Below are 57074 nucleotides of genomic sequence, written 5' to 3' on the forward strand. Positions count from 1 at the left end.
CCTAAGGTGGTGTCAGCGTTTCGCCTGAAACAACATATTGTGGTGCCTGCGGCTACTAGGGACTTGGAGGACTCCAAGTTGCTAGACGTTGTCGGGGCCCTAAAAATATATATATATATATATATATATATATATATATTTCCAGGACGGCTGGAGTCAGAAAGTCTGACTTGCTGTTTATATTGTATGCACCCCAAAAGATGGGTGCTCCTGCTTCTAAGCAGACTATTGCTCGTTGGATTTGTAGTACAATTCAGCTTGCACAGTCTGTGGCAGGCCTGCCACAGCCAAAATCTGTCAATGCCCATTCCACAAGGAAGGTGGGCTCATCTTGGGCGGATGCCCGAGGGGGTCTCGGCTTTAAAATTTTGCCGAGCAGCTATGTGGTCAGGGGGGAACACGTTTGTAAAATTCTACAAATTTGATACCCTGGCTGAGGAGGACCTGGAGTTCTCTCATTCGGTGCTGCAGAGTCACCCGCACTCTCCCGCCCGTTTGGGAGCTTTGGTATAATCCCCATGGTCCTGACGGAGTCCCCAGCATCCACTAGGACGTTAGAGAAAATAAGATTTTACTTACCGATAAATCTATTTCTCGTAGTCCGTAGTGGATGCTGTGCGCCCATCCCAAGTGCGGATTGTCTGCATTACTTGTACATAGTTATTGTTACAAAAATCGGGTTATTATTGTTGTGAGCCATCTTTTTTAGAGGCTACTTCATTGTTATCATACTGTTAACTGGGTTCAGATCACAAGTTGTACGGTGTGATTGGTGTGGCTGGTTTGGGTCTTACCCGGGATTCAAGATCCTTCCTTATTGTGTACGCTCGTCCGGGCACAGTACCTAACTGAGGCTTGGAGGAGGGTCATAGGGGGAGGAGCCAGTACACACCATGTGATCCTAAAAGCTTGCTTTTGTGCCCTGTCTCCTGCGGAGCCGCTATTCCCCATGGTCCTGACGGAGTCCCCAGCATCCACTACGGACTACGAGAAATAGATTTATCGGTAAGTAAAATCTTATTTTTGCATCTACGATTGATGCAATAACCATACAAGGTGGCTCCATCCTTATGCTAAAAAGCTTGCAGTCTTCACTCTGATATGGTCCAGGGCCAATGAGACGGTCACCAGGAGGGAACACCGCCGCCGGCAAGATTCGGAAAACGTTGTTTTGCCTGTATACTGGAGCAGTCTGAGCTGTAATTCATTCATTTGTTGCATGTAAGGTTGATTAGCCTATACGTTGGATGGCATGCCACCAGCATGGCATTGAGCAGAGTTCTATGCGGTTTACCTGAAGATGTGGAGGTTATTTTACATTTCTGCAGATAAAAGTCTAAATGGACTATGCCTTGGGAAGAAACAGACCGAGACTTAACCTTGTTGAGTAATATTGTCTAAATGATAAGAGCAATGGAAATCAATAAGTGCCACGCACACCACCTATGAAGCCACAGAACACACCAGATGCCACAACGCTTTGGCGTACAAGGAAAGCGTTAGTGAAAGGGTAAGTGGATGGATATGAAAATGGTAATAAAGTAGGCTCCAAGATGCAGTTCAAACAAAACTCAGATGGACCAAGAAGTCTCAAAAACGTTCCTTTTTATGACTCCAGAAGGTCACTCCGAGGGGCAGATTCAATCCCATGCGAGCTGCTGCCAGTAGCTCACGTTGTGCGCATATTATGATATTTCGGAAGGTTGGTTCTGCTCGCACCTCGGCTTTTGGACGCAATGGGGGTCATTCCAAGATGTTCGCTATGTTCTACGTACGCAAGCGCCGTACGCAAAAGAACGAACACATTGCACAATTGCAAACAAACGCCCACCTCGCACTATTGCGATCGTCCATGCACTAGTGCACAAAGTAGGCGTGCATATATGCAGCATCGCATGGTAGCGATCCGTCCGCATGACTACCATACACATCGCTAGCAACACAGAACACGTCGCAGATATGCAATGCCTTCGCAGGAGTACACAGGCTTATGTAAATCTGCAAATATTCGCACAACATTGGGGTTTTTTTTTTTTATTTCTTTGGTTTTTTTCCCCAAACACTGCTCACTGCCATACTTTTTCGTATCCTTCCTCAATTAAGAGGCCAATTAGGCTAAGGGGTGTAAATGTGATTATCCAATTAAGTGTTCCTTGACTTCAAAAGGGAGGCTTTGTCAGCCTAATAGCATAATATTACAAATGTGGTGCTTATTATTGTTAATTTTCCAATTTTGGTTTTACAAATATTTGCAAGACCACAACATTTAAATGTGTATAATCTTTCAGTGTACATGTCCTTTTTAAAGTGTTTTTTTTTTTTTTTTTTTGGGGGGGGGGGGGGGGTGCATTTCTGAAACAATCACCTCCTAACTGTCATGTGTCTGCCTTTTTTTTTTTTTTGTTTTACTAAAACTCCATTAAGTAGGCCTTTGACACTCTTTAATGTTCCCATGATCCAATTTCAACACATTGGTACATATGTTTACATTTTAAAGCACAACAGCAAACTCCTTTGTAGTGTAAACAAAGTTTTGTTTGTTTTTTTGGGTAAACAGTATTTTTTTTTCAACAAAAGCAAACATAACTGTAAAACAAAATGTAACTAAAACTTTTTGAAAAAAATTCCGTAGAAACTTGATTTCCTCCAGGAGGCCCCTGCAATGTCCCTCCATTCTGTGCAGGCTTTGGCCTATTAAAGCATGGGGACCTCCAACAGCATCATCTGTTAGGAAGGTAAATAATACTAAAATTATTAACGGACATAACACATTATATAAGCAAGCCACAAAACACACTTTAACCGGTCACTAGCTAGGTCAGGGATGTCGAGCCCCTACATATTACACCCTAACCACTCTGGTCCCCAGTGTGTCCTGCAAGCCCTAATCACACACAGTCTCTAAACCAGCGGTGGCCAACCTGTGGCTCTTGAGCCTCATGTGGCTCTTTCCTTATTCAAATGTGGCTCCCGACACTCGAAGTCACTTGACCACAACAGATCCAGCAGCACTACGGAGACTGAGAACTGAGAGAGCCAGATACTAGAGGTGAGACACCCACTGGCAAACAGAGGACACATAAGGGGGGCTGTAGTGACACATGAGGGTCACGGCAGGAGTGACTCAGGAAAGTGCTGCCGGAGTCACTCATGGGGGAGCTGGCTGTAGTGACATACTGTAAGAGTGTGCTAGCAGGAGTGACACATGAGGTAGCTGGCTGAAGTGACACAGTAGGGTATGTGGAAGTAGCTTTTTAAATGTATTTTATGTTGGATCTGGCTTTAAAAATTAATTTTATGTGGATCTGGCATTTTAAATGTATTTTATACCAGAAGTGTGGCCTAGCAGGCACAAGGCCACACCCCATTTTTGCATGTGCGCCTGTGGCTTGATGTCGGCTCTTTGACGTGCCTAACCAGATTTTTTGGCTCTTTATTTCTGACTGGTTGGCCACCCCTGCTCTAAACATACAGTGCAAGTCTAATGTGTAATGTTTGTCAATTTATTGTAACTTGTAATGGTAAAAATCTCACTTATGCAAGCACACCTTTAATTGCATTTTACTTACGTTGGCGAATTTGCTGGTGCAGCTGCGCCAGCAGTTCAGGCTGATGGCGGCGGAGGTCGGACCACCGCCGCTCCAACTGTACTATGGCCCGCCTCGTGCGGACCCCCACCCGCAGTATTCTGCGGACCTCCGCGTAGGCCGCACGCTTCCGCGAGTTTGGGACGTGGGGACCCGCGTGGCCGACGCGGTGGTCCATCACAGCTGTGAGCACCCGCAGCTCCCTTCTGGAAAAAGTGGCTGCTCGCATGGTGCCAATGGCGTTTTCCTTACATTGGCATATATTTATAGTGTGTGGTGAGAGTTGATTGGTCCAAATGTGATGGTGTCATCTTTATTGGTCAACTTTATTAATCTGTGTACAGTGTCATGTTTTTGACATTCTTTCATTTGCTCCCTTACGATCGCATAAGCAACAATTCACAGATCTGTAGAGACACATTAAAGCCTTGTTTGAAATATTTAAAATAGTTTTAAATTTTTATATATATATATATATATATATACACATACACACACACACACACACACACACACACACACGCATAGAGAAAGCGCTAAAGAGAGAGTCAGAGAGAGTGAGACTGTTAACTTCCCACATTTGGAGTGACGAATCAGCTACACAAAGGCAGATTGAAGAGTTTTTGACGTCAGATGGGTGTTTGTTTGTAATCATAGCAGATAAAATGGCGTTGAAAAAAACACAAGTAGAAAAGTGATATTCAAAGAAATGTAGATTACAAACACTCACAAAGCAATCCAAATATAGTGAAGTTATCAGAAATCAGATAAGCAAGCCTAATGAAACACTAATTACAAGAAAATTTAATAAAAAATAAACAGATGTTCAAGCAACAATTACAGACGACTCCTCTTCACAGTCACTTATGAAACTACTCAACTCAACTACTTCGTAACCACATTTTACACAATATTAGCAGAATGTAATCTATACTGTTAGCATAGCATAAGCATACCTGAAATACTCCTGCACGATTCCTGCCCTTTCAGCATGGCCACGCTGGGCCTCCATTGTCAAAGTTGAAAAATATTGTAATGCATACACCATGTACTAACCCCATACATATGCTGCGCGTGCACTTATTCCGCCGTGCGTGCACATATCCGCAATTTGCGTAGGATCACTCCTGCGATCATGCGCGTGGTATGGATATTTACGGCGGAGTTTGTGAGCGCATAGAGGGTTATCAGAACATTACATATTTAACCCAAATAGTGCATTTTGTACACATAGTTCCCCTACACCACATCAGCAAGTATCAACAGTTTAAATGATTCCAGGACTAAGGGATTCGCCTTTGCATGATAGGAAGGGACAGACAAAGGTTATAAGGTGATGTCTAGTATCCAGCTGTAGGGTATTTTAAGGGTAACATTCCGGTGTTGGTTAGGGAAAGATTGCATGTTCCTGCGTATAGTTATGTGCAAAAGTAGAATATAGATATTAACTGTATTTACTGTATATTATGTATGCGGCGGGAATCCAGAGGATACCACCCCAAAGAGCAGTTGAGAAAGACATCGCCCACCTTTTCAAATCAACCTATGACCTCTCCTGTAATGTAAAGATGCACCTCTGTGTCCAATGGACAATGAGATTACAGTGACCATTGTATTGTGTATGTAAGCTGTGTATAAAAAGCCCGTTGTTGCCTGGCCTGTCAGAAGACTCTGAACGCTTTCTACCTGACAAGCGGAGGACCGGCCGGGTTGCGCAAGCGAACATTCTCACCTATGTACATTGACTGTAGCCATTATTCTGTTTAGATTTATCTTGTTAGCCTGTAGTGTATGATTTGTACTGTTAACCCTTTTTGAAATAATCCACTGTAGCCTTAGAACCATGTGGTTCAACTACATATCGGTGTTGTGTCCTCATTTCCCTGCTAGGGTTTAAAGCGTATTTAACTGTATAAGGTTTATAAGTATTGATAAGGTGTACGTACTGCGGGTACTTTATACCGTCAGCGCTACTTAAGGTTTAAGGTATAACATCATTGCAGTGCTTTGCTGCGTAAAGGTTTAAAGTGTAACCATATTATTACATTGTATTACTAATAAGGTTTAAAGGTTATCAATTGTGTGTGCGCGTGCTGTGCGTACTCTGTACACTCAGCGCGGCGTGTATACGCCAAGTACGTACCACGTACGGGACTCTGTATGCAAATAGTGTACAAAGTGCGTAGCGCGTGTATTCAGTCTAGCGGCCATAGCGGCTCCATGGTAAAAGTGTATCTAGAGGTATAGCTTTATGGTTTACGATAATATCGACATTATCAATTGGGGGCATCGTCCTGTTTTTCCTCATACCCACAGCCTTGCAGGGTACACCAGACTTTATCTATCAGCAAAGGGCGGACAGGTATCCACGTAAGCCTTCTCCTGGATGGTGGATACTCTGGTAAACTCTTTCTCAAGTGCTGATAAGATAAGCGTCTGCTCTGCATGGTTTGTAGGGATGCTGGTGGGATCCGTAAGGTAAGAACGCAAAGCTATTTTTAAAGTCTGTGAATTTCTGTTTGGCGCCAAATGCGCACACAACACACGCATACACCTGTACTTTGTACTTTGCATATCTGCTCGCATTATTGCCATAAGTATTGATTATTAGATTCATTTTGACCTGTACTGAAAAATTTGTTGCTATTTAGTTAAAATATAGAGTAAATATTTAAGAAATAAGTGTAAGACGCACACGCAGCCTGGCCTAGTTGTAAAGGTTTATACAGAAGAAACTGTGTGCCGTGTTAAGTGTGCGATTATAGTTAATATCGCTTACATTTATAGAAGTGTTGGATTTGTACTATTGCGGACGTACGGTCTTTGTATACGTGTCTCGGACAAAGTACGGGACTGCGTACGCATCGTAAAGACGTACGCACGATCGCGTGCTTACGCAACGTGCGTAAAGATACGGCCGCTAAGTACAAAATTACACAATAGCATTGTTTAGTTTAGGCGCGAAACGGTAGCCACACGGTAATAGCACAAATTGTTCAGTGTCCAAGATTTAGTTTAAATAAAACCTTTTTTACTGCATTACCTCTGGTACTAAGGCTGTTCACCTGAATGAAAGTTAATTTTCTGTACAGAGAAACCAAAAAGTGTATTTGAGTGAACGAACGTGAGTGTGCAAACAATAAAGGTTTTGTGGACCCAGGGAATTCGGGATCCCGTAGGAGACCACACCAGGTGAGTGGACACTTGGTGGCGTGAGACTGGCTTGCTCACGTTAACATTGATTAAGGTACAAAGGAGCAAGGTAGCAGATATCAAAGACCAGAAGGTCAGCGAGGTTTTGTTTAGGTGCCGCAACCACAAGGGGTTAGCGAAGAAACCCATATAGGCCATTTGATTGATACGCTCCGGCTGAGGTTTCGCTGCCTGAAAAACTATTCCATTGGTCGTACGGCGGATGAGTAATAGTTACTTATACGCTGTGCGATTGTACCGTACGTTCGTGAGTGCAATACTTAGCGCAACGTGATCCCCTTTTTACGAGCTTTGCGTAAAATCGCGGGATCATTAAGTCTGGGTGTAGCATACGAAGCGTGATTTGTGCAAAAATTTGTTTTAAGGGAGTTTCGCTGGTCACTCAGGAAATCTCCAACAACCAATATTTACTGGGAAGGGTAAGTCACTCCCATAAACTTCCAGTAAATAGAGGTTACACAGGGGCCCTAGGTTGGGTACGTACCGGCGCTGATGACAGTGTTTGGGTGTATTGGCCAACGTGGGCATGAGTGGGTGAGAGCACTCGTTGAACTTTCACCGTTGCCTTACCACTGAGTAATTTGGTTTTTTGTAGGAATTAGCTGAGAAGGCAATACCTACAAAATATGGGGGCCAGTTGCTCAAGTAAGGGACGTTCAACCAGGGTTCAGGCTGATGTTCCACGGCCCAAAGGGTCAGCGAGGTACATAATGTGTGAGAAGTACGGATCACACACAGAGGTTTTATGCAATGAATGGGAACGTATGACTGTGGAAGATAGGGAACCATTCCCTAGGGTAGGCAGTTTTGAACCAGAGGTGTTGCAGAATTTAAGGTTTAGGATATGTCTGATAAAGTCCCGAAAACAAAGGGTCAGACACACAAACTGTTTACATTTATGGCAGCTAGAGGGTGATATGCAGAGGGAACTAGCTCACGCTGCCGGTTCTAAACCTAACAGGAAACTGATGGCAACCGCACCACCACCACCACCGTATATAACAGGGGAGAAAATGGCTACAGACAATGGCATACTGATATATGATAAGAGTAAAGTTGATAAATGTATTAATGCTAACCCGTGCAAGTTGTATCCCATCTTAAACTTCCCTCAGGACTGCGAGCAAGAAGATGAGCCCAGCACGATATCGGCACTCTCTCTTGCAGCCACCATACAAGACACCCAGGTAGGCACGGACCAATCAATAAGAGTAGTAAAGGCCCCTAGCGGAGGGACAGGTGAGGTCGTGTCCACAGGTAAGTACGGTACAGTACATTATGCAGAGACAATTGCACCTCACATTGTAGAAGCAACTCAGAATGATGTAATTGAACTAAATCCTGTCAGGGTGATCGCAGTCCCCAATGGGAGGACTGACGCTCAGGGAGTCACTCCCGTCAGGAACATTGCTATGCATTGTCCTTGGTCCCGGACAGAATTAAGGACAATTATGTCTGAATTTCCCGATCCCAGAAAGGATCTAGCCGCATGTCAGAGGTTTGTTAGAGAATTAGGTAACGCTACCGAACTCACAAAGATTGGCGAACAGTGCTAGGGGCATGTTTACCCTCCAATATTAACCCCGTGAAGTTCATTACTGATTATAAACTAGACGTAGAAGTACCTCTCACTGATGAATACACTCAGGAGAATGTACGACAGATCAATCTACAATTAGGAGTATATTTCCCTACTGTTGTCGAATGGAACAAAATCTTTTCCATAAGACAAAAAGAAGGTGAAACGGCGTCTGAATATTTCTATTGAGCACTGCAGGAAATGGCTAGATACACTGAGGTCGAGGACATTAAGGAAAATGTACACCACAGGGAGGTGGCTGTCTCAGTATTAATGGACGGCTTAAAGGAAACATTGAGAACAAGGGTACAAACCACTCAACCTAACTGGAGAGGTATCTCGGTGGCTGCATTAAGAGAGTCCGCTATCGAGCACGATCGGAACATCATTAAGCACAGGGAGTCACAGGGGGATAAGCTGATGACAGTAAGTATAAAAGCCCTGACAACGAAGCCACATCAGCCGAAACCCCAGACCCCTGATGGTAAGTCGTATGTAGTAAAATGTTATACCTGCCAGAAGGAAGGACACTATGCACGGAATTGTAGGTATAAGGACACACATAAGGTATATCGACCCCCTAGACCAGAACATGAACCACATTATGATACACGTAATAGGGATCGCATAGGAGGAGTTATGAGCCACATGCAGGGGAAACAAGGAGGTACTCACCTAGGAGGGACTGGCAGACCTCTGAAAATTCTCAGCTACCCCCCTCACATATTGTAGCTGCCAGCGCACTGCGGGAGGGTCACAACATACAATAGGGGTTAGGCCACACCTGTAGTCTGCATCCAGTGAAGTTGATTGCTAGCCTAGGTAGTGAACCTGAGGTCACAGTTGATATAGCTGGTAGATCACTACCTTTTCTTGTAGATACAGGGGCGGCCAGGTCAGTGTTAAATTCAACGGTAGGTATGAAAACCACAGGTAAAACAATTTCAGCAATGGGAGTAACAGGAATAGTGCAACACTACCCTTTAAGTAGACCAGCGGAGATTATGATAGGGCCTTTGCAGACCAAGCATTCCTTTTTGCTAGCTGCATCGGCTCCGACTAATCTACTTGGGAGAGATTTATTGTGCAAAATGAGGTGTGTCATATATTGTACTCCTGAGGGTGTCTTCTTAGATATACCCGAGAATCACGTTCAGGAAGTGCAGGATATGTTAGACACCCCACAAAGGTTAATGTCACACTCTGCTGTTATAGACAAGTGTCCATCCAAGGTAGAGGAAATGATCTCCCAGATACCGGAATCCCTCTGGACCAAAGATGGACAAGACACTGGATTAATGGCAAATGTAGCTCCTGTAGTAGTGCAAGTAAAAGATGGTAGGATAGCTCCAAAAATCCCACAGTATCCTCTGAAGCCAGAGGTGGAATTAGGAGTGTACCCAGTCATAGAGCGCTTGCTACAACAGGGCATCCTAGTTAGGACGTCCAGCACTGCCAATAGTCCCATCTTCCCTGTGAAAAAGAGTGGGGGGAGGGGTTACAGGCTAGTGCAGGATCTAAGGGGGATAAACAAGATAGTTGAGAGCCAATTCCCCGTAGTGCCAAATCCAGCTGTCATTCTCATGCAAATCCCCCCTACTGCAAAATTTTTCACTGTCATTGACCTCTGTTCTGCTTTCTTTTCGGTCCCTCTGCACCCTGACAGCCAATATTTGTTTGCATTCACATACAGGGGAGTACAGTACACCTGGACTCGCCTACCCCAAGGTTTCATTGACAGCCCAAGTATTTTGTCCCAGGCTTTGCATGACTGTTTACAGTCCTTTCAACCTGAGAACGGGTCAGTATTAATACAGTATGTAGATGACTTACTGCTGTGTTCTGATTCAATCGAAGCATCCTTGAAAGACACGAAACAGCTTCTGTTTCACCTTTCTAATACGGGACACAAGGTTTCAAAGGACAAGTTGCAGTTGTGCCAGACCAAGGTAAAATATTTGGGACATTGCTTGACACAAGGACTTAGACATCTCACCGCTGATAGAATACAGGCGATTCGCGACATGACTCTGCCACAAACCCAGCAACAGATCCGCACTTTCCTTGGAATGTGTGGGTACTGCCGAAACTGGATCCCAGGGTTCTCCATATTGGCTTTACCTTTGCAGGAAATGGTCTCCTCGAACAAACCAGATCGGATCTCTCACACAGATGAGTCCGAACTGGCATTTGAGAGACTTAAACAGTGCCTATCACAGGCACCTGCATTAGGCATGCCAGATTATGGGAAACCTTTTGAATTGTACGGTACGGAAAGCGCTGGGTGCGCGGCAGGTGTCCTAACCCAGAGACATGGTGATGCCAGCAGGCCGGTAGCTTACTACAGTGCACAGTTGGACACCGTAGCGCGGTCTCTCCCCACATGCTTGCGAAGTGTTGCAGCGATAGCTTTGCTAGTGAGTAAAAGCGAAGGCGTAGTGTTAGGACACAACCTGACCATCCATACACCTCATGCAGTGTCAGCCTTACTGAACTCTACCCAAACCAGACATGTCTCATCTGCACGGTTTACAAGGTGGGAATTAGCACTAATGGCCCCTGTAAACATCACCATAAAGAGATGCAGCGCACTAAATCCTGCAACTTATTTACCAGGTGTGCCTGGACAGGCACAAAGGGTGGAGAATGAGAATGATGGTGAAGGAGGATTTAGTACAGACACTGACACACACGATTGTATGGAATATCTGAACCAAACTTTCACTGCAAGACCCGACATTAGTGACAACCCACTGGAAGGTGTAGATTTTACTTTTTACACTGACGGCAGTTGCCACAGACAGACGGACTCGGGAGACCTGTGTACTGGATACGCAGTCGTAGATGACAGAGGTATCATAGAAGCTGAACCCCTGGGCCCACCGCACTCAGCACAAGTTGCTGAGCTGGTCGCCCTAACCAGAGCGTGTGAACTGGCCAAGGGTAAGTCAGCCAATATATACACAGATTCTAGGTATGCCTTTGGAGTAGTGCATGATTTCGGGGCCCTATGGCGCCTCAGAAATTTCATGACGGCAGCTGGCACACCTGTAGCGCATGCATCCCATATAAAAAGGCTTCTAACAGCGATACAAGAACCAGACAGAGTGGCTTTTATCAAGTGCAAAGCCCACACTTACAGTCAAGTATCACTTGGTAACAGCCGGGCAGACGAAGCTGCTAAATCAGCAGCCAGCACCCCCATACAAACAGATATCACACCACTGATGGTATTTAACACCGTCAACACACAAAAATTAAGTGAAATGCAAAATTTGTGTTCTCCACAGGAAAAGGCACTCTGGAGGTCAAAAGGATATGGTCAGGAGTCCTCTGGACAGATGGACAGGGTAAGCCAGTAGCCCCCAGAGCATATCTTCCTAGCTTAGCTGAGGCGGCACACGGTCTGACTCATCTGGGCAAATAGGGTATGTGTAAGCTGGTGAGAGCCTACTGGTGTGCGCCAGGATTCTCTTCTCATGCGGGTAAGAGAGCAATGACATGTCTTATCTGCTTGAGGAAGAATATTGGAAAGTCAATACCAACAGAACCATCCCATATCCCGCCAACAGATGGCCCTTTTCAGGTAATACAAATTGATTTCATATAGTTACCACCCTGCAGAAATTTAAAATATGTGTTAGTCTGTATTGATGTGTTTTCTAATTGGGTAGAAGCGTTCCCTGCTGCCACAAATACTGCTACATTTACTGCAAAGAAAATTGTGCAGGAATTTGTGTGCAGATATGGTATCCCTAGAATAATTGAAAGCGATAGGGGTACCCATTTTACAGGTGAAGTCTTTCAGGTTATGTGCAAACTGATGGGAATTAATAGTAAGCTGCATACTCCGTACCGCCCCCAGGCGAGTGCAAAGGTGGAAAGAGTAAACAGCACTATTAAGAACAAGCTGAGCAAAGTAATGGCTGAAACTGGATTGTTATGGCCAGAAGCTTTGCCACTTGTATTGTACAGCATCAGAACCACTCCCAGGTCCCCACTCAACCTATCGCCCTTTGAGATTCTTTTTGGTCGACAACCCCATATAATGATTGACCCCCAGGATGATTTGAAATGCAATAATGAAGTAACCGTAAAATATTTGGTTAAGATGAGCAAGCAGTTGAGGAATCAAAACAGAAATCTAAAGCTGGTGATTCCTGACCTACCAAACAGTAATTGTCATGACATTGAACCTGGGGATTATGTAATGATTCGAAATTTTCTACGCTCAGGTTGCCTCATTGACAGGTGGGAAGGACCGTACCAAGTCTTACTAACCAGCACGACAGCATTAAAGGTTGCCGAGAGAGAGACTTGGGTCCACTCGTCCCACTGTAAGAAGGTCGCTGACCCAGAGAGAGCCCGTGACAAAGAGCAGAGTGTAGAGAACATCATATCACTGGAGTGTCTGTTCCAGGAAGGCTGAGAGGCAGGACTGTTGTCACGGCACCTGAGCGTGGAGAACAACAAGACCAGAGGCGGTTGTCGCACCAGTTTTCTTTTTCCTTTTTATTATTTTCTCCACCTCCCACTACCCTCCTTTCCTCCCCCTTCTTGTTCCCTTTCTCTCCCCTTAAACAAGAAGGACTTACCCCAAGAGACTGCGTTCCGGGTTTTCCTGTTAATCCTGATGTTGACGAGAACAGTCTGTTTCGGTGAGAGTACCAGAGAGGTCGAGAAAGGATCTGGAATGGGTTCTGATGGCAAGGATGGATTTGTAGAATTCCAAGAGCAACACATCCATCGAGCAAAGGCGAGTATCAGAAAACGATCTGGTCGTCTAGAAACTAGGAGGCACTGTGAAGGGTTACTGGCTGGGGAAGATTGCATCTGTAGGAATTGTGAAAACATAGTTGAGGATGGGTGCATCCAGAGATGTCAGTCCAGCCTTAATATCAACATGGACCGTCATCCATTGAGTGATTACCACTCACTAGTGGGTAAGGTCTTAAACCAGACAGAATGCTGGGTGTGCTCACAAGTACCTCAAGGTCAGAGCAAGTCAGGATTAGTACCGTACCCTTTAGCAATAGATGAGGTACTTGAATTACGGAGTGGGAGACCGGTGGACAAGAAATTTAATATTTCTAGGCCCCCTAGTTTGAAGCTCCACCAGTACCATGTAGATAGATCCTTAGTATGTTTCAACATTTCCAATTCCCGAAAGCCGGGAAATTGGGAGGTGACATGGAATAACCAAACCATGGCATTCTCGCACAGAGCTGATAGGATACCCGTAGACTCTGAACTTATACGCCAAATAGCCAACAGTGGAAGGTATTTTCGGTACAGGTATACTCAAGGAAGTAAGACCATGTGGGTTGGAGAAGTATCACCAGGGTACTGTGCGCATATCATACAGCCTGATACGTGTACTGGACAGATGAGAGAGTTAGGGATAGGATTTTTCACTTGGAAGGTTTGCAATATGGTAATGTCATATTCTGTCCCATATGTTCTCCCTGATGATGCTTATTTCATATGTGGGAGGAAGGCGTATAAGTGGCTTGCCCCAAACTCAGAGGGATTGTGTTACATTGGAAGAGTGTTGCCAGAGGTTATGACCATAACCCATGATAAGATGAAAGACATTCACCGCAGTGCTCAAGCTCCTCATACTCATTATGAACACATCGTTAAGAGACACATTATAGATAGGACAGAGCACGTAGCCTCTGATTTGATCGACGAATCCACCGGGATTCAATTCCTTCTCGCATTAGATATCACCCGTACTGCCAGAGGAATTATAAATTATAGGTATACCAATGCGCTAGCGAACCTGAAAGATAATATCACTGAGATGTATGACGACACCTTCAGGTATACGGGAAGGGAGTTGCAAGCTTACAAAACGGAACTGATCCAGCACAGGATGGTCCTGAATTATATCACAGCGGTGACAGGTGGGTACTGTGTCACATTGGCAACTCAATATGGTGTGAAGTGCTGCACGTATATTACAAACAGCACTGACGACCCAACTGAGATCATTGATCAAAACATGGACGATATCTTGCAGTTGAAGTGGGAGTTCCGAAGGAGACACAACCTTACCCTGACTGCTGTGGGTAATGAACTGACCGGCTGGGTCTCATGGTTGAACCCACGCAATTGGTTCTCAGGTTTAGGAGAATGGGCTCAAAATGTTATTATGAGTGTAGGTAAGTTTCTCCTTTGTATCCTGGGAGTCGTCATAATTATTGGCTTGATATTTAGATGTGTTCGAATTTTAACGCGGTGCAAGCGCAGTACAAAAGTGATGAGTTTAAGGAGCGGGGGCATTGCTATAGCAGCAGATTTAATTTATGATCCATCTATAGAAACGATGTTGTGATAGGGATTGCAAAAGAATTCCACGGCCCGTTTCTTTCACCCGTTTTTCCTGTGTTTCAGCAAAAATACACCCATCCGGAAGAGACTTCGATCAACACCCGAGAATGATTACGCAAATGTTATGTGAATGTATTGTACATATGTGTCTTATCTTCATCTCTACAACCTTCAGTTAGTGACACACATAGTTGACAGGTGATATCCACATATATTAGCACTCACATATGTTCCCCTCCATGTATCATCATCTAAATGTGCACCCCATTTGTTGGAACAAGAAGCCGAAAAGAGCTCGGTAGTGTTTGTTGGCCCACTTACAGACCCTTAATACGGGATGAGAAGGATTTAATGTATACTTCGCAATACCACGAAGCTTATCTAGAACATATACGGCACGATGATACATGCCCCTCAGACATGGATTCATACATACATGCTTTTACTACCTCACTAGGTCATACATTTCCCACCTACACCTCTCCTCATACCATCCAATCATCTGTAGATATTGTATTGTATATTTTTCTGTTTAATGTTTAGATAGTGGCAGTTATTGTTGACTGCCAAAGGGTGGACTGTCAAAGTCGAAAAATATTGTAATGCATACACCATGTACTAACCCCATACACATGCCCGCTGCGCGTGCACTTATTCCGCCGTGCGTGCACATATCCGCAATTTGCGTAGGATCACTCCTGCGATCATGCGCGTGGTATGGATATTTACGGCGGAGTTTGTGAGCGCATAGAGGGTTATCAGAACATTACATATTTAACCCAAATAGTGCATTTTGTACACATAGTTTCCCTACACCACATCAGCAAGTATCAACAGTTTAAATGATTCCAGGACTAAGGGATTCGCCTTTGCATAATAGGAAGGGACAGACAAAGGTTATAAGGTGATGTCTAGTATCCAGCTGTAGGGTATTTTAAGTGTATCATTCAGGTGTTGGTTAGGGAAAGATCGCATGTTCCTGCGTATAGTTATGTGCAAAAGTAGAATATAGATATTAACTGTATTTACTGTATATTATGTATGCGGCGGGAATCCAGAGGATACCACCCCCAAGAGCAGTTGAGAAAGACATCGCCCACCTTTTCAAATCAACCTATGACCTCTCCTTTAATGTAAAGATGCACCTCTGTGTCCAATGGACAGTGAGATTACAGTGACCATTGTATTGTGTATGTAAGCTGTGTATAAAAAGCCCGTTGTTGCCTGGCCGGTCAGAAGACTCTGAATGCTTTCTACCTGACAAGCGGAGGATCGGCCGGGTTGCGCAAGCGAACATTCTCACGTATGTACATTCTCTGTAGCCATTATTCTGTTTAGATTTATCTTGTTAGCCTGTAGTGTATGATTTGTACTGTTAACCCTTTTTTAAATAATCCACTGTGGCCTTAGAACCCTGTGGTTCAACTACATATCGGTGTTGTGTCCTCATTTCCCTGCTAGGGTTTAAAGCGTATTTAACTGTATAAGGTTTATAAGTATTGATAAGGTGTACGCACTGCAGGTACTTTATGCCGTCAGCGCTACTTAAGGTTTAAGGTATAACATCATTGCAGTACTTTGCTGCGTAAAGGTTTAAAGTGTAACCATATTATTACATTGTATTACTAATAAGGTTTAAAGGTTATCAATTGTGTGTGCGCGTGCTGTGCGTACTCTGTACACTCAGCGCGGTGTGTACACCAAGTACGTTCCACGTATGGGACTCTGTACGCAAATAGCGTACAAAGTGCGTAGCGCATGTTTTCACTCTAGCGGCCATAGCGGCTCCACGGTAAAAGTGTATCTAGAGGTATAGCTTTATGGTTTAAGATAATATCGACATTATCAGTTCCTCCACGGAATGTCCGCCCAACCCCTGGCTCCTCATCCTCGCTGGGCAATTCCTCGGATTGAGGAAGCTCCAGGCGACTCCTTACAGCAATATTATGCAGGATGGCACACAGGACCACAATTTTACTCACCATTTCCAGTGAATACATGAGGTCGCCACCAGTGCGGTGGAGCACACGGAATCGTCCCTTCAGGACCCCAATAGTGCGCTCCACCAGCTGTCTAGTGGCAGTAAGCGCGGAATTAAACTCTGACTGTGGTTCTGGCCTGGGTGTGCTGTAAGGAGTCATGAGCCAGGGGGTCCAAGGATATCCTCGATCTCCTGTAAGAACACAATACAAACATAAGTGTCATCTTTTAACAACATTAAACTCTAAAAAAAAAAACACCAAATATTCACAAACTCACCCATTAGCCATGTCTTGTCCTTCCATCATTCTGTTTTTTTACGTAAACTGTTTTTATTGTGACAATGGAAATACAGAATGAACAACAACTTTCTGACAATGGAAGAGAGTATCCTTGCAAATCAAACATGGCAATGAATCACAATATAGTCTCCTAATATGCAATAAAACATCGTCCATTTTTAGTTTCAAACAAACATATAGAAGTAGCCATATGCTAAAACAGTGTGAAAAATAAGAATTTACTCACCGGTAATTCTCTTTCTCGTAGTCCGTAGTGGATGCTGGGACTCCGTAAGGACCATGGGGAATAGCGGCTCCGCAGGAGACTGGGCACAACTAAAAGAAGGCTTTTGGTCTAACTGGTGTGCACTGGCTCCTCCCTCTATGACCCTCCTCCAGACTTCAGTTAGGATACTGTGCCCGGAAGAGCTGACACAATAAAGAAGGATTTTGAATCACGGGTAAGACTCATACCAGCCACACCAATCACACCGTATAACTCGTGATACAATACCCAGTTAACAGTATGACAACAACTGAGCCTCCCAACAGATGGCTCAACAATAACCCTTTAGTTAAACAATAACTATATACAAGTATTGCAGACAATCCGCACTTGGGATGGGCGCCCAGCATCCACTACGGACTACGAGAAATAGAATTACCGGTGAGTAAATTCTTATTTTCTCTGACGTCCTAAGTGGATGCTGGGACTCTGTAAGGACCATGGGGATTATACCAAAGCTCCCAAACGGGCGCGAGAGTGCGGATGACTCTGCAGCACCGAATGGGCAAACTCTAGGTCCTCCTCAGCCAGGGTGTCAAACTTGTAGAATTTAGCAAATGTGTTTGACCCCGACCAAGTAGCTGCTCGGCAAAGTTGAAGAGCCGAGACCCCTCGGGCAGCCGCCCAAGAAGAGCCCACCTTCCTTGTGGAATGGGCTTTCACCGATTTAGGATGCGGCAGTCCAGCCGCAGAATGTGCAAGCTGAATCGTACTACAGATCCAGCGAGCAATAGTCTGCTTTGAAGCAGGCGCACCCAACTTGTGGGGCGCATACAGGATGAATAGCGAGTCAGTCTTTCTGACTCCAGCTGTCCTGGAAACATAAATTTTCAGGGCCCTATGTCCAACAACTTGGAAGCCTCCAAGTCTTTAGTAGCCACAGGCACCACGATAGGTTGGTTCAGATGAAAGGCTGATACCACCTTAGGGAGAAATTGGGGACGAATCCTCAATTCTGCCCTATCCATATGGAAATTCAGATAAGGGCTTTTACATGACAAAGCCGCCAATTCTGATACACGCCTGGCCAAAGCCAAGGCCAACAACATGACCACTTTCCACGTGAGATATTTCAATTCCACGGTTTTAAGTGGCTCAAACCAATGTGACTTTAGGAAATCCAACACCACGTTGAGATCCCAAGGTGCCACTGGAGGCACAAACGGGGGCTGAATATGCAGCACTCCCTTAACAAAAGTCTGAACTTCAGGTAGTGAAGCCAGTTCTCTCTGGAAGAAAATCGATAGAGCCGAAATCTGGACCTTAATGGAACCCAATTTTAGGCCCATAGTCACCCCTGACTGTAGGAAGTACAGAAAACGGCCCAGCTGAAATTCCTCCGTTGGGGCCTTCCTGGCCTCACACCACGCAACATATTTTCGCCATAGGTGATAATGGTTTGCGGTCACTTCTTTCCTAGCTTTAATCAGCGTAGGAATGACTTCCTCCGGAATGCCCTTTTCTTTCAGGATCCGGTGTTCAACCGCCATGCCGTCAAACGCAGCCGCGGTAAGTCTTGGAACAGACAGGGCCCCTGCTGCAGCAGGTCCTGTCTGAGCGGCAGAGGCCATGGGTCCTCTGAGATCATTTCTTGAAGTTCCGGGTACCAAGCTCTTCTTGGCCAATCCGGAACAATGAGAATAGTTCTTACTCCTCTTCTCCTTATTATTCTCAGTACCTTTGGTATGAGAGGAAGAGGAGGGAACACATAAACCGACCGGTACACCCACGGTGTCACTAGAGCGTCCACAGCTATCGCCTGCGGGTCTCTTGACCTGGCGCAATATCTTTCTAGCTTTTTGTTTAGGCGGGACGCCATCATGTCCACCTGTGGCCTTTCCCAACGGTTTACAATCAGTTGGAAGACTTCTGGATGAAGTCCCCACTCTCCCGGGTGGAGGTCGTGCCTGCTGAGGAAGTCTGCTTCCCAGTTGTCGACTCCCGGAATAAACACTGCTGACAGTGCTAACACGTGATTTTCCGCCCATCGGAGAATCCTTGTGGCTTCTGCCATCGCCGTCCTGCTTCTCGTGCCGCCCTGTTGGTTTACATGGGCGACTGCCGTGATGTTGTCTGACTGGATCAGTACCGGCTGGTTTTGAAGCAGGGGTTTAGCCTGACTTAGGGCATTGAAAATGGCCCTCAGTTCCAGAATATTTATGTGTAGGGAAGTCTCCTGACTTGACCATAGTCCTTGGAAGTTTCTTCCCTGTGTGACTGCCCCCCAGCCTCGAAGGCTGGCATCCGTGGTCACCAGGACCCAGTCCTGTATGCCGAATCTGCGGCCTTCTTGAAGATGAGCACTTTGCAGCCACCACAGCAGAGACACCCTGGTCCTTGGAGACAGGGTTATCAGCCGATGCATCTGAAGATGCGATCCGGACCACTTGTCCAACAGGTCCCACTGAAAGGTTCTTGCATGGAACCTGCCGAATGGGATTGCTTCGTAGGAAGCTACCATCTTTCCCAGGATCCGCGTGCAGTGATGCACCGACACCTGTTTTGGTTTTAGGAAGCCTCTGACTAGAGATGACAGCTCCTTGGCCTTCTCCTCCGGGAGAAACACTTTTTTCTGTTCTGTGTCCAGAACCATCCCCAGGAACAGTAGACGTGTCGTAGGGACCAGCTGTGACTTTGGAATATTTAGAATCCAGCCGTGCTGTTGTAGCACCTCCCGAGATAGTGCTACCCCGACTAACAACTGCTCCCTGGACCTCGCCTTTATCAGGAGATCGTCCAAGTACGGAATAATTAAAACTCCCTTCTTTCGAAAGAGTATCATCATTTCGGCCATTACCTTGGTAAAGACCCTCGGAGCCGTGGATAGACCAAACGGCAACGTCTGGAATTGGTAATGACAATCCTGTACCACAAATCTGAGGTACTCCTGGTGAGGATGGTAAATGGGAACATGCAGGTAAGCATCCTTGATGTCCAGTGATACCATGTAATCCCCCTCGTCCAGGCTTGCAATAACCGCCCTGAGCGATTCCATCTTGAACTTGAATTTTTTTATATATGTGTTCAAGGATTTCAAATTTAAAATGGGTCTCACCGAACCGTCCGGTTTCGATACCACAAACATTGTGGAATAGTAACCCCGTCCTTGTTGAAGTAGGGGCACATTGACTATCACCTGCTGGGAATACAGCTTGTGAATTGCCTCTAGCACGGCCGCCCTGCCTGAGGGAGTTGTTGGCAAGGCAGATTTGAGGAAACGGCGGGGGGGAGACGTCTCGAATTCCAGCTTGTACCCCTGAGATACTACTTGAAAGATCCAGGGATCCACCCGTGAGCGAGCCCACTGATTGCTGAAATTTTTGAGACGGGCCCCCACCGTACCCGGCTCCGCCTGTGGAGCCCCGACGTCATGCGGTGGACTTAGAGGAAGCGGGGGAGGACTTTTGCTCCTGGGAACTGGCTGTATGCTGCAGCTTTTTCCCTCTGCCTCTGGGCAGAAAGGACGCGCCTTTAACCCGCTTGCCCTTATGGGGCCAAAAGGACTGTACCTGATAATACGGTGCTTTCTTTGGCTGTGAGGGAACATGGGGTCAAAATGCAGACTTCCCAGCTGTTGCTGTGGAAACTAGGTCCGAGAGACCATCCCCGAACAACTCCTCACCCTTATAAGGCAAAACTTCCATGTGCCTTTTAGAATCTGCATCACCTGTCCACTGCCGAGTCCATAACCCTCTCCTGGCAGAAATGGACATTGCACTTATTTTAGATGCCAGCCGGCAAATATCCCTCTGTGCATCTCTCATGTATAAGACTGCGTCTTTAATATGCTCTACGGTTAGCAATATAGTGTCCCTGTCTAGGGTATCAATATTTTCCGACAGGGAATCTGACCACGCAGCTGCAGCACTGCACATCCATGCTGAAGCAATAGCTGGTCTCTGTATAATACCTGTGTGTGTGTGTGTGTGTGTGTATATACAGACTTCAGGATAGCCTCCTGCTTTCTATCAGCAGGGTCCTTTAGGGCGGCCGTATCCGGAGACGGTAGTGCCACCTTCTTTGACAAGCGTGTGAGCGCTTTATCCACCCTAGGGGATGTTTCCCAACGTGACCTATCCTCTGGCGGGAAAGGGTACGTCATTAGTAACCTTTTAGAATTTACTAGTTTCTTATCGGGGGAAGCCCACGCTTCTTCACACACTTCATTTAACTCCTCAGATGGAGAAAAAACTACTGGTAGTTTTTTCTCTCCAAACATAATACCCTTTTTTGTGGTACCTGGGGTAACATCAGAAATGTGCAACACATTTTTCATAGCCTCAATCATGTAACGTGTGGCCCTATTGGAAGTCACATTAGTCTCATCGTCGTCGACACTGGAGTCAGTATCCGTGTCGACATCTGTGTCTGCCATCTGAGGTAGCGGGCGTTTTAGAGCCCCTGATGGCTTTTGAGACACCTGGGCAGGCACAGGCTAAGAAGCCGGCTGTCCCATATTTGGTATGTCGTCAAACCTTTTATGTAAGGAGTCGACACTGTCACGTAATTCCTTCCACATAACCATCCACTCAGGTGTCGGCCCCGCAGGGGGTGACATCACATTTATCGGCATCTGCTCCGCCTCCACATAAGCCTCCTCATCAAACATGTCGACACAGCCGTACCGACACACCGCACACACACCGGGAATGCTCTGACAGAGGACAGGACCCCACAAAGCCCTTTGGGGAGACAGAGAGAGAGTATGCCAGCACACACCAGAGCGCTATATAACACAGGGATTACACTATAACTGAGTGTTTTCCCTTATAGCTGCTTATAAATATATATTGCTGTGCCTACATTTAGTGCCCCCCCCTCTCTTTTTTACCCTTCTGTTGCTTGAAACTGCAGGGGAGAACCAGGGAGCGATCCTTCCAGCGGAGCTGTGAGGGAAAAATGGCACCAGTGTGCTGAGGGAGATAGCCCCGCCCCTTTTTCGGCTGACTTTTCTCCCGCTTTTTTTATGGATTCTGGCAGGGGTATTTATCACATATATAGCCTCTGGGACTATATATTGTGATTTTTTGCCAGCCAAGGTATTCATATTGCTGCTCAGGGCGCCCCCCCCCCCCGGCGCCCTGCACCCATCAGTGACCGGAGTGTGAGGTGTGCATGAGGAGCAATGGCGCACAGCTGCAGTGCTGTGCGCTACCTTGTTGAAGACCGAAGTCTTCTGCCGCCGATTTCCAGGACCATCTTCATGCTTCTGGCTCTGTAAGGGGGACGGCGGCGCGGCTCCGGGACCGAACGATCGAGGTCGGGTCCTGTGTTCGATCCCTCTGGAGCTAATGGTGTCCAGTAGCCTAAGAAGCCCAAACTATCTCCAGTCAGGTAGGTTCGCTTCTTCTCCCCTTAGTCCCTCGTAGCAGTGGGTCTGTTGCCAGCAGATCTCACTGAAAATAAAAAACCTAAAATATACTTTCTTTTCTAGGAGCTCAGGAGAGCCCCTAGTGTGCATCCAGCTCAGCCGGGCACAAGATTCTAACTGAAGTCTGGAGGAGGGTCATAGAGGGAGGAGCCAGTGCACACCAGTTAGACCAAAAGCTTTCTTTTAGTTGTGCCCAGTCTCCTGCGGAGCCGCTATTCCCCATGGTCCTTACGGAGTCCCAGCATCCACTTAGGACGTCAGAGAAAGAGGAATTAAGAAAAAGGAAAAGAGAGAAGAAGACACAGATAGAAGAGAGGGGGGGGGGGGAGAGGGTAAGGGATGTAAGGATTAAAAATAGAATAAATTGTCTAAATATTTAGATGGGTCACATAGTAGATTAGGAGGAGGGTAAAACTGTCAGGTGGTCTGAAATATGCTGAAAAGCCATCAGGATTAGTAGTAGAACAGAGTCTAAATAGACATGTAAGTCTTATATAAAGATGATTCTTTAAAATCATACCATGGAAACCAAATGGCTGTAAAGTCTACAGATCTTCCTGATGAGAAGGAAATAAGATCCTCCTTGTCTAGAAAGTAATCAATCCTATTAAACCATTGTTTAACCAAAGGGGGTGAGGGTGATCTCCATAGAGTCGGTATCACGGCCTTGGCTGCATTATTAAGATGTCTTAGTAGTGAGCCCTTATAGGTATGTGAACCCACAGGAGTGAGGTTAAGGAGCCAGAACTCCGGGTCTTTAGGGATTATATATCTCCCAATATTAATTCTGAACATTTAAAAACTTCCCTCCAGAAGGAAACTATAAGAGGGCAATCCCACCATATATGCAGAAAACTTCCTGGGGCCCCTTTACAACGCCAACAAAGGTTCGAGATAGCAGGAAACATCTTATTAAGAACCAAAGGAGTCCTGTACCATCTATATATGAGTTTATAAAGAGTCTCCATTGTCAACAAACATAAGGAGCTAGCCTGAGTGTTGCGAAATACAGATTCCCAAGTAGGGGGCTGCGGGAAGAGGTCCTCCATGATAATCACATAGATCTGGGATATGGTGTGTGTGGGAGCTTGAGGAGAAACGCACATTTTTTCAAAAGCAGTAAGATCTCTAGTTATGTCAGAGAGATTCTTGGAGGATGTTAAAAAGTGATGAACCTGGAGAAATTTCCAAAAATCGGGATTCGGTATGGTCCAGAGAGATTGAATATCTGAAAATGAACGCACCCTGCCCGAACTCACCAGCTGGCCATCCCTGAAAAGTCCCGCCCATGAAGTGAAGGCCGTTCCATGGAGACCTGGGATAAACTCAGAGTTAAAGAGAAAAGAAGTTAAAGGTGACCATTTGGAAGATATTTGACCTCTTATCCTAAGTGTGTTCCACAATTTAAGTGTGGGGGAGACTGTGGGATGGGAAACCTTCGGGAGGTTGGGAAGCCACAGTGTGATTTCAATATAATGCGGCAGGCAACCCTCCTCCAGAAGCACCCACTGCTTACAGTTCTTTGCCCGTGTCCATTCCAGGACTCTATTCAATTGTACGGCATGATAATAACTGGGGATGTGTGGAAGTTGTTGTCCCCCCTGATGTTTCCTCCAAAATAATATGTTGTGTTTGAATCTAGGTGTGTTGCTGCCCCAAACAAAAGCTCGTATAAGATTCTGAATGTCCCGAAACCAATGGGGAGGAACGTGTATGGGGAGGGTTTGGAGAAAAAACAATATCCTAGGCAGGGCATTCATTTTAACTACGTTAATTCTACCAAACCAAGATAGTCGTAGTTTCCTCCATTTTTGGAAATCTATGCGGAGCATTTTCAACAAGGGGCCAAAGTTTAGGGAGAATAATTTAGACAGGTCGTTGGAAAGGAAAACCCCTAGGTACTTCAACCTATGGTCATGCCAGGTGAAAGGGAAGGAGCACTTCAAACCCGAAACCACAGTAGAAGAGGTAGTCAAGTTCAGTGCAATAGATTTGGAGTAATTCATTTTGAAATTAGAAAGGGCTCCGAACTTATCAAATTCCGACATCAAGATAGGGAGTGAGGTGACCGGGTTCGAAATTAGAGCTAGTAAATCATCCGCATATAGGGCCACTTTGTATTCCCTCCCTCTCACCTGCAGACCAGAAATATTATGGTTGGCCCTTATGCTTCTAGCTAGAGCTTCCATGCATAGAACAAAAAGTAATGGGGATAGTGGACAGCCCTGTCTGGTGCCATTTGAAATAGTGAAGGGGTCTGATAAGGAGCCGTTAATTTTAATTCTGGCGGAAGGGGTAGCGTAGAGAGACAAGATTCTATGGAGACATGCATTGCCCAGTCCCAGATGCTTCAAAATACCAAACAAGAAATCCCAGTCCACCCTATCGAATGCCTTTTCAGCATCAGTTGATAATAGGATCGAGGGCGACGTGGATTGGTTGGCATAGTGGATCATACTAAGTACCTTGGACGTATTATCTCTGGCCTCGCGCCCCAACACAAAACCCGCCTGGTCTCCATGAATCAAGTCTGGCAACAAACGCTTAAGACGGTTTGCAACCAATTTAGCAAAAAGTTTTATATCTATATTCAGCAGCGAGATCGGTCGGTAACTAGAACAGAGGCTAGGATCTTTACCTTCTTTAGGTAAAACTGTGACATGTGCTTCGAGGGATTGAGACGTGTCAGAGATGGCGTTGAAGGCTCTCGCCATGAGAGGTGTTAGTTTCCCCTTGAAAGCCTTGTAGTAAGCAATAGTAAACCCATCGGGGCCCGGGCTTTTACCATTGGGCGAGGAATCAATGGCTTTCATAACCTCCTCGTCAGAGAAGGGAGCATCTAAATCGTCTGCATCTGCTTTGGACAATGTTGGGAAGCTTAGGGATCTCAAATAGGAAGATATGTCTGCTTGATGGGATGACTTATCCGCCCGCCCAGTCGGCCCTGAAAGATTGTATAAATTGGAATAATAATCCTGAAAGGTTTTAGCAATTCTAGCAGTCTCTTGATGGGGTCGGCCCATGTCATCCTTAATCAAGTGAATAAAGGTAAGTGCACGTTGCTCACGAAGAGCTTTAGCTAGCAATTTCCCCGGTTTGTTGCCCCACTGGTAGTATCTGCTTCGGCACTTCCTGTACGAAAATTTAACCCTGTCAGAGAGTAATTTATTCAAGTCGGCCCGAGGGTCTCAAGATCGGAATAATGTTGAGGGGTTTGGGAATTCTTATGGAGGAGTTCTAGAGATTTAATGCTAGTTAATAAATCATCCCAGAGTTTTTCCCTTTGTTTTTTACGAACTGAGCCCAATTGGATACACACCCCTCTCAAGATGCATTTATGTGCCTCCCATACAGAGATTTTAGAAATATCTTCCGTATCGTTACTGCTAATGTAGGAATCTAGGGCCGATTCAAGTTGCGAGTGGCAAGCCACGTCTTGCAACAAAGTATCATTAAAGCGCCATGACCATTGGCGTCTTGTACTAGGTAAAAGACGAATAGTTAGATTGACCGGGGCATGGTCAGACCAAACAATCTGCCCTATTGAAGAGTCAGAAATTAAGTGTAAATGTCGATGACTTATAAATAGATAGTCGATTATGGAATATGTTTGATGGGGATGTGAATAAAAACAAAAATTTACCTCAGAAGGGTGTGTCAGTCTCCAAGAGTCAATCAGCTGGTGGTCGAGCAGGGCGCGTCGCACTCTCCCATACTCCTTCTCCGGCCGAAGGGCAGACTTCTTAGAGGTATCATGAAGAGGGTCGAGAGTCCAATTTAAATCACCCCCCATCACCACTACCCCCTCAAGGAGAGGCTCAGCAGTTTCCAAAACTGAAGATAAAAAGGAAGGCTGCTTAGAATTGGGAGCGTAAACATTTGGAAAGGAAAAACGTTGGCCATGGATATCACATTTCACCAGCAGCCCCCTACCCTCAATCAGTCTATGGGAGGAAACATTAAGGACGGGTAGGTGACGGGCCAATCCGGAAGGATTGTTAGCCATAAAAACATGGGGGTAATAATGACATTTAAGCGGCGGGACGTTGCCAACCTTGAAGTGTGTTTCTTGAAGAAGGGCAACGTCCGCCCTCTCGTCTCTAAGCCATTTGAGGAGTTTGGATCTCTTTTCAGGGATATTTAGGCCTTTTACGTTAAGGGTAGTTACACGTAGATCATCTGGACCCATTGCGACTGAAGTAGCACCAAATTAGTAATAAACATCTCTACCACCGAAATATAGAGGGGAGAAAGAGGAGTACTAAGAGAGGACAGTAGCTTAGAAAGGAAACCAGAAAAAGTAGAAGAAAGTGCAGTGTGGAAAGATGCACTGCAAAATACATCAACAATAAGCTTCGTGAATAACCATATGAAAAAGAGAACTGCTGCAAAGGGGATGGAAGCGGGAACCCGCCGTCTCCCAACCCAGGAGGATAGGGGATGCAGCATGGTGGGGGTCTAAACGGGGGGCCAAGGACGGCGACCACCCACAATTCAAAAATATACTCTATGAAAAAATTTACCTAGGAATAATAAGGAGCATCATATGAAATACAAAAATGAGAAATCTGTACATTGCGAAGAAACGTAATCAAAAGCATATAAGATGCAGCTCGAATACGTTTCAACTACAACACAACAATTATAGCTAGAAACCACCTAACCGAAGAAACCGAAACATAACAGATCACATATTTTAGAAGCATTACTTAGCACATAAATAAAGAGCAACATATGTGTCCGTGTATACAGGAGCTATCACTTCAATACCGGCCGAAGAATCCAATCATGGAGGCCTCGGAGAGTGTGAGATTGTAGGTGGGGTTTCCCGTCCTCGTGGGGAACGCACTTTTGCCACATGTCATCTGGAGGAGACACGGTCGGAATAATAGGCTGATGATGGTAAGAGTCCCAATCTGGCAGCAGGATTGGTGGAATGCCGAGAGTCGTGAGGAAGGCCGGCAAATCAGGTGGTTTAGAGAGCACCGCTACCTTACCATTATGGGAAACCTGAAGAGAGAAAGGGAAGCCCCATCTATATTTCAGTTCGAGTTTCCGAAGGGAGTCCGTAAGGGGTTTCAGGGCTCTACGCTGTTGTAGGGTTGACCACGCCAGGTCGGGGAATGACTGAATCTTGTCGCCTTGGAAATCAATGTTGTCCAGTTGACGGGCCTTTCTCAGTATCTCCTCCTTTTGAGCATAATAATAAAGCCTACAGATCACATCCCTCGGCCTGTCCGATGGTATGCCTCGAGGTCGAAGAGCACGATGCGCTCTATCGAACATTATGTCTCCATTCGGATCCAAATCAATAAGCTCTCCAAATATCGTTGTTAGTGCATTCTTCAGATCAGCCTGTTGGACGCTTTCCGGGAGTCCCCTGACCCGGATATTATTCCGCCTCCCACGGTTATCCATATCTTCAACACGGGATTTAAGGAAGGCAATATCACTCCTCTGATGGGAAATCACCTCTTGAAAATTAGCCAAAGAAGCAAAGCTAGATGTCTCATGTCATTCCAAGACGTTGACGCGGGTTGCGACCTGCGATATGTCTTTTTGCAGCGCAGTGACCTCCCGTTTGATGGTAGACAGTAAGCGGGTCTCTAATGCCGAGAAATCTTACTTCGTGGGAAGTGATTTGACATGGGAAAGAATCTCGCTAATATCAGTTGTCAAGGAGGCGGACAATGATGGTTGTGGGGTCTGAGGAGCCGACATGTCTTCCACCGGCATACTGAGAATTGGGGAGTCAGGGACAGCTAGAGTGGAGACCGGACCTGTTATGGGTGCCGTCAAGAACTGACGTAGATCTGAGGAACGGCGGGCCGCAGAGTTTGGAGTCTCGTCTGGCTTGGTCTTGGCCTTATTTTTCTTCGTGCCTCTCACCGTGAGATCGGTTTATTAAGAAAGGTGGTATAATGTGTCACATTTACATATCCCAGGTAGCATAAAAAACGTGCGGGTCGTCGCCATGCAGTAGCCCCCCACGTGGCTTTAAGGAAACATCAGGCTAGCAGCATCATCTTTCAAGCAACTGCCGGAGGTCTTCACATGATTATGTGCGGTGCTGCGGTTTACGTCTGCAGCAGACTTCAGAAAAAAGATGCAGGATATATCAGCCGGATAGCCGACTCCACCCGGAGGCAGCCGTGGATGAGTTGTGACCAGAGAGCAGAAACACTAGCAGCCGCTTAGGGGCCGAACCCCGGACTCCAAGTAAATTGCGTAGTCACAGGCCGTCCGGCCGATAGTAAGTGGTTCAGGAGCCGGGGAGGCCAATGTCGACACCAGGAGCCAACTTGAATATAGTGAATGCTCTCAGTATACAGGAGCCTGTATCGCGTGGGATAGCGTGGGCCAGCAGTTATGCAGGGGCTCCAGGATGTGAGGGTAATAGAAAGGTGCCTTACCAGGGTAAATTTGTAAAAGGAGTGGGGCTGATGCACTGTCTCCCTGCCTGGGAGCGCAGCTCCGTGGTATCCACTGCACCCGTCCCTGTAGGTTCACAGGCGGCGTGTCACTGAGCGCCAATCGCGGGCGCGAGCTCCGAGCAGGTCTTCTTTCACAAATGGCCGCCGGGCGCCGCTCCTCTCCGTCCCACCTCTGACGGCTCCGGCTGGCCAGAGACAGAGCGCAGCTGCCGTTCTCCAGAAGCCGCCGCGTGCTGCACTTAGCCGCTGCTCCGTCACCAGGAGGCAGGGGGGGGGGGATCCACAGCGCCGCTCCACTGGTCCTGGAAGGCCTTCCGGTCTGGGGGGAAAATTGAGGTCCCGGTCTGGGAGGCACCCGCAGGCTGCAATCCGCAGGAGCTCCAAAAGGTGCTCCCCGATTCCGCGGCACTTGCGGGGGCACTTCAGGGTGGTCGGTAGGGATCCGGGGTCAACTTTGCTGGAGGCAGGGACAGCAAAGGGCTGTATAGCAGGGTTAATAAGGCTGCCAACTGCAGGAGCTCATGCGTTGCACGTCTGCTGCCTTCAGCATCCAGGCCACGCCCCCCCCCCCTTCCATCATTCTTAATCTTTCCCAGATCCCTGATTTCCGAAGGACATGAGCATCATGTGCACTTCCAGGGTACTTTGCATTCAGGGACAGGATCTAGAGGGATGGGCCACAAACAACCTTCACATTCAGAGAGTAGAACAGTTTCCTGTTCCTATTTATTTCCTCATTATGTTTAGGTGCAACAATCGCTACATGTGTCCCATCCACAACCCCAATAACGTGTGGGAAGCGACTACCCCCTTCCTGGAATTGCCGCTTCACCACACACAGGGCACCAGCATCCAATGGCATTGATATGAACTGCTTCACTCGACTAATAAAAGCATGGAGTACGTGTCGCAGGACCTTAGAGAATTGCCCTGCGACGTAGTGGGCGAGCTGGTAGGACCCCGTGGCACAGAAATGTAACACAGCAAGAAATTCTGTCAGTGCTGGTATTGATGTAGGAAGCCTAATTGATTGATCTAGATCACTCTCTATTATGGAGAGAGTTTCTAGGATGATATGAGGGGGCAGCCTGTAGCGCCGCACAACCTCATCATCTGGCATCCCAAAAAGTGTGACACGGGTACGGAAAATAGAAGGCCTTACACGCCTCCGTCGCCTTGGAGGATGAGGGGCAGGTTGGGGTTGGACGGCTTCGGAGGCAAGATACTGTATGTGGCTACATGCATCTTGAAATTAAGGGAAAAATGTTTCATTAACACTTAATTTTTTAAACGCACATTGCTACATTGAAAACTCTAGTTATGGCAGTACAAAAATTACTTCAGGAACGTATTCCATATCTACATGTCAGAAAACAGGAGCCCCAAAAAAATTGAAATTAGGGAGAAAGACAATTGCAAAAAGTAACACAATTCAACACACACACAGAAATAACACACTTGACACACATAACATTACCTTCAATCTATCAAGTTACTTACAAATATACTTAAATGGGTAAGCAAAATAGGACATACTAATCAAAATGCAAAATACTCCTCCACCCCAAGCACAGCAAACGACATGCAAATACTTACCAGCTATTAGAAGAAAAAAAGGACTTTGAACTGAAAAGGCCTCACTTGGCAAAATTACTAAAAGAAACAAAGCTCCCTACAGAAAAGAAAAAAATCATATACATAACCTGTACAAACACACTGTCCCAACTCCACACCTCCAGCCCAAGCACAGCAACGACATGTAAATAATTAGCATCTTTTAAATTAGAATATTTATATATATATATTATATATATATATATATATATATATATATATATATATATATATATATAGTATAGGCAAATAAGCGGCACTCACCAGGCTTCTTATAGAAAAGTAAAACGGTCCTTTAATCGATCCTACGTTTCGGGGATGGGATCCGGTCTGAAGATCGACAGTGTACAATGTTTAGGTCGACCACTATAGGTCGACAGTCACTAGGTCGACATGGATGGAAGGTCGACAGGGTTTCTAGGTCGACATGTGCTAGGTCGACAGGTCTAAAGGTCGACATGAGTTTTTCAAAAAAAAAATTATTTTATTTTTTCATACTTAACGATCCACGTGGACTACGATTGGAACGGTAAAGTGTGCCGAGCGAAGCGGTAGCGGAGCGAAGGCACCATGCCCGAAGCATGGCGAGCGAAGCGAGCCATGCGAGGGGACGCGGTGCACTAATTTGGGATCCCGGTCACTCTACGAAGAAAACGACACCAAAAAAAATAAAAAATTCCTCATGTCGACCTTTAAACCTGTCGACCTAGCACATGTCGACCTAGAAACCCTGTCGACCTTCCATCCATGTCGACCTAGTGACTGTCAACCTATAGTGGTCGACCTAAACATTGTCGACCTAGATACTGTCGATAAAACGAACCACACCCTTCGGGGGTACCCCCGTCGTCAGGGACAGCATGAACATAAATACAAAGTGTCATACAACATACATTTAATTGTTGTTAACTGCCAAGCATCTATTATCCATCAATAGTGGGAACTAACGTTATGGTGAGCATTAGAATATATATTATATATGTCATTACTGATGGTAATATTAAGTTGATACATTGTATAGACTTTAGTGTTATTTGCTGTAACATTCTGGTTTTAACGTGTCTTCAAACATGAATTGTTTATGTGTTGCATAGCAACCAGGCAGTGTGTGCTGTATGCGCCGGAGGGCGCCGCCTGATGACGTCATAGGCCCCGTTCGGCTGTGTGAGGATACGTGACCCGCGGGAATACCCGCGATGCAGAAGGCTGGCGTCCTCCAGGTGAGACAGGTAAGACTGCTTGATTGCGCTTGGGGGAGGGTATAAATGTATGTTGTATGACACTTTGTATTTATGTTCATGCTGTCCCTGACGACGGGGGTATCCCCGAAACGTAGGATCGATTAAAGGACCGTTTTACTTTTCTATAAGAAGCCTGGTGAGTGCCGCTTATTTGCCTATACTACAATAGCTCCAAGGAGCTTAAGATGGCACCGCAGCAATTATAATATTATCCAGGAGGGAGTGCCGGGCAACTGGACACAATATATATATATATATATATATAAGTTCCAAAATAAAGGCACTCAGGAGACTTTCAACTTGACAAAATACGATGTATTGGCAAACGGTCAAACGTTTTCGGGGACTCAGCCCCTTCCTCAGGACAACACCAATCTATGCAGTGTACAAACAACCCTGCTTAAATCCCCCACACGCAATCATACTCACCTGAATCAGCTGTAGTGGTAGCGCTCGCAACTAGCGGCCCGGCGTTCAGTCACTCCTCCGGCACCCGGAAGTGGTCACCATGGGAACCGCTATGCGTTCCACATAGATCAACTTCCGCGTTCCACCGGGCAGTGACCTCATCGCAAAACCACAGGCGAGCCGCCCCGCATCAGCTGTGCCCAGGGAGAATCATGCACCAATACCTACATATATCACAGTACATAAATACACATATAAACAAAAAACACAGAATGACATTAAATGAAACAGAAAAATTACAACGATATAATAAAGCGGCAACACAAAAAATACATCCTATAACATGTTCCAATTAATCTTCTCATTCAGACCATTGGGGAAAATCGTTCCCAATCTCATAATCCATCTAGATTCTTTAATTAATAGCATTTTCGCTCTATCGCCCCCTCTGATAGACGGGGGGACATGATCAATTATAAAATGTTTAAGAGAGGATAGTGAATGATTACATTCTTTAAAATGCTTCGCAACAGGCTGATTAATCTGACGACCCAACAGCGTCAGATGTATGGCGGATCTATGTGCCGCCATTCGCTCGCTAAATTTACGTGTGGTCTGACTCACGTAGTATAATCCACATGGACAGACCACAACGTAAACAACAAACGAAGAACAACATGTCAAAACATAACGTATATCATAACTCTTATCTACATGGGGGTGTCGGAAAGTTTTACATGCAATCATGTGGCTACAAGTGGTGCATTGACTGCACTTATAGCAGCCAGGCGGTTTAGTATACACATTGTGAGGTTTAGACACATTTCTACCCGTAATGTCAGCTTTAACTAACCTATCTCGCAAATTACGACCCCTACGGAAAGCAGTTACAGGTCTGATGTCATAAAAACATGGCAAGTCAGGGTCGGATTTCACTATAGGCCACAGAGCCCTTGTGGCTCTTTGTACTATAGGGCTGGCTGTAGTGAAGTCAGATGCCCAAGGGATAATTTTCTCAGTTTTTCTCATAGATGGTTTGAGAAGATCTTGTCTAGACAACCTGAGAATATCCTGTTTCTGTTTCCTAAGGATTTGTAAATCATAATCTCTGACCACATATTTCTCAATTAAGTCATCTAATGCTTTTGGCAATTTCATCGGATCACTTGTGATGCGAGCACACCGCATCATTTGTGATCTTGGAAGACCCTTTTTTAAGGCATCCGGATGATGACTGGACGCCATGAGAAAGGTATTTCTATCTGTCAATTTATGATGGACAGTGGTTTCAAAAACTCCATTGTTCAAAGATATATTAACATCCAAAACACGGCCACAGAGGGATCACATGTATATGTGAACTTAATGGGAGAGTCCAAACTATTGATCTCCTCCATCAGTGTCACAAATCTCTCCTTTCCCCCAGTCCAGAGCAAGAATATATCATCTATATATCTGGTGTACCAGAATATATAGTCACAAGCCTCAGGATTATGAAGGAACATTTTTTCTTCCTGTTGGAACATGTAAATATTAGCATACGAGGGGGCCACGGACGAACCCATGGCACACCCTCGTAGCTGTAGATAGAACTGCCCGTCAAACGGGAAATAATTCCTGTTCAACGTGAGTTCGAGAAGATGAAGGAATAAATCATGATTAAATGACCCGCTTGGAAGAAATTGGGCAAGAAAATCGCTCATAGCTGACATACCCCCTGCGTGAGGTATGGATGTATACAAACTTGAAACATCCAGACAACACATCAGGGTATCAGCAGGAATATCTCTAAGCTCTGCTAATTGATTTAAAAAGGACGTTGTATCTTTAAGAAACTATTTCTTTTTAGGCAATAATGGTTGAACAATGCAATCAAGCAACTGGGACACCGGCTGGAACAAAGAATTGCGAGCTAAGATAATGGGGCGGCCCGGATGACACAGAGGATTTTTATGTAATTTCGGTAAAGTGTATAAAACCGGTACCACCGGATGTACAACCATAAGAGCATCATACACTTTACTAGGGATGAAACCACTATCAGAGGCAGATTTTAAAATGCATTGAAGCTCCCTCTGATAATTAACTGTGGGATCATTCCCCAATTTTTTATAAACCGCTGTGTCCGCAAGCTGCAACAGAATCTCAGCGCGATAAACATCCAAATCTTGTAATACAATTGCCCCGCCCTTATCAGCAGGGCGAATAACAATATCCTCATACGAGGTCCGGTTTTGTAATGCATTAATTTCAGCTTTAGATAAATTATGTTTAACTTTCCCTGGAGCAGCAATAAATCTCTGTACGACCCATCCAATAATCTATTAAAGGTCCTAAGGCAGGCATTCCCAACCACGATCCTCAAGGCACACCAACAGTGCAGGTTTTAGTGATATCCAGGCTGCAGCACAGATGGTTAAATCAAAATAACTGAGGTACTAATTAAGTCATCTGTGCTGAAGCCTGGATATCACTAAAACCTGCACTGTTGGTGTGCCTTGAGGACCGTGGTTGGGAATGCCTGTCCTAAGGGATGCATTACTAGATACCAGATCAAACCTAGACCTCGAGGCAGATTTAACAAATGTATCAAACACATTAGACTCAAAGCTTAGTTGTTGCTTATCCTGAAAGAATTCTTTCAATCTAAGGGTGCATACACACGGTGAGATTCGGACTTATCCGATTCTCACCGTGCGACAGGGGGCCGGGTCGGCACTTAGCCAGTATCGCAAGCACATAATGAGTGTGCTTGCGATGCTGGCTATGTGCGATTTTGGCTAAGTGTCAATCCTGACTATCTCTTCTATAGAGATAGTCAGGATTGACTTGCCTGCACAGCCTATTTTTTCTGCCGATGCCGACCGCGCGGGGCCGCGCATCGGCATCGGATCGGGATCGCAAGGTGACTGTCACCTTGCGATCTGCACTATCTTTTCATCCGATTCTGACTATATAGTCAGAATCGAATGAAAAAATCTTACCGTGTGTACACACCTTAAGTTTCCTAGCAAAATGATGAGAATCACGTGTCCAACTGTAGGCATCATAACAATTTGTAGGCACAAAACTTAACCCTTTGTTAAGAACCACTACTTCGAGTGGCTCCAACTTCCTTTTCGACAAGTTAAATACTAAGTTTTCTTTTTGTCCACCGCCTTGCGACTTCCTCTTGTTTTGTCCCCCCCGACGGGTGGGAGCTCTGCGGGAGCTGTAACTGCCCCTTTCCTGGATTTTCCTAAAGGGACATTAGATCTCTTTGATAAATCGTCAGATTCAGAAACAATGAAATCACTGTCACTATTAGAGCTTTGTACATCAGACTTAGAGAATTGCCCCCTCCTCTGCCAAGGTCTTCGCCGGCGGTAAACACTCTGATCTTGTCGAGACGTATCTGTGCCTGATAGCCATTTGTAGACACGATTGTCATCATAATCATTGTCCACAGTATACTTTTTGCCTTTCTTGAACTTAATAAGATTGCGTTTATATTGTTCGCACTGTACTTCAATCTTATTGAGCCAATCCTGACTAGATTCTTCCTCTAGTGTCTTTAAATGTTTACTCTCAAACGTAGAAATTTTCAGTTTCACAGCTGCCAATTCACGGTTAGATTCCTCAATGACCGCAATCATAAGGTCAAAGGCACATTTATTTAAAATAGCGATCCATTTTACAACAAACTCAGGGTTGTTATGCCCAATAGTGGGTACATTATGTACCCTAAAGCCGCGTGGGATCTTCCGCTCACGGTAGTACTCGGATAATGATACACCATGTAGATAATAGTCTATTTCGCGGCGTTTCAATTTCATTAATTGTTGATATAAATCTTCTGAGTTAAAAATAGGATCACTCAATGACAAAACATCAGGCCATTCGCTCGCTAAATTTACGTGTGGTCTGACCCATTATTATATTGTTGTAATTTTTCTGTTTCATTTAATGTCATTCTGTGTTTGTTGTTTATATGTGTATTTATGTACTGTGATATATGTAGGTATTGGTGCATGATTCTCCCTGGGCACAGCTGATGCGGGGCGGCTCGCCTGTGGTTTTGCGATGAGGTCACTGCCCGATGGAACGTGGAAGTTGATCTATGTGGAACGCATAGCGGTTCCCATGGTGACCACTTCCGGGTGCCGGAGGAGTGACTGAACGCCGGGCCGCTAGTTGCGAGCGCTGCCGCTACAGCTGATTCAGGTGAGTATGATTGCGTGTGGGGGATTTAAGCAGGGCTGTTTGTACACTGCATAGATTGGTGTTGTCCTGAGAAAGGGGCTGAGTCCCCGAAAACGTTTGACCGTTTGCCAAAACATCGTATTTTGTCAAGTTGAAAGTCTCCTGAGTGCCTTTATTTTGGAACTTGTATGCTGCTGCCGAAGTGCACCTGGAGCCATTATTACAGCTGTTTGAGTGCCGACTGCGTTGGACTTATATATATATATATATATATATATATATATATATATATATATACTCCACTGTCTGGCGGCACTCTCTGGGCTGAAATGAATTCTCCACAATGTGTACATACATACACATATATATATATATATATACACACACACATACATACATACATACATACATACATACATTCTGTGGAGCACATTAGAATAGAAACACAAAATCAACAATACAATGAAGGATAACCCCAGCACAATAGATTTTAGGAGCATTCATTTTCACAAAATTAACAAACTAAATAAACACAATATAAAAATGCAAATCAAAAATAACTTTTAAAAAAAAAACGGCGTACGCACTAGAATAATTTGCAGCATCCAAAACGCATAACAGTTAGCCGAATACATAATAAAAACTTACCTCTCACAAATTCACAACAGTGAGATTCGTCTCTCTTCTCTCCAATAACCTCCACTCCACACTACTCCTCTGCAAAACTTCACTCCAGCATACACCCACAAACACAGGACGCATGCAGCCCGTTTAAATAGCCAGTAATCCAAGTACTGGAAAAATTAGTGTATGCAGCACCTGTGCAATTTCCGCACAAACATACACACGCAGAAATATAAAAACCCGACAGACATGCCATCACCAATATGGCGAGTATCAGCGAGCTCGATGGGGAGATTGCAGAGCTGCAGCAGCAGATGAGGGCCATGGTGGAGAGAAGGAGGCTGCAGTAGCAACACCAGCTGCAAACACCTGCCAGTGCAGAAGATGAAGGAGCAGGACCCAGTACTGCACCACCCCCATCTTCTGAACCACACACAGAGGAGGCTGCTGTGAGTCCCCTGCCAGAGGCAGATGAAAGTCAAACTGAGGGAGATTCGGGGGTACAGACTCAAACCCAACAAAGCCAGCCACAAAGTGAAGAGGAAAATGGGGATCATTTGCAGGAAGAGGGATCACAGGCAACAAACAAAAAGAGAAGGCACCAGCCCCCATTTACGAAGAGGGAGTTGCGAATTTTGGTACCACAAGCCATGGAAAAAATTCATTATGGAAGTAAAAACATGGGTGCTGCGGCCAAAGACTGCATCTGGCGTGACATTACTGACCGCATCAATGAAGTCGGCCCATTTGTCCGAACCCCACAGGAAGTACGAAGACGGTAAGTACATATTGACACACAATTGCAGACAGTGTTTGATAACCATGTTTGTAAAAATGTGATGTTGCTTATAGCAACCAAAATCATGACATGTATACAAGTAAGCGAGACATTTATTGTTTTTTTCTCTTCCTTTCCCCAAACCCAAACCACATATGTAGTTGGGCCGACTTCAAGTCCTGCCTGAAGGTAAAAAGGTCTGCAGAGTGGAATGTCTCGAGGGCAACAGGACCTATATATATATATGTAAGCCAACTTACCGGGCAAGTCATGTAGGCCTACAATCTCAGGCATGTCGGTGTCCATTTCCGAGTGGCCCCACGCACCTCCTCGTAGGTCACACAGGGCATCACCAGCTCCTCTAGCTCGGTAAACTCCACAGTGGCAGCGGGTGGTCCTCGGTTCCGGTATGAATGGTCGACCATGTTATGGTCGACAGTCATTAGGTCGACCACTATTGGTCGACATTGACATGGTCGACAAGTACACATGGTCGACACATGAAAATGGTCGACACATGAAATGTCGATATATGAAAAGGTCGACATGAGTTTTTTAACTTTTTTTGGTGTCGTTTTTTGCGTAAAGTGACTGGGAACCCCAATTAGTGCACCGCTTCGCTCGCCATGCTTCGGGCATGGTGCCTTCGCTCCGCTACCGCTTCGCTCGGCACACTTTACCGTTCCAATCGTAGTCCATGTGGATCGTAAAGTATGGAAAAGTTCCCCAAAAGAAAAAAAAGTGAAAAAAGTCATGTCGACCTTGTCATGTGTCGACATTTCATGTGTCGACCATTTTCATGTGTCGACCATGTGTCCATGTCGACCATGTCAATGTCGACCAATAGTGGTCGACCTAATGACTGTCGACCATAACATGGTCGACCATGTTAATATAACTGATATATATATATATATATATATACATACAGCAGGCATGTCCAAACTGCGGCCCTCCAGCTGTTGTGAAACTACATATCCCAGCATGCCCTGACACAGTTTTGCTGTCAGAAAATGCTGAAGCTGTGTCAGGGCATGCTGGGATGTGTAGTTTCTCAACAGCTGGAGGGCCGCAGTTTGGACATGCCTGGTATATAGTATTAGTTTGAAAGTTGGTACTAACTTTTTTTTTTTTCTCTCCTTTTGTCTCACATTAATATATCTGCTTTTTACATAAACACAGAACAGGAGGGTGAGTTTGGAGAGTCACAGGAGGGGCATCTGGTGGAGGCTGAGGTGGTGGAATGTAGTGAGCCCTCCAGTGTGGGGCCGGCTATTCCACCAGGCTAGCCACACACTGGCCCCCCCACCCAATCCTCTATCCCGGAGATTCTGAATGAGATCTCAAGTCATGGAGATAGGCTGAGCCAATTCCATGATGTGATGACCCGGGAGGTACGCCAGATATCTCTTCCGCTCACTGAGCATACCACCTGTGTTGGCAAGGTGTGGCTGAACTCAGGCAAGGTCTATCCAAGCTCACCTCCTCTGTCCAACAATTAGCTATCTCAGTTGGACAAGGTCTACAGGACATCACTGCCCTTCTTTCCCACAGTGGCAGGGAGCCAACAACACCTGCTCCCTCCCCTACCCCTGCCCAGGAAGAAGATCCCACTGGGCAGGTCCCTCGAAGCTCACTTCGCAGCACCCATGTTTACAATGTTTCCATAATGTATTTTCTATGGCTTGTGGGACCAGAATGGCAAACTCCCTCATGTTGAAAGGGGTTTGGTGGCATCTCTTTTTGTTAGTAGCCTGTGATGATTTTTCCTGTGAACTTGATCCACCTTCCTCTTCCTAGCGTGCTGTGGCTATTTGGGTTTGGGTATTGTGCCCCGAATCTTCCTCAGTTTGACCAACATGATCCTCTGGCTGGGGATTAACAGCAGTCTCTTATAGGGGTTTAGTATGGTCTGCCGGCGGTCGGGCTCCCGGCAACAAGCATACCGGCGCCGGGAGCCCGACCACCGGCTTACCGACAGTGTGGCGAGCGCAAATGAGCCCCTTGCGGGCACGGTGGCGCGCGTTTTATTCTCCCTCCAGGGGGGTCGTGGACCACCACGAGGGAGAATAAGTGTCGGTATGCCGGCTGTTGGGATTCCGGCGCCGGTATACTGCGCGCCGGGATCTCGACAGCCGGCATACTGAAGACCACCCCTCTTATAGTATATGCTGGCCAGTAGATGGGAGCCCCTGAGTACTGGCTTCTGTGATCCTAATTTCTGCACTGGCAGGTGTTTGTTGCTGTGCCATTTTGCTGAATGTTTTTTTTTATTTCCAGACAAATGTCAAATTACTTAATTCAGGTGGTTGTTGCTATGGCATGTTTGCTGATTGGAGTGTTTTCATCTTTTATCAAGACAAAAGTAAAGTTGCTTGATTTAAATCATCTTTGTGTGTATATTGTGCGTTTCTTATTGTTAGTTTATGCATTAGTTTTAAATGTATAGTTACTAAAGTGTAGCAAAAATGTTACGTTTTGGGACAAAGGGCACAAACATTGCATATCTCACAATTATAATTGGTTTGCATTAACAACAGTTTACTGTGCCTACAAACACAATATATTGCCACAAAGCAGTTGGGTTACTAGGGGCAACATGCCATAGTTGGAGAAACGGACAAGTGAACAAAATCACACTTAATGTGTTAGGCACATCAGTAAGAAAAAACATTAGAGTGTCGCCTGCATTATGTGGGTCATGTTGGTATATGAGTGTCCAAAGTAAGGATGGAATGTGGAAAACATGGCATGTTTGTGGGAAGCACTTTTACTATGAAAACTGGCTAGGAAACACTTAGCCAATGGCAAAACGTTGTACACAAAGCAGACATATGTATCATAACACATGCATTTTGTACAAACACATGTGTGATACTTGTCAGTGTGTCAGATTTGTTCATGGTATAGGAAATGGTCATTTGCTAGGAGTTTAAAGGCACATACTGCCTGTCCGAGTGTCAGTTGCAATTGCAGTGTTGAGCAATTAGCTGCTCGCCAGCTGCATTTTATTGCCAATTATCAGCTAGCTACGCCCTGCCAGCCACTTGTTGCCAGAGTTCGCTTGCTCTACGTAGCTCAGAACCTACTACTGTGCTGCATTCGTCTTGCGTACGGTTGTTGTGTATCTGCTAACATCAGCTACGCCGATCCACCTGCTGCTGTCGGAAACGGGGCCAAACACAACAGGTTTTGGCCCCCTTTCCGACAAATTCAATCCGACTTGAAAACAAGTCGGATTGAGGTGATGAGAAGGGGAGCGGTGCGGCGGGCTACGGGGATGAGAGTAGTACCTGTAGTGCCTCACATCACTCCCGCTGCCAGCTCCGGCCACCGCTGGAAGCTCCCCCACCGGCCACCTCACGCTGCTCCCCCTGCTGGCCACCTCACGATGCTCCCCCCCCCCCCCCCCCCCGCCACTGCTGTCAGCACACCCGTTAGCCTCTGACAGCAGCGGCAGGACAGGACACAGGGAACGGCCAAATCAGACAGTTGGATTTGGCCGCTCTTTGAATAGGGGTTGTCGGGTCCATTACGAAAACTGCATGTCGGAATGGACCCAACTCTTATTGAATACACCCCTATGTTGTATAAAGAAAAGCAGTCCATTTACTTCCACAGCACAGTAAACAGACTTTTCACAGCATGTTCAAGGGATACCTCAATTAGGCACTGGTTCACAAACAGCATGTACACAATCTCAGGGTCCCTGTCTGTAACCCACTGGCTCGCCCTCTATCGCCTGGCCACTTGTTGGCATCAGGAGCCCTGAGCCCTTGCCCTAACAAGCTTTATAAAAGTGTGGCACAGGTGTGCCTGATTGCTGGGAGCGCTTGCTCCAATACCTGGACTGGACCTGCATGGATGGGATCTCATGTATGAAATTGCAGGATATGTCTGTGTATCAACAGCAATACAATAATGTCATTTCCAACTGCCAGATAATCTTTGACACAACATTAAAGAGACAAGATTATACAGAAAATACAAAAATAGTAAACCATTGCACTCTGGGCGGCTGCAGACCCTGGGTGTCACTCAACACCCTGCAATACGAACATAGGTGGTCATTCCGAGTTGTTCGCTCATTGCCGATTTTCGCTATACTGCGATTAGTCGCTTACTGCGCATGCGCAAGGTACGCAGAGCGCATGCGCTTAGTTATTTTACACAAAAGTTAGGTATTTTACTCACGGCATAACAAAGCTTTTTCATCGCTCTGCTGATCGTAGTGTGATTGACAGGAAGTGGGTGTTTCTGGGCGGAAACTGGCCGTTTTATGGGAGTGTGCGGAAAACGCAGGCGTTCAAGTTACAAAACGCAGGAGTGGCTGGAGAAACGGGGGAGTAGCTGGGCGAACGCTGGGTGTGTCTGTGACGTCAAACCAGGAACGAAAAGGACTGAGCTGGTCGCAATGGCAGAGTAAGTCAGGAGCTACTCAGAAACTGCGGGGTAATCGTTACGAGAAAATTAGCGAAGCTTTTGTTAGCAATTCTGCTATGCTAAGATACACTCCCAGAGGGCGGCGGCTTAGCGTGTGCAATGCTGCTAAAAGCAGCTAGCGACCGAACAACTCGGAATCACCCCCATAAAACAAAGAAATGAGTACTACCTCAACTGCGCACAGCTTAAAAAGACCACTCAGATGTCTTACACATTCCGGAACACAAGAAAAAAAAATTGGCTGCGCTTATAATGTAGTAAAGAAACTTTGTTAATGGAGAGCTGACAAACGTAATAATGATGAATAAAAAAGTTTTATTAAAATATTAGTATACCAATGAAATTAGAAACAAAATGTTTTTAAAAAATAATGCATATAGGTATGCTCTGAGCTGACCCTATATATTAAGCAGCAAGTAACAATGTTCACACAATAGATTGGTGATACGTAACAATAATAACATATGTAACATTCGTATGGCTACTGACTAAAATTGTATCATTCACAAGAATAATTGGACTGCACACTATCTAGAAGTACAGAGGCAGCATGTACTTTAAGATTCAGAGAAGTCCCGGCAACAGGTGTTCTAATTGAGGAAGATATCGTAATTACCTCTCCTGGGCTGTTAATGCCGGGCGTCCCCGGTATTATCCACTACAGCCTTTTCTGTAAATTGATAAGGAAGGTAAATTTGAAGAAATTGCTCTAATGGGAGCTGTTCCCATATAGTAATGGGTATCAGTGTATTAACCGGATTATTCCTGGATTCTCCCGGGGGCTGGTGAAATCCTTTAAATGCCCACTTGTATGCAGGGAGGAATATACCGTCCAGTGCCGTTAATAAATGCTGCTGACGAAATACCTGTAGGCGCCGTGCATCGGCGTGAGCCAAACCTTCCAGGTGTGATAAATCAAGTCCTTTTACTGGAACCGGAGCGTCCGGAAGCGGTAAACACCGCTGGCAGCAGAATGAAAGTGCTCGATGTAAAGTGTTACCCGGAGCAGTTCGTAGCAGATACGTGCAGAGCCTGTATAGACGGGTCAGCAAACAGAGAAGTGATGGGAGGAGCCTAACGCGTTTCGTCACGATCACGTGACTTTCTCAAAGGAATATCCCCTCCTTAGCATTTCTCTACCTTTTATAGTAGTCATGCGACCAGGTGTAAATAATATACAATTAATTAATTTAAAAAATAGAAATCAGCTCTCCATAACATAAATTATGCAGCTATTCCTAAATGCAGACAAAAAATCCTCTTTTTTAGATCATTAAAAAGAAGGAGAATTTGATAAATAAATAAATGAATAAATAAACCATAATATGATAATAATAATAAGAAAATAAAAAAATAATAAAAATAAAACAGAGGAGAAAACGGATTATAACAAATAAATATGCAGACTGAAATCAGCTGCAATATCGGAGTGACAGATAGACTAATCACAGTAGTTAGTTACTGATGTTACTTGATGCAAGATCTATGATTTATAGAGGTACTGTCTTGAAGAAGCAAAGTACTATCTTAAAGAAGCAAAGTAGTTACAATATGGGTACTATCTTAAAGAAGCAAAGTACTATCTTAAAGAAGCAAGTAGTTACACTGGGACCAAATAGATTTGAATTACTATCCTAGGAATCTTGATATTTAACCATTTCATTATTAATTGATTTTTATGTATATGTATATATGTGTGTCCTTACCAGTATTTTATATATAGGAAAAATTTGGTATCAACCAAAGGAACAAGAAATTACAATAAAACCAGGTAAATTTAGAATGTTTAACACAAATTTCTAGTATTTGCTAGTTACATTAATGACTTGATTTTATATATGTCCTGCCTAATGAATTACATAAAGGACTATGTGCCCATGAAAAAGAGAGTGGAGTCATCGGGTCAGAGAACAAAGGTCCCCCCAAAAAACAATGGTATATATACCCCAACATTAAGGATAAAACTCTAAGGTTTTATTTAAATATCCCTACCTGATGAATTACATGAAGACTAGATGGTAGAAAACCCGTGAGAAAAAAGAAGAAAGAAGGAGGAAAAGGAAAAAGAAGGATGGAGCCATCGGGTCAGAGAACAAAGATCCCCCCAAACTGTTGCACATCTAACCTGGCACTAAGGATCAAACTCTATGGTTTCATTGAGACCGTTAGGGACAAGGGTCCTTAATTTATGGATCCAAAAATTTTCACGTTGGCAAAGTTTCCTGTACCTATCACCCCCTCTTGGAGTGGATGGAATAGCTTCAATCCCTATGATATGGATGTCTTGTGGATTTTTATGATGAAATTCAGCAAAATGTCTAGAGACACTATGAAAGAGATGCCCCTTGAGTATGTTACGCCTATGCTCCAGAAATCTGATTTTTAATTTACGAGTTGTACGCCCTACATACATAAGTTGACAGCTACAAGTTAGTAAATATATAACAAAAATACTATTACAGTTGATATAAGAGTTAATACTGAAAGAAATATTATCTATTGAGGAAAATTTTTTAGTTTTATTCTGTATAAAATCACAAGTTATGCAATGGTTAGAACCACATTTATAACACCCTTTTACTTTTGTTAGCCACTGTGATGAATTGGGGGAGATATTAGATTGTCCCGCAGTTCTTTTATCCACAAAAAAGCTGGGGGCAAGTTGCTGTTGCAAACTGGCAGATCGTTTAAAGATAATTGATGGTTTAACACCGATTTCTGTCTTTAGAATTGGATCGGTTAACAGAATCGGAAAATTACTAGAAATAATATTTCTGATTTTTAAAGAAGAATTGTTATATTGAGAAAAAAAATTGCGGTTGATCTTGTTTAAATTTACAATCGTCCTGTTTATAATGTAATAAGTCTTCCCTCTCAATCTGATTCACACGTGTACGAGCTTCTTGAATAAGCTCTAAAGGATAACCTTTTTCACATAGTGATTGGGATAATTCATCAGCCTGAACCGTATAATTGTGATACTCACTACAATTACGCCTAATACGTCGTAACTGGCCATATGGAATATTCCTAATCCAAGGTTTATGGTGTGAGCTATCATAAGGTAAAAAAATATATTTATCTACTTCTTTTCTGAAGGTTTTCGTCGAAATGACTCCATCAATTATAGTGAGGGAGATATCGAGGAAGGAGATGGAAGACCTATCCGCAGTGCAGGTGAAGGACAAATTAAACTCATTATTATTTAAAAGTGAGGAAAAATCAGAAAAAAGGTTAATATCTCCATCAAAAATAAAAAAAAGGTCATCTATGTAACGGCCATAGTATACGAGGTCCGCGCCCAAGCTCCGCCCCCAAACATGCGCGTCTTCAAACGCTCCCATGTATAGGTTGGCGAAGCTGGGCGCAAACCTCGTACCCATGGCCGTCCCAAGGATTTGTAAAAAGAATTGGTGATTAAATAAAAAAATAATTGTGCGACAAAATAAATTTAATGGAAGCCAGAATGAATTCTTGTAAATCTTTAGATAATGTGTTGGATTTAGAAAGATATTGGGCAACAATGGTAATACCTTTATTGTGAGGAATGTTTGAATATAGTGCCTGTACATCACAGGTCATAAAAAAATATGAATTCTTCACCTTAATCCTCGCAATGGAATTTAAAAAAGATGTAGTGTCTTTAATGTGTGATGGAAGGGTGGATGCAAGTGGTTGTAAAAAATAATCTACAAAATGTGATAAATTAGAAGTGAGTGATCCAACACCAGAAATTATAGGTCTACCCGGGGGTGCAGTGAGTGATTTGTGGATTTTGGGTAGGTGATAATAAGTGGGAGTAATAGGGTGAGTGGGTATAAGGTATTTCATCTCCTCCCTCGATATCGTACCCCCCCTGAAGGCATTCTCAACCATTTTAGTGAGTGATCTATGAAAGATGCTAAGGAGGGGATATTCCTTTGAGAAAGTCACGTGATCGTGACGAAACGCGTTAGGCTCCTCCCATCACTTCTCTGTTTGCTGACCCGTCTATACAGGTTCTCCACGTATCTGCTACGAACTGCTCCGGGTAACACTTTACATCGAGCACTTTCATTCTGCTGCCAGCGGTGTTTACCGCTTCCGGACGCTCCGGTTCCAGTAAAAGGACTTGATTTATCACACCTGGAAGGTTTGGCTCACGCCGATGCACGGCGCCTACAGGTATTTCGTCAGCAGCATTTATTAACGGCACTGGACGGTATATTCCTCCCTGCATACAAGTGGGCATTTAAAGGATTTCACCAGCCCCCGGGAGAATCCAGGAATAATCCGGTTAATACACTGATACCCATTACTATATGGGAACAGCTCCCATTAGAGCAATTTCTTCAAATTTACCTTCCTTATCAATTTACAGAAAAGGCTGTAGTGGATAATACCGGGGACGCCCGGCATTAACAGCCCAGGAGAGGTAATTACGATATCTTCCTCAATTAGAACACCTGTTGCCGGGACTTCTCTGAATCTTAAAGTACATGCTGCCTCTGTACTTCTAGATAGTGTGCAGTCCAATTATTCTTGTGAATGATACAATTTTAGTCAGTAGCCATACGAATGTTACATATGTTATGTTATTATTGTTACGTATCACCAATCTATTGTGTGAACATTGTTACTTGCTGCTTAATATATAGGGTCAGCTCAGAGCATACCTATATGCATTATTTTTTAAAAACATTTTGTTTCTAATTTCATTGGTATACTAATATTTTAATAAAACTTTTTTATTCATCATTATTACGTTTGTCAGCTCTCCATTAACAAAGTTTCTTTACTACATTATAAGCGCAGCCAATTTTTTTTTTCTTTTGTTCTTTGGCTAATTTAAAGCATATACACGGTGCTTTTTTGGCAGCGCTCATGATGTCGTTTTGAAAACTATCTGATTAGGCGCTTATAGCAGATTTTGTGTAGGTTTGGATTCTTCTTTTTTGTGTATTCTGCTAGCTGCCTTTTCTTCAACTTTTAATTTACAGTTATTATATATATTTTCTGTTAGCTTTGCCGCATTTTCAATCTATTATGGCACATTTTACCTGTTTATCAGAACGCATTAAGGGGAGACAACAATATGAGGTTAAGCTAACTGAGGATTCTGAGACCATAGCACCATCAATAATTTATAGTGACAAAGAGAAAGAGTTTAATATGCTCTTCTATAAATTAGAAGATCAAATGAAAGCTGAAACCCGCCATTGGTGGGATATGGTGACTTTACAAAAGTATGTTAAAACCAAAAAAATCCCCAGAGGTCTCAGAATCATCAAAACGCTATCCTTTATAGATGATCCCTTATTGAAAGAAAGATGGGACACTTTGTTGGACAATTGTTCCTTTTCTCTAATGGAACTTCTTATTAAATATCGTAGTGACAAAACCACACAGTTGATGCAAGAAATAGAGGAAACCAAAAAACTCCTTAATCATTTTTCAGATCACCCTCAGTTCAAACATAATGATTTGAAATTAAATCATAAGCTTGAACTCTTTGAAAAAGATATTGTAGAAGGTAAAAATAGGAAATTTGATAGAGACACAGATGATTACAATCGTAATCTTGTTCGAACATACAATAAGAAATCTTTCACAACTAATAGACAACGCAGTTCATCCAATTGGAGATATAGGAACTCTGGGCGTTCCACGAACAGACAATCCAATTTTAATAGACAGAGATATCAGCCATCGGGTCATAGATCAAGATCCCCCTACATTAGGAGATTGGATAAAAAATTCCACTCGCCCCAAAAGGACAAAATCTTTTATGAGGATCTGTCGGTGAGACCAAAGTATTCCAACATTAGAAATTTTTCTAATACATCGGCCCCACATTACACATCCAACTCAGTTACTTCAGGTTTTTTAGAGAAAGATCAGAGGAGAGAAAAAACGCCACCACCTTACCATTACACACAGAACCGCTTCGAACCGCTTCGTGTAGATACCCCGAAAAGAGGAAGGGAAAACAGCACAGAGGACATAGAGGCGGACGCCGGGTACAGAGGAAAAAAGAGAGATCTGAGACCATAGGTAATAACATTCATAATTTGTCCTCAGTAAAATTAGATAAAGATGCAATTAAATTATTGAATAAAGGTCTCAAGTTTGCTCCATCAAAACCCCCCGCATTCTTTAGTCTTTTTGTGGAACTTAATAGATACATACGGACTCTTGCACGGAAGAGATATTTTGCTTCCAAAAGATTAACTCAGCAGAAAATAGATGGCTTACCCATTATCTTAGACAATGCTGATAAGAGTGGCATAGTTATGTTGGAATCACTCCTTCAGGAGAGTAATCCCCTTGAAGAAACCATTCCCATTTATACCACAACAGGTACCAATGATCGCAGTCTGCGGTTTAAAAATAAATCACAATTTTTCTCCATACATCATAGAAGCTCATCAATAGATATTTTCTATAAAAAAACCTTGGAGGAGTTTAATGTTTTGTGTTACAAAGAACAAAAGAAATCTAAATACAAACAGAATTTAACAGTTAAAGAAAAAATTTCTTTGCAAAAACTCATTAATGACCCCTCCCTTGTCATCAAGTCGGCTGACAAGGGAGGGGGTATAGTAATTCAAAATACGGATGATTATTTATCTGAGGCTTACAGACAATTAAGAGACACAAAGGTCTATAAACTATTAACCATTGATCCGTCTAGTGTCTTTCATAGATCACTCACTAAAATGGTTGAGAATGCCTTCAGGGGGGGTACGATATCGAGGGAGGAGATGAAATACCTTATACCCACTCACCCTATTACTCCCACTTATTATCACCTACCCAAAATCCACAAATCACTCACTGCACCCCCGGGTAGACCTATAATTTCTGGTGTTGGATCACTCACTTCTAATTTATCACATTTTGTAGATTATTTTTTACAACCACTTGCATCCACCCTTCCATCACACATTAAAGACACTACATCTTTTTTAAATTCCATTGCGAGGATTAAGTGGAAGAATTCATATTTTTTTATGACCTGTGATGTACAGGCACTATATTCAAACATTCCTCACAATAAAGGTATTACCATTGTTGCCCAATATCTTTCTAAATCCAACACATTATCTAAAGATTTACAAGAATTCATTCTGGCTTCCATTAAATTTATTTTGTCGCACAATTATTTTTTATTTAATCACCAATTCTTTTTACAAATCCTTGGGACGGCCATGGGTACGAGGTTTGCGCCCAGCTTCGCCAACCTATACATGGGAGCGTTTGAAGACGTGCATGTTTGGGGACGGAGCTTGGGCGCGGACCTCGTATACTATGGCCGTTACATAGATGACATTTTTTTTATTTTTGATGGAGATATTAACCTTTTTTCTGATTTTTCCTCACTTTTAAATAATAATGAGTTTAATTTGTCCTTCACCTGCACTGCGGATAGGTCTTCCATCTCCTTCCTCGATATCTCCCTCACTATAATTGATGGAGTCATTTCAACGAAAACCTTCAGAAAAGAAGTAGATAAATATAATTTTTTACCTTATGATAGCTCACACCATAAACCTTGGATTAGGAATATTCCATATGGCCAGTTACGACGTATTAGGCATAATTGTAGTGAGTATCACAATTATACGGTTCAGGCAGATGAATTATCCCAATCACTATGTGAAAAAGGTTATCCTTTAGAGCTTACTCAAGAAGCTCGTACACGTGTGAATCAGATTGAGAGGGAAGACTTATTACATTATAAACAGGACGATTGTAAATTTAAACAAGATCAACCGCATTTTTTTTCTCAATATAACAATTCTTCTTTAAAAATCAGAAATATTATTTCTAGTAATTTTCCGATTCTGTTAACCGATCCAATTCTAAAGACAGAAATCGGTGTTAAACCATCAATTATCTTTAAACGATCTGCCAGTTTGCAACAGCAACTTGCCCCCAGCTTTTTTGTGGATAAAAGAACTGCGGGACAATCTAATATCTCCCCCAATTCATCACAGTGGCTAACAAAAGTAAAAGGGTGTTATAAATGTGGTTCTAACCATTGCATAACTTGTGATTTTATACAGAATAAAACTAAAAAATTTTCCTCAATAGATAATATATCTTTCAGTATTAACTCTTATATCAACTGTAATAGTATTTTTGTTATATATTTACTAACTTGTAGCTGTCAACTTATGTATGTAGGGCGTACAACTCGTAAATTAAAAATCAGATTTCTGGAGCATAGGCGTAACATACTCAAGGGGCATCTCTTTCATAGTGTCTCTAGACATTTTGCTGAATTTCATCATAAAAATCCACAAGACATCCATATCATAGGGATTGAAGCTATTCCATCCACTCCAAGAGGGGGTGATAGGTACAGGAAACTTTGCCAACGTGAAAATTTTTGGATCCATAAATTAAGGACCCTTGTCCCTAACGGTCTCAATGAAACCATAGAGTTTGATCCTTAGTGCCAGGTTAGATGTGCAACAGTTTGGGGGGATCTTTGTTCTCTGACCCGATGGCTCCATCCTTCTTTTTCCTTTTCCTCCTTCTTTCTTCTTTTTTCTCACGGGTTTTCTACCATCTAGTCTTCATGTAATTCATCAGGTAGGGATATTTAAATAAAACCTTAGAGTTTTATCCTTAATGTTGGGGTATATATACCATTGTTTTTTGGGGGGACCTTTGTTCTCTGACCCGATGACTCCACTCTCTTTTTCATGGGCACATAGTCCTTTATGTAATTCATTAGGCAGGACATATATAAAATCAAGTCATTAATGTAACTAGCAAATACTAGAAATTTGTGTTAAACATTCTAAATTTACCTGGTTTTATTGTAATTTCTTGTTCCTTTGGTTGATACCAAATTTTTTCTATATATAAAATACTGGTAAGGACACACATATATACATATATATAAAAATCAATTAATAATGAAATGGTTAAATATCAAGATTCCTAGGATAGTAATTCAAATCTATTTGGTCCCAGTGTAACTACTTGCTTCTTTAAGATAGTACTTTGCTTCTTTAAGATAGTACCCATATTGTAAATACTTTGCTTCTTTAAGATAGTACTTTGCTTCTTCAAGACAGTACCTCTATAAATCATAGATCTTGCATCAAGTAACATCAGTAACTAACTACTGTGATTAGTCTATCTGTCACTCCGATATTGCAGCTGATTTCAGTCTGCATATTTATTTGTTATAATCCGTTTTCTCCTCTGTTTTATTTTTATTATTTTTTTATTTTCTTATTATTATTATCATATTATGGTTTATTTATTAATTTATTTATTTATCAAATTCTCCTTCTTTTTATTGATCTAAAAAAGAGGATTTTTTTGTCTGCATTTAGGAATAGCTGCATAATTTATGTTATGGAGAGCTGATTTCTATTTTTTAAATTAATTAATTGTATATGATTTACACCTGGTCGCATGACTACTATAAAAGGTAGAGAAATGCTAAGGAGGGGATATTCCTTTGAGAAAGTCACGTGATCGTGACGAAACGCGTTAGCCTCCTCCCATCACTTCTCTGTTTGCTGACCCGTCTATACAGGCTCTGCACGTATCTGCTTCGAACTGCTCCGGGTAACACTTTACATCGAGCACTTTCATTCTGCTGCCAGCGGTGTTTACCGCTTCCGGACGCTCCGGTTCCAGTAAAAGGACTTGATTTATCACACCTGGAAGGTTTGGCTCACGCCGATGCACGGCGCCTACAGGTATTTCGTCAGCAGCATTTATTAACGGCACTGGACGGTATATTCCTCCCTGCATACAAGTGGGCATTTAAAGGATTTCACCAGCCCCCGGGAGAATCCAGGAATAATCCGGTTAATACACTGATACCCATTACTATATGGGAACAGCTCCCATTAGAGCAATTTCTTCAAATTTACCTTCCTTATCAATTTACAGAAAAGGCTGTAGTGGATAATACCGGGGACGCCCGGCATTAACAGCCCAGGAGAGGTAATTACGATATCTTCCTCAATTAGAACACCTGTTGCCGGGACTTCTCTGAATCTTAAAGTACATGCTGCCTCTGTACTTCTAGATAGTGTGCAGTCCAATTATTCTTGTGAATGATACAATTTTAGTCAGTAGCCATACGAATGTTACATGTTATGTTATTATTGTTACGTATCACCAATCGATTGTGTGAACATTGTTACTTGCTGCTTAATATATAGGGTCAGCTCAGAGCATACCTATATGCATTATTTTTTAAAAACATTTTGTTTCTAATTTCATTGGTATACTAATATTTTAATAAAACTTTTTTATTCATCATTATTACGTTTGTCAGCTCTCCATTAACAAAGTTTCTTTACTACATTATAAGCGCAGCCAATTTTTTTTTCTTTTGTTCTTTGGCTAATTTAAAGCATATACACGGTGCTTTTTTGGCAGCGCTCATGATGTCGTTTTGAAAACTATCTGATTAGGCGCTTATAGCAGCTTTTGTGTAGCTTTACATTCCGGAACACGACAGTCTCTAAAAAGATAGGAGGTAATCTTCCAATCTTTTCCCCTTTAGACCGTTAGGTAAAGGAAATCCCTCTAGGTTGGTTCAATGTTCCTCAAAAGAAAAAAATGAAAGAACAATATTGTGTAATGGGTGGTAGTCATGTGACCGCCGGTCGGCTGACCGACAGTCACATGACCTCCTCCGTGAGCCCGACGGCTCACTATCCCGATGGTCGGCATGCCGACCAACAGGGACTATTTCCACTCGTGGGTGTCCACGACACCCATAGAGTGGGAATAGAACCCGTGGCGACCGCAGGTCGCCACCGAGCCCACAGCGTGGCGAGCGCAGCGAGCCCGCAAGGGGCTTTCTGCACTCGCCTCTCCCCGCCGGGATCCCGGCGTCGGTAAGGTGACCGGCAGTCAGGAGACCGCCGGTCACCCGTACTACACCCTTGTGTAATATGTCCTAGGTGTTAAATTGACAGGTCAGTCTAGGTTTCGTGGTTGATCAAGCTGATTCGTACCGTACTCACGTCTAAAACAGGTGAATTTCCACACATAAAGGTATCTTTATAGGTCCAAACTTCTTCTAACTAGGCGGAAATGTTGCTCACACTTTATGGATTTCTCCCAGAGTAGTGTCCCAACGTAAAGGATAATGGGGAAAAGAATAGCCAAAATTACTAGACCACAGTGGAATCCATTCCACCAATCCTACTGACAGCGAGGGAAATAGACTAGCATACCATACTTACACTCCAAGAGTGTTAAATAAGCCCATAAAGGTATCTTTAACAATTCTTCATAATAAGACAAATCAGTGAATGTCGGAAAATGAAAGGGCAAGCGTACCCCACTTACAGTCTTCTAACTTGAAATAAGCTCGTAGCAGTTTCTTTCACCACTTCCTTCCCGGTGAGTGGAACTCCAATGGCTGATCTCTGCTCCTGCTGCCACGAGGCAGCAGGAGCAGAGAGCAGCCATTGCTGTGTCTGGCAGCAGATTGGAAGTACTCGATATTGGAGTTCTACGGGTGAAGCTGAGTCCTTCTTTGGCGCACATACCTGCTCGCCAATCTCAGCAGGCGTACCCCTTTTCGGGACGGTCTATCTCCTCCTCCTCCTTCTCCTCCCCCCCTCTAGCTTCATCCCACAGGGCTCTGCACCTTTTGAGGAAAGGAACTACCTTGAAAGGGCATCCGCGTTGCTCTGTAATCCTCCTGCTCTGTGCTGTACCTTGAATCGGTACGGCTGGAGGGCAAGGAACCACCGTGTTACCCGGGCGTTGGTCTCCTTATTTAGGCACATCCATTGGAGCGGAGCGTGATCGTGGTTAAGGTGAACTCCCATCCCAGGAGATAGTACCTCAGAGTCTCCACCGCCCACTTGATAGCCAGGCATTCCTGCTCTACCATGGCATATCGCTGTTCCCTAAGCAGTAGTTTCTTGCTGAGGTAGAGGACTGGTTTCTCTTCCCCACCTACCTCCTGAGACAACACTGCATCAAGGCCTGTTCCTGAAGCATCCGTCTGCAGGATGAACCTTTTACCAAAGTCCTCCGCGCACACTGGTGCTTTACACAGGGCACTTTTTAAGTCCTTCCAGGCCTCATGTACCTGGAACGTCCACACAAGCTTGTCCGAACTTTGTTTTTTCAAGCAATCAGTGAGCGGGGCTGCTCTGGTGGCAAAGTTCGGGATAACCTTGCGGTAATATCTCACCAGGCCTAAGAAGGCCCTGAGTTGGGTTTTCCTCTCAGGCCTTGGCCAGGCAGCAACCACTTCCACTTTATTGACCCGACGTTTGATTTGGCCCGGCCCACCACATACCCCAAGTACTTAGCCTCCGACATACATATCGCACACTTCTCTGGGTTGGCCGTGAGGCCGTGGAAGCACAGAGACTTTAATACAGCTTCCAATTTGGCCAGATGAGACTCCCAGTCGTAGCTGAAGATAACAATGTCATCTAGGTATGCGGCTGCGTGTTTCCGGTGGGGCTGGAGGAGCTTATTCATAGCCCGCTGGAATGTGGCTGGGGCCCCGTGAAGACCAAATGGCAAGACTTGATACTGAAACAGGCCATCTGGGGTGGAAAAAGCAGTTTTCGCCTTGGCTGCCTCAGTGAGGAGAATCTGCCAATAGCCTTTAGTAAGGTCAAGAGACATGGTCATGAAATTGCAGGGTATTTCTGTGTATCAACAGCAATACAATAATATAATTTCCAACTGCCAGATAATCTTTGACACAACATTCAAGAGACAACCTGCTGTGTCCCAACACCTCCCTGGGCTTCCTCTTGGTCCAGTCCTAAACCCAGGTCACCCGAACTGTTGTGCCCTGTCCTGAAAACACCCGGGATGGAATCTGGACTGGACTGCCACACAGTACATAATACACACAAGGAATTTGTTTCCAAAAACCACAGCTCCCAGACATTATATGACATATAACAAGAAATATACAGGAAGGAGAACAAATGACGGATAGTTTAAGTACATGAGTTGAGTACAGAGCGGATTTGGGAATATGACTAAGCGTTTGCTAAATTAACCAAGTTAGTTGCCTGAGGAAAGAAGCTGTCTCTGTGCCTGGCTGTTCTCACGAGCCTCGAGCTGTACCGTCTGTCCAACTGCAGCATCCGGAACAGGTCATGGGCAAGGTGGGAGTGGTCATCGATGATCCTCCCCGCTTGCTTCGTGACCCTTGCCAGATTAATATCCACGACTGCCGGAAGATTTGTCCCTATGATTTTTTCCACTGCCCTTACAACTCATTGTAGCCTGTTTCTGCCATGGGTTGAGGCAGAGCCAAACCACACTATTATTGAGGTGCAGAGAACAGATTGTATAATTGCAGAGTAGAAAAGGATCAGAAGTTCCTGTGGCAGTTTAAACTTCCTAAGTTGGCGTAAGAAGTAGTGTCTACTGGGCTTTCCCCACAATGCCATCTATATTAGAGTTCCACCTCAGATCCTTAGAGATCGCGGTGCCCAGGAATCTGAAGGATTCCACCACAGTTACAACATTGGGCCTAATTCAGACCTGATCAGTTGCACAGCAGCGATCAGGTCTGAACTGCGCTAGAACCGCAGTGTGCCGAAGCATGCCAGATAGCCGACGGCCATCTCAGCCCTGCGAGCGCCTCTGCTTAATTAACAGGCAGAGGTGGTCGCTGGGCGGGCCGGCGGCGTTTGGCCACCGTAGCAACCAACACTTCATCAGAATGAGTCGAAGTGTCACTTGTATCAAGGGACTTTTCAAATCTGTAGTAAAAAACGTTCAGTTCCTTTGCCAGCTGTTGGCTAGAGCCAGAGCAGGAAGTGGGGCCCTTTGTAGTTGGTGGTAGCCTTCAGGCCCTTCCACACCGACTGAAGGTCGTTGGTTGAGAATTTGGTCTCAAGCTTGTCGGCGTAGTGTTTTTTTTGCCGCCCTGATCTCCTTAGATAGAGTATTCCTGGCCTGTCTATACCTGATTTTATCCCCACTCCTGTGCGCCTCTTCCTGAGCAAGGCATAATTGCTTAAGATTAGCAGTAAACCAAGGTTTGTTGTTGGCATAAATGCGGACAGTTTTTGACGGTACACATAAATCTTCACAAAAATTAACATATGAAGTAACAATATCTGCAAAATCGTTAGTCATTTGGGGCAGACTCAAAAATGTTCCAGTCGGTGCAGTCAAAGCATACCTGCAGTTTAAGCTCTGCCTCGCTGGTCCACCTCCTCACAGACTTAACCACTGGCTTAGTGGCTCTCACTCTGCTTGTAGGTGGGGAGCAAGTGGACCAGACAGTGGTCAGAAAGTCCTAGAGACACCCGGGATACAGGGTGATAGGCATCCTTAATGGTCGTGTAGCAATGGTCCAGGATATTTCCTCCGCGCGTGGGGCATTTAACATACTGGCGGTATTTGGGTAACTCCTTGCTCAGGTTGGCCTTGTTGAAGTCTCCCAGTATGATAAGCAGAGTCAGGGTGTTTACGCTCCATATCATATATGCACATTGAAAATTGTTGCAACGCTGCCTGAACACAAGCCTGCGGAGGGATATATACCCCGACCAGTATGAATGAGGCAAATTCCCGAGGACAGTAGAAGGGTTTGCAGTTGATGAACAAGGACTCCAAGTGAGGGCTACAGGAATGATGCAGGACCACAGTATCAGCACACCAGCCATTGTTGATGTAGAAACAAATGCCCTTCCCCCTCCTCTGACCGGTCCGCCCTAAACAAGCAAAAGCCCGGCAGGAACAGGGACTCA

General features: G+C 44.3%; 1 long non-coding RNA gene across 1 annotated transcript; it reads right to left on the bottom strand.

The window, feature by feature from the left end:
* Positions 1 to 2492: 2492 nt before the first annotated feature.
* LOC134911099 (uncharacterized) lies at positions 2493 to 26456 on the bottom strand. The gene is made up of 3 exons (XR_010176319.1): positions 26277 to 26456; positions 16698 to 16888; positions 2493 to 2724 (listed from the first exon to the last, which is right to left on the bottom strand). It is a non-coding gene; the product is annotated as an uncharacterized LOC134911099 (long non-coding RNA).
* Positions 26457 to 57074: the final 30618 nt, after the last annotated feature.

This window comes from Pseudophryne corroboree, chromosome 4 (genome assembly GCF_028390025.1).
Source record: "Pseudophryne corroboree isolate aPseCor3 chromosome 4, aPseCor3.hap2, whole genome shotgun sequence".
NCBI classification, from domain to species: Eukaryota; Metazoa; Chordata; class Amphibia; order Anura; family Myobatrachidae; genus Pseudophryne; species Pseudophryne corroboree.